We start from the raw sequence: 72,089 nt of genomic DNA, 5'->3' as shown, positions 1-72,089 counted from the left end.
AGTTATTACAAATCCCAGATCTATCCTCTATTACATGATAATAAGTAAGAATGTTACTTTCTACTCATGTACCCATCTAATAGTCTACAATTAATTATTTACATCAATTATTAGTGATTTAGACTATCTATAGTCAATAGTTCATCTTACTACCTGCTTCTATCCCGCATTGATTTTATATTATATTTTTTATATATATTTCTGCCCCAAGTTATAACATCTTTTATTTATTATTTTTACTAAGATAGGAATGGATATCACCTAAGTTTAGGATGTCGTATGATATTATCATTGAGATTTAGATAGAAATTAATATTGCAAGAAGTGATGTAATTCAAAATCTTTGTTTAAACCATTAGGTATAAAAGTATCCATAGTGTGTATCCATTTCATTTCTAAGCGTCCTAGTTGATTCTGTATGTCACCACCCCTCCAATCTTGTTCAATTTTTCTTATCCCTAGGAATTCTAAATCACTAACCTTCCTTCTGTGTACCCTATCAAAATGTGCTGACAGTGTGTGATTTTGGTAACCCTTCTCGATATTATAAATGTGTTAATTTAATCTTGTTTTTAAGAGCCTAGAGGTGCGACCTATATAGATTAAATTGCATGAGCAACGTAGTAGATAAACTACATTCTTGCTATTGCAAGTAATGAATTGATTTATCTCATAAACTTTTTTATTATCTGTTGAATAGAACTTATTGCATAACTTTGATGTTTTTTTCATTCTCTGACATACATTGCAAAATTGACATTTTCTAAACCCTACCTGTAGAGTGGGCAGCCAGTTCTTGGCAGATATTACACTCTGTTTATTCTTCTTGTTATTTCCATGTGATAACTGTAATTTTAAATTTGGTACCTTCTTAAACAGAATATTTGGGCCTTCCCCAAGGAATTCTGTTAATCCTTAATCTCTTGTAAGGATGCCCCAATGTCTATGAATAATATTTCTTAACTCATTACTTTTGTGTACTGTGCTGGAAAATTAATCTGTTAGCTATGTTAGTATTTTCTCTCTTGTTACCTTGTGTATTGTGGTTCTTATACTTTAATAATTCATATTCATATATTGCGCCCAGGGGGAATTGTAGATGTAATTATTTTCCCAGTTGGCCATATAAAGATTGGCATAACTGAGCGCAAATCTGGTGCCCATCGCCGTGCCACTGGTCTGCAAATAATATGTTTTATTAAAATAGAAATAGTTGGTTTCCAGTATGATCTTAATGCCTTCCAAAATGAATTCTAGTTGCTTGCTATTCAAGGTTTTATCCTTTTCCAGAATCATTTTAACTGATGTAATACCAAGATCCTTATTTATAATAGTGTACAGGGATGTGACGTCACTTGTGACTAGCCACCAATCTTTGTTCCACTTTATGCTCTCCAGATGATTCAATATGCTTATGGTGTCTTTTAAATAGGATTTGGTACTTTTCACATAGCTTTGTAAGTGTTGGTCTATATAGGCTGAAAGGTTACTGGTTAGGGAATTAACACCCAACACGATTGGTCTCCCTGGGGGATTACATAAATCCGTGTGGATCTTCGGGAGTACATAAAAAGTTGGTGTTTTCGGAAATGGATTGTATATATAAGAATATTCCTTTTTATTTAAGATATTTTCCCTAAGCCCATCATTTAGGTATTTCTCTAGTCTTCTTTTAAAAGCAAATATAGGACTAGAGCTTAGTTTTTTATAGGTGTTGATATCATTTAGTTGTCTAAGGCATTCTTCATCATACTTCACTTTGTACATTATGACTGTGCCTCCGCCCTTATCCGCGGGCTTAATTATGATTCTATCATCGTTTTTCAATTGATCTAATGCCATTTGTTCTACCCTAGTTAAGTTCGATTTGTAGTCCATTCTAAGATTTTTTATATCCCTATGGACCAACTCTAAAAAAGTCTCCATGGGGGCTGATTTATATTGGGTCGGATTAAATGTAGATTTTTTACTTATTTCTACATGTCTATATGTATTTGGTTCTAGGGAATTATTTCTTATAATCGGGCTATTTGCGAAATATTTTTTAATGCACAAGTTGCGTATGAATTTCTGTATTCCTATATATGTATCAAATTTATTAATTCTATAACTTGGGGCAAAATTTAGTCCCCTTCCTAAAACTGATGTTTGTGCTTCTGATAGTCTCACACTTGACAAATTGAAGATCCCTTTATGTGTGGTACTCGTGTTACCCTTTTCAATGATATCATTTTTCCTGATACTACATAGTTTTCTTTTTAATAGTCTACTCTGTCCATGTTCCTTCTTCTCTTGTTAAACAGGTCTGAGTCTGTGTGTGTGTATCTTCTCTTTCCGGTTTCTAAAAAAACCTCCTCATCACCTGAGTCACATCTATTCAGCCCCTCAAATCTATTATATGTGTTGGTTTCATTATGATATTGTGCTTTTTGTTTCCTAAATGGATTCTTTGTTGTTGCCAATCATAATCTTCGCTTCTTTGTTGCTCTGGTCTTTGATAGTTACCCCTATTATGTTGATATGTGTAATTTCTAGTGTCATGCTGAAAATCAGTATGTCTATATCCCACCTGTGAATTATCATCATTTCTATGTGTGTAATATTGCTCCCTCTCTCTATGTGCAAATGAGCTATTGCTGTTTTGGTGCATCCTATTGCCTTTGTCTAAATTCTGATGTGTATACCCATATTCTTTGTCCTTTTGTTTTTTAGTCATCTTATTATTGTTTTTGTTATTGCTTTTGTTATTGCTAGTATTATACATATTTGCCCTTATGTTTTTAACTTTATAATTCCTTTCCTTCCTTTCCTTATAATCCTCATAGTCTCTGATGTATTTCTTTCTCTTAGTATTTTTAATTTCTTTTTTCAAAGAATCAATATTCTCCATTATTGTATTGGAAAGGTTCTCATATTTGGTGTTATTCATATGTGGAATTACTTTCTGTTCTAGTACATTGATTTCCTCATGAACTTCCTCTAGGAGTTTCTTCCTTTCATTAATAATTAAACCCATTAACTTTTTTGTACAATCCTCTAAGATGTGATTCCATTTTGTCATAAACATCAAATTATCTTGGCCAAAAGTGGGATTTTTGAAAATTCTTAGTCCCCTTGGGGTAATCTGTTCTTTCAAATACTTTTCTAAGGTGACAATTTCCAAATTATATTTTGTTTCCTTAGTCATATATTTCTCAACTTCGCTTAATAAACCCTCAAGGGATTCATTTGTTGTATCATTATTATCAAAGAAATCGTCAGCGCACGATGTCATATTGCGTCTGCTATTAAATAGTGTCATTATGTACAAAAAAAGGTTTTTTTTTTTCCAAAATAGTCGATAATCTAAATACAACTATATTAAGCAATCAATTAAACAGAGTGGAGGCACTGTGTGGATATGTATATATCCTTAATTGCTAATAGTGGTGCTGTTTGAATCTCTTACGAAAAAATAAAATTAAATCTATGTGATAGTGAAACCGCGTATTGTCGGTTTTTACAAAATTGTGCAATAACAATTGAATGCCACTGAAATCATATGTGTATTTTATAACATTATATAACAAGATTCTTATTGCTTTATACTTAAGCAACTAAATGCAAAATATTATAAACTAGTGCAATAGTGAGACCGTAAGGAAACGGTATTAGAAATCTTACGTGCAGTAACAATTTGCTAAATAATCTGTGCTGTCATAAACCTATATACCCTTTATATCAATATATAGCGGTATTCTTATTACTTTAAAAATTGAGCACTTAAATACAAGGTATAATACAAAACAACAAGTGATAATAAAAATATACCAAACATCACAAACCAAAACAAAAGTGAAAATAAATGTGATGATTCAAAAGAGAATCAATAAGTAAAAGGTTCATATTAGGATATGTGTATTCTTGTTGAGACTTCTGTGACTCTTGTGACTCTTTGTATCCTTGGAGTTTCTCAAAGAAAAGGAGAAAGAAATAGCACCATAGTGTAATTCTGTGATGATTATCAGAAATGTGTCAAGCTTGTGGCCAAATGCCTACTCACATGTACTAGAGCGTACGACCAAGCTCAGGGAAATGCGCACACCCACTTTATACTGATGGGTAAACAGTACTCTCGCGGCAATGCAATATATAAAAGATTTATTTAAAATGCAGTAAAAAAGTGTCATAAATGCTATACAAAACACCTTACTCAGAGGTTAATAGAGCCATATATATGGATATTTGCTCATAAAAGTCAACTCCACTGCAGGATGTAAGTGGATTCAGGCAGCAGAAACTTAACCGCTGCACAGATCAACCTGACCCCAGATGGGAGTGGCTCCTCCTACCAGTGTATCAGCAAGTGTACAGACGCACAGGAGAGTAAAAGTTCTAAAAGTTCCGACGATCGTTTCGCTTAACAAGCTTTTTCAAGGAGATGAAGTGCGCATGTCCGTGTAGCCTTATATACCGGTCTTTGAATTTAGAACGGATATCCGGATTCTTCTATTGCCATTTTGGAAGAGGGCATAAATGTCCTCCAATCTGTTAGTCATCTTGTGTAGATTTGATATATACTTAGTCATTAAGGAAAATGCTACCACATTCACAAATACATACTAATATATTGCATTACATTGTGGAGAATATACCAATTATGATATAACTATATTGCGTCTTTACAGTCATACATAATTTCCCAATTTTGCTAAATAGTACCATCTATATCTGGCTATATTTGAAACATCTTTATCGTCTATTCCTTTAACCTTTCATGGAAATAGGCCTTTTTATTCTTATTTTAATGTATGTAAACTTGGTTTCACTAGCGCAGAATGCATATCCAAACAATATAATACAGTTATTACAAATCCCAGATCTATCCTCTATTACATGATAATAAGTAAGAATGTTACTTTCTACTCATGTACCCATCTAAAAGTTTACATACATTAAAATAAGAATAAAAAGGCCTATTTCCATGAAAGGTTAAAGGAATAGACGATAAAGATGTTTCAAATATAGCCAGATATAGATGGTACTATTTAGCAAAATTGGGAAATTATGTATGACTGTAAAGACGCAATATAGTTATATCATAATTGGTATATTCTCCACAATGTAATGCAATATATTAGTATGTATTTGTGAATGTGGTAGCATTTTCCTTAATGACTGTAAGTATATATCAAATCTACACAAGATGACTAACAGATTGGAGGACATTTATGCCCTCTTCCAAAATGGCAATAGAAGAATCCGGATATCCGTTCTAAATTCAAAGACCGGTATATAAGGCTACACGGACATGCGCACTTCATCTCCTTGAAAAAGCTTGTTAAGCGAAACGATCGTCGGAACTTTTAGAACTTTTACTCTCCTGTGCGTCTGTACACTTGCTGATACACTGGTAGGAGGAGCCACTCCCATCTGGGGTCAGGTTGATCTGTGCAGCGGTTAAGTTTCTGCTGCCTGAATCCACTTACATCCTGCAGTGGAGTTGACTTTTATGAGCAAATATCCATATATATGGCTCTATTAACCTCTGAGTAAGGTGTTTTGTATAGCATTTGTGACGCTTTTTTACTGCATTTTAAATAAATCTTTTATATATTGCATTGCCGTGAGAGTACTGTTTACCCATCAGTATAAAGTGGGTGTGCGCATTTCCCTGAGCTTGGTCGTAAGCTCTAGTACATGTGAGTAGGCATTTGGCCACAAGCTTGACACATTTCTGATCATCACAGAATTACACTATGTTGATATTTCTTTCTCCTTTTCTTTGAGAAACTCCAAGGATACAAAGAGTCACAAGAGTCACAGAAGTCTCAACAAGAATACACATATCCTTATATGAACTTTTTACTTATTGATTATCTTTTGAATCATCACATTAATACACATAGATCTAAAAGCAACAAATAAAGAAAAGAAAATTTGTAATTTTTTAGTGTATCACACAGAAATTGTAGTGGCTGTCGAATACTTATGTTTAAAATTCACATCACTATTCCTTCATAGCCTAAAAGAGTATAAGTAGAAACCCATGGGTACCCACTAGTTAATTGCCATGTGATGCTAAATCTTTATCAATACTTGCTGTAACTCTAAAATTTATAGTTGTCTTATGTCACAGTTTTAACCCCCTCCAAATTTTATTGTCTGTTTACTTAACTCATCTCACCCTGACCAGAATCTAACATTCCAATTGACCTTACCAACTGTCTTTGATTAGCAATCAACTAAATTTAGTGGACTCAGCTGACTGCCCTCCCTGCATATATTTCACACTAGTTTGGGGATTTGCTTTGCACAGGGGTGTGCATTGCCTACAGGGCAGTGTACTTTTTAACAATAGCATATGTTCACATTTTCAAAGTGAACATTTTATAAGTGAGGCACTAATTTTTAAGAATTATACAAGAATTGAACAAGGATTGGGCAAGGGGCAAGACACAAGGCAAGTACTCTTGTAATACTGTGTTTTATGTATCTCACTGTATCCTTTTGCAAGTGCTGCTGTAACACTGTGTCTTATGTGCTTACTTCGTTCCCACTTTCATAATAATGCTCAATATCTTCATCTTCCTTTTTGCTACCTCTTGTCTCTATAACAAACTACATTACTCAATTACTCCTTCTCCCTCTCCACCTGCACTGTTCATTAGCCCATCTCTCTTATACTCACCTTACTTTTGTACTCATGAACTTTACCTATTCCTAAACACTCTCTCTCCCCCCTGCACTTCAGCCAAAAAACAGTCTCATTACGGCAAATCTGCTTCTTATCTCATGTCACTCTCCCTCTTGCTCATACTAGCTGCTGGCAACATCTCCCCTAATCCTGGTCCCTCACAACCTCCTAACCTTTCAGATCCTTGTGTGCCTTTTAATAGACTTCATAAACTAAACTCTGGTAACCTTAATCACATTCCTCTTACATCTAAAACCACCTCCCCCTTCACTTGTGCACTCTGGAACTCTCGCTCTGTTTGCAACAAGCTCACATCTATCCATGATCTCTTTATCTCCCACTCTCTTAACCTTCTGGCTCTTACAGAAACCTGGCTCTTTGCTTCAGACACAGCATCCACTGCTGCACTGTCACATGGGGGTCTCCATTTCAGCCACACTCCTAGGTCTGGCAATAGACAAGGAGGTGGTGTTGGTATTTTACTTTCCTCTCGTCTTCCAACAAATACAGCCCTTCTCTTCACTCACATTTTCTTCATTTGAAGTACACATGATTCGGTTATTCTCTCCCCTCTCTATACGTGTTGCCGTCATATACTGCCTCCCTGGCTCCCCAACTCAATTTTTAGATCACTTTGCTGCCTGGCTTCCTTATTTCCTTTCCTCAGACACCCCTGCCCTCATTCTTGGAGACTTTAACATCCCTTTTGGCAATCCCACTGTCTCCTCTGCTAAACAACTTCTTCCACTGACTTCCTCTTTTGGCCTGTCACAATGGACTGACTCTCCCACTCACAAAGATGGTCATTCCCTTCATCTGACTTTCACCTATCGATGCACTCTTTCAAATTTAACAAACTCCCCTTTTCCTCTCTCTGACCATCATCTCCTAACTTGCAACATCACTTCCCTACCTACAACTCCCCCTCCCTCTACCCCTCACACCAAACTTCACAGAAGCACTAAGTCACTAGATCTGCATCAGCTCGCTAGCTCTCTCAAATATCTCCTCTCATCCATCACCTCCTTTTCCTGCCCTGACCAATCTATCAGCCAGTATAATTCCACCCTTACATCGGTCATTGACACTCTGGCCCCTCCAACCTTAGCTCAGAAACCACACTCTCATCCTCAGCCCTGGCATACTCCTCTGACACGATACCTACGCAGATGCTCCCGTACTGCTGAGCGACACTGGAGGAAATCTCGGAGTTCAGCTGACTTTCTTCTGTACAAGTTCATCCTGAACTCCTACTATTCTGCCCTTAATCTTTATAAGCAACAATATTTCTCTAATCTCATCTCTACTCTTCCCTCTAACCCTAAACGCCTGTTCTCCATGTTCAACACTCTTCTCCGCCCACCCCCACCTCCTAACACAACCTCTCTCTCAGCTCAAGATTTTGCTAGCCACTTCAACAACAAAATTGACTCCATCAGAAGTGAAATCAGATCTCAACATACTTCCAATCTCGCACCCCCTCAAAAGCTCACAATCACCCAAAACCCAAATATCTAAAAATGAAGCCCTTTTGCCCCTGTTAACGAGGATGGAGTTTCTGACCTTATACTGTCCTCCCACCTCACTACCTGTCCCCTTGACCCCATCCCCTAACAGCTACTCCCCTCCCTCTCTTCTACACTCACTCCCATACTCACACACATTTTCAACCTCTCCCTCAGCACTGGTATATTTCCCTCATCTCTAAAACATGCACTGGGCACACCTATACCCAAAAAACCTTCCCTCGATCCAACCTCCCCTTCCAACTACCGCCCTATTTCCCTACTCCCTCTTGCCTCAAAGCTCCTTGAAAATCTAGTTTACGCACGTCTATCCCACTTCCTTAAACTAAAATCTCTTCTTGAGCCACTGCAATCTGTATTTCGTTACCATCACTCTACAGAGACAGCAATTGCCAAGGTTACCAATGACCTACTTACAGCAAAATCCAAAGGCCACTTCTCTCTGCTTATCCTCCTTGACCTGTCTGCAGCCTTTGACACTGTTGACCACCCTCTTCTGCTCCAAACCCTCCAATCCTTCGGCATCTGTGACACAGCTCTCTTGTGGTTCTCTTCCTATCTGACTAAGCTTACATTTAGTGTAGCCTTCTACGGAGCATCCTCTGCCCCGTTACCACTTTCTGTTGGGGTACCTCAAGGCTCTGTCCTTGGTCCCCTTCTCTTTTCAATCTACAAGTCATCACTAGGTTCCTTAATAAAGTCCCATGGGTTTCAATACCATTTGTATGCCGATGACACCCAAATCTACCTCTCTGCACCAGACCTACCTCCTTCCTTACTAACCCGTGTCACTAACTGTCTTTCTCACATCTCATCTTGGATGTCCTCTCACTACCTTAAACTAAATCTCTCCTCCTTATTTTTCCCCCTTCTTTCAATGTCTCCACCCCCAAAATTTCTATAACTTTTGATAATTCCATCATTACCCCTACCCCGCATGCCCGATGTCTTGGGGTCACACTTGACTCAGATCTTTCCTTCACTCCTCACATTCAGTCCTTGGCTAAAGCCTGCCACTTCCACCTTAAAAACATTGCTAAAATTAGACATTTCCTTACACAAGATACAACTAAGATTTTAATCCACTCTCTCATCCTTTCCCGCCTCGACTACTGCAACTCCGTCTTCTCTGGTCTACCTAGCTGCCGCATAGCTCCTTTACAATCCATTATGAATGCCTCTGCCAGGCTCATCTTCCTTACTGGTCACTCGTCATCTGCTGCACCTCTCTGCCAATCCCTTCACTGGCTTCCTCTTGCCTCTAGAATTAAACATAAAATCCTCACTCTGACATATAAAGCTCTCAACTGCACTGCTCCCCCCTACATCTCAGAACTTGTCTCTAGATACTCTCCCTCCCATCCCCTTCGATCAGCTCAGGATCTCCTCCTCTCCTCCTCTCTTGTTACTTCCTCACATTCCTGTTTACAGGACTTCTCCATCACACTCCCATTTACAGGACTGGCCCCCATCTTGTGGAATTTCCTGCCTCGCTCCATAAGACTCTCCCCTAGTTTTAACTGCTTCAAGCACTCCCTAAAAACTCTACTATTCAGGGATGCATACAACTAACACTAACCTTTCCTTTTCCCCTTGTACCCCTTAGAATGTAAGCCTATGGGCCCAGCTGTTTACAGATCGCTTCATAAGAGCCGACTACAAGAGTGAACCTCTCGGCAGGGCCCTCTACTTACTTGATCCCTTCAAAATCTATCCTGTATACCGACTATGTTTACAGCGCTGCGGAATCTGTTGGCGCTCTACAAATACCTGATAATAATAATACCCACTAGAACTAACATTCATGTGGAACTTAACAGGTTGTTGCTTCTTTCTTTCTTATCCAAGCGTTGATCTTACCAACCCAGTGCTGTTTATTTAGTCTAAAATGGCCAAAAGTCCAGAAAGCTATTAAGTCCCCTCAGTACCAGTGTGCCCAACATGTGTATCAACTTGTTCTCTAATTGGAGTAGCCTTTTCGCCCTATTACCACTTCTAGCCAGTGCAAAGTGGTGTGCCACTTGGTGTTTCGAGTCGCCCTTATCTAAAGCCTCCCAGATGGCACACCAAGTATTTGCCATGCTGTCCCTGAAGGACGTGACCGTCTTCCCAATGTATACCAAAGAGCACGGCCAAATGAGCATATACACAACATGCGTACTTGTGCATGTCAGCCTGTGGCGAATTGTGTATTGCTTGTTGCTATGTGGGTGTTGGAACGATTGGCCCCTCAACATGCTGTTACACATTATGCAACTCCCACACGTGAAGCAACCCTTCTTGGAGGTCTTCAGCCAAGTGCCTTTTTGGTAGCACTGGATGGGGTCCGTCTTCACCACTAAATCCCTCAAATTTCCAGCTCTCTGGTACACCATTCTTGGTGGTCTCATCCATTGGAATGGAAAGATTGGGTCTGACTCCAATAGAGACCAGTTTTGCTGTACTGATTTGGTTAAAACACCAAGTATGGGGGCTTAGGTGGTTTTAAAATTCAACTGTTGAGTTTCCACACTGGGATTAGCTTTCTTCTTCAGCTCCCTTTCTATGGGGGTACTCAATAACCGTTCCTTAATGTTGTGAATCAACTCTCTCTCATAGCCTCCGGTCACCAATTTATCTACCATATCTGCAAGCTGTGCCATCATAGTGGGTACCTCACTGTTATTACAGATTAATATTGTTAGTTGCGAGTTGGTGATCCTCATTTTTTATGCCTGGGATGGAAGCTCATGACCTTCAATAAGGAGTTACGATCCATAGGTTTCGTATATAAAGATGTTCCAAAATGGCAACCATCACAGACATAAATTTTATAAACATTGAGGTCCAAAATATGTATCACAGAATCACTGTATTCTAACTTAAATCTTATGGGACAGTCCATGGCATTCAAACATGATACCCACTCAACCAGCTCATCAGCATTGCCACCCCACACCAGAAACACATCATCAATGTACCGTGTGTAGTACCTGATGTGGGGGTGCGTAAATGGCTGTGCGGCCTCTTGTTCATACCATGCCATGTAAAGATTTGCATAAGTGGGTGCCATATTAGAACCCATGGCTATCCCAGAGATCTGTAAATAAAATCTACCTCAAATTTGAAAAAGTTATTCTCCAAACAAATTGTTAACAACTTGCAGAGAAATTCAATAGGGGGTCCTGAGTACAATGGATTCCTGGTCACCATGGACCTGACAGCCCTGACACACCTCTCATGAGGGATGGAGGTCTATTGGCTGTCTACATCTAAGGTCACCAGGATATCACCAGTTTGCAATTTTTTTTAATTCTTCAATATACTGATTCAATTTGTTGAATACTGTAGGTATGCAGGTGTTCCCTTAGGCACTGGCTGTAGAAAGAAATTGATGTACATTGCTAGGCTGGAAAGTAAGGAGTCTCTGGCCGACTCAATTCGTCTACCAGGGGGATCAAAAAGGGGCTTATGTACCTTAGGCAATAAATATAGTACCAGTGTCTTAGAGTTATCTGTTTTTAAAAATGCTAACTCTTGTTCAGTTAATATACCTGATTCAAAACCCCTTTTAAGATATCCATCAATGCTCTTTTTTAAACCTGTTGGATTTCCTCTTAATATATACTGTGGTGTCAGCTAGTTGTCTTAAGGCCTCTTTCCTATAGTTGGAGTTATCTTGTATGACAATAGATCCCCCTTTGCTTGCTGGACGAATGATAATACTATTGTCTTCACTTAAACTCTTAATGGCCAATTGCTCATCCTTACTTAAGTTAGGGTAAGTTACATAGGGTTGAATATGCTTGATGTCATGACATAGCATTTGTGTGAAGCTTTTTATGGATGTATGTGTTTTCGTAGGTTCAAAAGCGCATGGTTTTTTGAATACAGAAACTGTCCTAGGTGTACTGTCCCTGAAATGTTCATTAAGCGTTATCTGCCTCTGCAGCTTATGTATATCGACAAGAGTGTTGAATGTGTCATTTCTAGGGGTAGGCACGAAGGACAGTCTACGGTTCAATACAGAGGTCTCCATGTCCCTAAGGGGCCTACTTCTTAAGTTAAATATGATGTTTACTTATTTTTCTGTTGCTTTTTGCGATTTGTATCCCCCTCACCTGGTATGCTGTCGTCTGACCCTTTTAAATTTACCGGGGCGAGCGGGAGTTTGGCCGATAACCCTGCAGCATTGGTGTCATGCTTAAGTGTGTTGGTCCCAGAGGAATCCCCCACTGCTGTCAACAATGCTCAGAGTTTTTCTCGTGCATGTATTTCTGTGCCTATTTCTGTTGGGTGTTCTCATCCTTACCGTACAACCACCTATATATACGTTTATTCCTATATTCACTCTCAACCGTCAGTTTTTTTAAATTTTTAAAGCAATTAAGTCAATCCTATATTTAGAAACCAGGATATCAAGTTTAGTTACCCACTCCTGGGTAACATGGTAACTCTGCATCTTAGTGGCCTCAATTTCAGATTTCATCTTCATCTCCAATCTATTTACATCCTCTATAACCAGTAAAATCAGGTCATATATATTTCACACTCTAAACCCCCTAGGTAGTGTAATGCACTAAAAAATGACAGATTTTCTTTTCTTTATTTCTTGTTTTTTTATCTATGTGTAGAACTAGTGTATAAACTGTATTTATTTGTACAGGTGGGCAGCCTCGCGACCTCAGCAGTGGTTGTGGTGTGTCATGGGGAGTCATTTAATGATGAGCTTTGTATAGGAGTCCCACATAATAACTCATGGATATCCCATATAACCATAATCACTTGTACTGGCCGGAACGTTAAACGTATTGGTCACATTAATCTTGTGAACTCCTGGCATGGGATGCCATTGTAGTCACTGAGGATTATGCGACACTGCCTTACCGCTTCATATTATACGATCGGGTCACTCACGGCACTTTGTTACCGTGATGACCCGATACACGCCCACCAGTTGTGACGCGTCACACCGGAGTTGGTGCGTGATGACGTCACTGGAGTGGGATGCTACAGTTCAGTTGATAGAGTATTTTAAGGTATATAAGGCGGGTAAAGGTGTTTGGGGTATATTGTTTTTATGTTCATATTGTTGAGCCGAATTTTGACATTTAAAAAAGGTGTTTGGAGCACACAGAAACGTTATATCCTTTTTACATTGATGCAATAAATGCTACGTTTTATGATATAAGACCAGTGAGTGCCTTTTCTTGGAATGGAATGTTTATCTTAATATGGAAGTGCACCCTGGTGGTTGAAACATTTGTAAGACTGTGCTTATTCTTCTCTGGAAGTTTTACAGTATATATACCATATATATATATATTGTACCAAAATACCATCAGATAGAAATATGAATTTATGAATAAATAGAAAATATTCTACTATGTGAAGAACATTGGAAAGTGAAATATTCATGTTTTTATATTGAGTTAACACAATTGAGAATATGTGATCGGGTTTGCACGAGAGTGGGGTGTTTTTTTGTTTTTTTTTTTCTGTTTTTTTTTCTCTATTGACTTCTATAGGGAAATAGGAAAATGCGCATGCAATATTCTAACTTCAGCTTTTTGCATTTGTTGGGTTAGCACAAGAGTGAAAATAGTTTACTTTCAACTCATAATGAGCACAACCTGATGAGTACAAAAAAACATAATTTATGAAAGAACTTACCTGATAAATTAATTTCTTTCATATTGGCAAGAGTCCATGAGCTAGTGACGTATGGGATATACAATCCTACCAGGAGGGGCAAAGTTTCCCAAACCTCAAAATGCCTATAAATACACCCCTCACCAAACCCACAATTCAGTTTAACGAATAGCCAAGAAGTGGGGTGATAAAGAAAGGAGTAATAAAGCATCAACAAAGGAATTTGGAAATAATTGTGCTTTATACAAAAAAATCATAACCACCATAAAAAAAGGGTAGGCCTCATAGACTCTTGCCAATATGAAAGAAATGAATTTATCAGGTAAGTTCTTATATAAATTATATTTCCTTTCATGTAATTGGCAAGAGTCCATGAGCTAGTGATGTATGGGATAGCAATACCCAAGATGTGGAACTCCACGCACTAGAGAGGGAGGGATAAAAATAAAAACAGCCATTTTCTGCAGAAAACAATAATCCACAACCCAAAATATAAGTTTATTCTCATAAATAAAAGGAAAAAACTTAAATCAAAAGCAGAAGAATCAAACTGAAACAGCTGCCTGAAGAACTTTTCTACCAAAAACTGCTTCCGAAGAAGCAAATACATCAAAACGGTAGAATTTAGTAAATGTATGCAAAGAAGACCAAGTAGCAGCTTTGCAAATCTGATCAACAGAAGCTTCATTCTTAAAAGCCCAGGAAGAGGAAACTGATCTAGTAGAATGAGCTGTAATTCTCTGAGGCGGGGCTTGACCCAACTCCAAATAGGCTTGATGAATCAAAAGTTTTAACCACGAAACCAAAGAAACGGCAGAAAACTTCTGACTTTTCCTAGAACCAGAAAAGATAACAAATAGACTAGAAGTCTTCCTGAAATCTTTAGTAGCTTCAACATAATATTTTAGAGCTCTCACCACATTCAAAGAATGTTTAGATCTCTCCAAAGAATTCTTAGGATTAGGACACAAGGAAGGAACAACAATGTGGCCCATTTATTAAGCTTCAGATGGAGCTTGAGGGCTCGTGTTTCTGGCGAGTCTTCAGACTTGCCAGAAACACAAGTTATGGAACAGCGTTCTAAAGACCGCTGCTCCATAACCCTGACTGCCTGCTCTGATGATGCAGAAAGGAATCACCACAATTCAACCCGATCAAGTACGATCGGGTTGATTGACACCTCCCTACTGGTGGCCAATTGGCCGCGAGTCTGCAGGGGGCGGCGTTGCACCAGCAGCTCTTGTGAGCTGCTGGTGCAATGCTGAATACGTAGAGCGTATTGCTCTCCGCATTCAGAGATGTCTGTTAGACCTGATCCCCACTGTCCGATCAGGCTTGACAGACATTTGATAAATAGGCCTCAGTTTCTCTATTAATGTTGTTCGATTTCAAAAGCTTAGGTAAAAATTTAAATGAAGTCTGCAAAACTGCCTTATCCTGATGAAAAATCAGAAAAGGAGAATCACAAGAGAGAGCGGATAATTCAGAAACTCTTCTAGCAGAAAAGATGGCCAAAAGAAACAAAACTTTCCAAGAAAGTAGTTTAATGTCCAAAGAATACATGGCTAGGAGGACCCTCATTTTTTTTTTCTTTCAAATGCTTTTTTGTTTCTTAATTTTTCAAAGTTTTGTAATAAATGTTAACTTTGTTCAATATGATTTGTCTTTGTGTCACATTATTTCAAAACCTTAAAAATATTTCAAGTCACAAAATACATACGGCTAGATTTAGAGTTTTGTCGGTAACGACCCGTGTATCTAACGCTGGCTTTTTTCTGGCCGCACCTTTAAAATAACTCTGGTATTGAGAGTCCACAGAATGGCTGCGTTAGGCTCCAAAAAAGGAGCGTATAGCATATTTAACGCAACTTCAACTCTCGATACCAGAGTTGCTTACGGACGCGGCCAGCCTCAAAAACGTGCTTGTGCACGATTCCCCCATAGGAAACAACACCTGCAAAAAAGCCGCGTTCAGCTCCTAACGCAGCCCCATTGTTTGCTATGGGGAAACACTTCCTACGTCTGCACCTAACACTCTAACATGTACCCCGAGTCTAAACACCCCTAACCTTACACTTATTAACCCCTATTCTGCCGCCCCCGCTATTGCTGACCCCTGTATATTATTTTTAACCCCTAATCTGCCGCTCCGTAAACCGCCGCTACTTACATTATCCCTATGTACCCCTAATCTGCTGCCCCTAACACCGCCGACCCCTATATTATATTTATTAACCCCTAATCTGCCCCCACAACGTCGCCTCCACCTGCCTACACTTATTAACCCCTAATCTGCCGAGCGGACCGCACCGCTATTATTATAAAGTTATTAACCCCTAATCCGCCTCACTAACCCTATAATAAATAGTATTAACCCCTAATCTGCCCTCCCTAACATCGCCGACACCTAACTTCAATTATTAACCCCTAATCTGCCGACTGGAGCTCACCGCTATTCTAATAAATGTATTAACCCCTAAAGCTAAGTCTAACCCTAACACTAACACCCCCCTAAGTTAAATATAATTTTAATCTAACAAAATAAATTAACTCTTATTAAATAAATTATTCCTATTTAAAGCTAAATACTTACCTGTAAAATAAATCCTAATATAGCTACAATATAAATTATAATGATATTATAGCTATTTTAGGATTAATATTTATTTTACAGGTAACTTTGTATTTATTTTAACCAGGTACAATAGCTATTAAATAGTTAAGAACTATTTAATAGCTAAAATAGTTAAAATAATTACAAATTTACCTGTAAAATAAATCCTAACCTAAGTTACAATTAAACCTAACACTACACTATCAATAAATAAATTAAATAAAATACCTATAATTATCTACAATTAAACCTAACACTACACTATCAATAAATAAATTAAATACAATATCTACAAATAAATACAATGAAATAAACTAACTAAAGTACAAAAAATAAAAAAGAACTAAGTTACAAAAAATAAAAAAAATATTTACAAACATTAGAAATATATTACAACAATTTTAAACTAATTACACCTACTCTAAGCCCCCTAATAAAATAACAAAGCCCCCCAAAATAAAAAAATGCCCTACCCTATTCTAAATTACTAAAGTTCAAAGCTCTTTTACCTTACCAGCCCTGAACAGGGCCCTTTGCGGGGCATGCCCCAAGAAGTTCAGCTCTTTTGCCTGTAAAAAAAAAACATACAATACCCCCCCCAACATTACAACCCACCACCCACATACCCCTAATCTAACCCAAACCCCCCTTAAATAAACCTAACACTAAGCCCCTGAAGATCTCCCTACCTTGAGTCGTCTTCACCCAGCCGAGACAAATTCTTCATCCAAGCGGAGCAAGAAGAGGTCCTCCATCCGGTAGAAGTCTTCATCCAAGCGGGGCAGAAGAGGTCTTCCATCCGATTGAAGTCTTCATCCAAGCGGCATCTTCTATCGTCATCCATCCGGAGCGGAGCGGCAGCATCCTGAAGACCTCTGACGCGGAACATCCATCCTGGCCGACGACTGAACGACGAATGACGGTTCCTTTAAATGACGTCATCCAAGATGGCGTCCCTCAAATTCCGATTGGCTGATAGGATTCTATCAGCCAATCGGAATTAAGGTAGGAAAATTCTGATTGGCTGATGGAGTCAGCCAATCAGAATCAAGTTCAATCCGATTGGCTGATCCAATCAGCCAATCAGATTGAGCTCGCATTCTATTGGCTGATTGGAACAGCCAATAGAATGCAAGCTCAATCTGATTGGCTGATTGGATCAGCCAATCGGATTGAACTTGATTCTGATTGGCTGATTCCATCAAAGGTGCCTGCTCTTGCATTATAGGTTCAGCAGGTGCAGGTTCAAAAGCTTCAATTATACCATCAAAAAGTGGTGCAGAATCTGTCACCATAGCTCGGAATAGACATCCAACATACTCTGAAAAAATAAAATATATATTGAAGATTAATATTTCATTTATATTTAAATATTTAAAGGTGTATATATAAGTGGATTCAAACAATATACCAGAGTTCTTCCAACCGCTGTGTCCGGTGTACTTCTCCTTACATCTGGAAGGGCATCAGCAGATGATAGGCTGTGGCTTGTATTTGTTGTGGAGCGTATATATTGTCCATGTTGTGGTTGTTGTCTAATATTCACATTTTCAATTTGATGTGTTGTCGATGGACGTGGTTCCTGTCCTATAGAGGTAAATGGGTTATTGACACATGCAGAATTCGATGATCGAACAGAACCACCTATGAAATAGCAAATAAAGATTTCAATTAACACATTACATAACATATTACATATCTGTCCAGTATGTATCTTTATTGAGGCATGTACATTATTGAGGCACATGAAAACCACCAATGGATGTGTAAGTATGCAGCAATATAACACCATAAGAATTTTAAAATTTAAAATAGATAAATAAATAAAACACAATTTGTGTAACTCATGATTGCTATCTCATATTAAAATTAATTCCATTATGGTTTTACATTGTATTATTGAATTTCAATAATTATCTTGGTATCATTGAAAAAATAAGCACCAAGTCCATAATGGATTAAAATGGAAATCATGGGTGAGCCAGTGACAATATAAATTGAAATGTATACACCAATCCACAGATAGAGCATATGTTCTATGTTCCTCATAAGCTTGCCTTGATAAACATTAAAGGGACACTGAACAACATTTTTTTCTTTTGTGATTCAGATAGAGCATGCAATGTTAAGCAACTTTCTAATTTACTCCTAATATCAAATTTTCTTCATTCTCTTGGTATGCTTATTTGAAATGCAAGAATGTAAGTTTTGATACCGGACCATTTTTGGTGAACACACTGTGTTGTTCTTGCTGATTGGTGGATAAATTCACCTACCAATAAACAAGTGCTTTCCATGGTTCAGAACCAAAAAAATAGCTTAGATGCCTTCTTTTTAAAATAAAGAAAGCAAGAGAACGAAGAAAAATTGATAATAGGAGTAAATTATAAAGTTGCTTAAATTTGCATTCTCTATCTGAATCATGAAAGAAAAAATTTGGGTTCAGTGTCCCTTTAAAGAAAAAGATAAACAGAGAAGTAATCAAATTACATAATCGAATTTAATGTTTTTATTTTTTATAATACTATTGCATATATGAATGAGGAAACCTACGGCTAGATTTAGAGTTCTGCGGCCAAAGGGGTGCATTAGCTCCGCGTGTATTTTTCCCCCCGCACCTTTTAAATACCGCTGGTATTTAGAGTTCACAGAAGGGCTGCGTTAGGCTCCAAAAAGGGAGCGTATAGCATAATTTACTGCCACTGCAACTCTCAATACCAGCGGTGCTTACGGACGCGGCCAGCTTCAAAAACGTGCTCGTGCACGATTCCCCCATAGGAAACAATGGGGCCGTTTGAGCTGAAAAAAAACCTAACACCTGCAAAAAAGCAGCGTTCAGCTCCTAACGCAGCCCCATTGTTTCCTATCGGGAAACACTTCCTATGTCTGCACTAACACCCTAACATGTTAATAACCCCTAATCTGCCGCCCCCGCTATCGCGGACCCCTGCATATTATTTTAACCCCTAATCTGCCGCTCCGTACACCGCCGCAACCTATGTTATCCCTATGAACCCCTAATCTGCTGCCCCTAACCCCCGCCGACCCCTATATTATATTTATTACCCCCTAATCTGCCCCCCCCCAACGTCGCCGCTACCTACCTACAATTATTAACCCCTAATCTGCCGACCGGACCTCACCGCTACTCTAATAAATTTATTAACCCCTAAAGCTAAGTTTAACCCTAACCCTAACACCCCCCTAAGTTAAATATAATTTTCATCTAACGAAATAAAATAAATCTTATTAACTAAATTATTCCTATTTAAAGCTAAATACTTACCTGTAAAATAAACCCTAATATAGCTACAATATAAATAATAATTATATTGTAGCTATTTTAGGATTAATATTTATTTTACAGGCAACTTTGTATTTATTTTAACCAGGTACAATAGCTATTAAATAGTTAATAACTATTTAATAGCTACCTAGTTAAAATAATTACCAAATTACCAGTAAAATAAATCCTAACCTAAGTTACAATTAAACCTAACACTACACTATCATTAAATAAATTAAACACAAATACCTACAAATAAATACACTAACTAAAGTACAAAAAATAAAAAAAGAACTAAGTTACAGAAAATAAAAAAATAATTTACAAACATTATAAAAATATTACAACAATTTTAAGCTAATTACACCTACTCTAAGCCCCCTAATAAAATAACAAAGACCCCCAAAATAAAAAAATGCCCTACCCTATTCTACAATAAAAATTGTAAAGCTCTTTTACCTTACCAGCCCTTAAAAGGGCCTTTTGTGGGGCATGCCCCAAAGAATTCTGCTCTTTTGCCTGTAAAAAAAAACATACAATACCCCCCCCAACATTACAACCCACCACCCACATACCCCTACTCTAACCCAAATCCCCCTTAAATAAACTTAACACTAACCCCCTGAAGATCTTCCTACCTTGAGTCGTCTTCACTCAGCCGAGCCGAATTCTTCATCCAATCCGGGCGATGTCTTCATCCAAGCGGGAGCTGAAGAGGTCCATCATCCGGCTGAAGTCTTCATCCAAGCAGGGGCTGAAGAGGTCCATCATCCGGCTGAAGTCTTCATCCAAGCGGGGGCTGAAGAGGTCCATCATCCGGCTGAAGTCTTCTATCATCTTCTTTCTTCCGGCTCCATCTTCATCCCGCCGACGCGGAACATCCTTCCTCCACGACGAACTCCCGACGAATGAAGGTTCCTTTAAGGGACGTCATCCAAGATGGCGTCCCTCGAATTCCGATTGGCTGATAGGATTCTATGGAAAAGTCGCGGCTGGAAAGTCAGCGTTAGACCCTTTCCTGACTGACTCTAAATACCAGCGGGCAGCCAAAACCAGCGTTAGGAGCCCCTAACGCTGGTTTGGACGGATAACGCAGAACTCTAAATCTAGGTGAAAAATTTTTGGGTTTCATATAGCTGTAACTCTAATTGAAATGAAAATTTATTTATCATTGGTGTGATTAAATGGACACTAATCACAATTTTTTTCTTTCATGATTCAGATATGGCATGCAATTTTAAGCAACTTTCTAATTTACTCGTATTATCTATTTTTATTCATTCTCTTGCTATGTTTCTTTAAAAAGCATAAATAGGATGCATAGGAGCATGCCCAATTTGTGTGGAGAACCTGGGTTATGATTGCTTATTGGTGGTTAAATGTCAACCTCCAATAAGCAACCGCTATCCATGGTGATGAACCTAAAATGTGCTGACTGCTAAGATTTTCATTCCGGCTTTTTAAATAAAGATAGAAAGAGAAGGAAGAAAAATGGATAATATGAGTAAATAGCACATTAAAAAATGGTTAATAATGTTTTTAAAAAACATTAACGTAAGAGACACATTTTTGGTGCAGACAATTAAACAATATAAATATTAATTTGGATATTAATTTATAAATACCTCGAATATTGCTATCACAGTCATCAGTTATGCCCTCAATGACCTCAGTGCCAAGCCTCTGTAGAACTTTTATTTCGAAGTCAGTCAAATCTGCGACATAAGGTTGTCCACCTCCAGTACCACGTGCATATTGCTTTTCTTTGGCAATTTTGGATTTAGTTTGACGCTTGATATCATTGAACCTTTTTTTGCAGGATTCAATATCTTTTTTCGTTGTCCCTTGAGCACTCACCGCATCACTATTTTTTTCCCAAATAATCTTCTTACGGGCACCGGGGGTTTGCTTGACTCGACTACCATAAATATTATCATAGTATTCGAGTACTAGATCAAGAAGTACAACATTCTGTTGATGCGAGAAGTTAGGGTTGTGAGTCTTCTTGGAAGTAGCTGAATCTCCGGAGCATGCCATCTTCTCAAAGTAAATACCGAAAAGTAAATAAACAATATTCTAAGATTTCTGGGAAATGCACATTCTTATACATGTCAGCAGCTTAACGTTGCCGCTTGTATGATGATTATGACACCTAGATAATCACGTGGGTTAAGAACTAAACCAATTAGACCGTAGACTGCTTAGTAACTTTGTTCTTTCATGCTGGGCGAAGCTTCAAAGTTATCAATAATCTGATTGTCTTCGAGACAGATTAGACGCAAAATTTTACGGCTTGGTTTTTAGTACATTCATGTAACGAAGTTCTATCTGTATGGTGCGAATGCCGGCGGGTTAATTCGATACGGTCTGTGCGAAAATTTTGACACCTTAGTACATGGCGCCCATAGGCTCAAATGGAGGAGCCTGTAAAGCCTTCAAAACCAAATTAAGACTCCAAGGAGGAGATATTGATTTAATGACAGGCTTGTTACGAACCAAAGCCTGCACAAAACAATGAATATCAGGAAGTTTTGCAATCTTTCTGTGAAATAAAACAGAAAGAGCAGAGATTTGTCCTTTCAAGAAACTTGCAGACAAACCTTTATCCAAACCATCCTGAAGAAACTGTAAAATTCTAGGAATTCTAAAAGAATGCCAAGAGAATTTATGAGAAGAACACCATGAAATGTAAGTCTTCCAAACTCAATAATAAATCTTTCTAGAAACAGATTTACGAGCCTGCAACATAGTATTAATCACGGAGTCAGAAAAACCTCTATGACTAAGCACTAAGCGTTCAATTTCCATACCTTTAAATTTAATGATTTGAGATCCTGATGGAAAAACGGACCTTGAGATAGAAAGTCTGGCCTTAATGGAAGTGGCCAAGGTTGGCAACTGGACAGCAGAACAAGATCCGCATACCAAAACCTGTGAGGCCATGCTCGAGCCAAAAGCAGCACAAATGATTGCTCCATGATGATTTTGGAGATCACTCTTGGAAGAAGAACTAGAGGTGGGAAAATATAAGCTTGTTGATAACACCAAGGAAGTGTCAACGCATCCATTGCTTCCGCCTGAGGATCCCTGAACCTGGACAGGTACCTGGGAAGTTTCTTGCTTAGATGAGATGCCATCAGATCTATTTCTGGAAGCCCCCACATCTGAACAACTTGAAAAAACACATCTGGGTGGAGAGGCCATTCTCCCGGATTTAAAGTCTGATGGCTGAGATAATCCGCTTCCCAATTGTCTACACCTGGGATATGAACTGCAGAAATTAGACAGGAGCTGGATTCCACCCAAACAAGTATCCAAGATATTTCTTTCATAGCTTTAGGACTGTGAGTCCCACCCTGATGATTGACATATGTCACAGTTGTGATATTGTCTGTCTGAAAACAAATGAACTGTTCTCTTTTCAACAGAGGCCAAAACTGAAGAGCCATGAGAATAGCACGGAGTTCCAAAATATTTATTGGTAATCTCGCCTCTTGAGATTTCCAAACCCCTTATGCTGTCAGAGATCCCCAAACAGCTCCCCAACCTGAAAGACTCGCATCTGTTGTGATCACAGTCCAGATTGGATGAAAGAAAGAGGCCCCTAGAATTATACGATGGTAATCTAACCACCAAGTCAGAGAAAGTCAAACATTGGGATTTAAGGATATTAATTGTGATATCCTTGTATAATCCCTGCACCATTGGTTCAGCATACAAAGCTGGAGAAGTCTCATATGAAAATGAGCAAAGGGGATCGCGTCCGATGCTGCAGTCATGAGACCTAAAACTTCCATGCACAAAGCTACTGAAGGGAATGACTGAGACTGAAGGTTTCGACAGGCTGCAACCAATTTCAAACGCCTCTTGTCTGTTAGAGAAAAAGGCCCATATTTATCAAGCTCTGTACAGAGCTTGAAGGGCTCGCCAGAAACACAAGTTATGAAGCAGCGGTAACAAAGACCGTTGCTCCATAACCTGTCCACCTGCTCTGAGCAGGCGGACAGACATCGCCGGAAATCAACCCGATCGAGTTCGATCGGGTTGATTGCACCCCCCTGCTGGCAGATTGGCCGCGAGTCTGCAGGGGGCGGCATTGCACCAGCAGCTCTTGTGAGCTGCTGGTGCAATGCTGAATACGGCGAGCATATTGCTCCTGTATTCAGCGAGGTCTGGCGGACCTGATCCGCAGTATCGGATCAGGTCTGCCAGACCTTGATAAATATGCCCCAAAGTCATGGACACTGAATCTAACTGGAAACCTAAAAAGGTTACCTTTGTCTGAGGAATTCTGCAAAACGTAAAGACAGAGCAAGTGCCAAGATATCGTCCAAATAAGGAAACACTGCAACACCCCGCTCTCTGATAACAGAGAGTAGGACACCGAGAACCTTTGAAAAGATTCTTAGAGATGTCGCTAGGCCAAAAAGGAAGAGCAACAAATTGGTAATGCTTGTCTAGAAAAAAGAATCTCAGGAACTGATAGCGAGCTGGATGAATCGGAATATGAAGATATGCATCCTGTAAGTCTATTGTGAGCATATAATGCCCTTGCTGAACAAAAGGCAGAATAGACCTTATAGTCACCATTTTGAAAGTTGGTACTCTTACATATCGATTCAAATATTTTAGATCCAAAACTGGTCTGAATTAATTTTCTTTCTTTGGGACAATGAATAGATTTAAATAAAACCCCAGACCCTGTTCCTGAAACAGAACTGGCATGATTACCCCAGATAACTCCAGGTCTGAAACAAACTTCAGGAAAGCCTGAGCCTTTACTGGGTTTGCTAGAATGTGTGAGAGAAAAAAATCTTCTCACAGGCGTTCTTACTCTGAATCCTATTCTGTACCCCTAAGAGACAATATTCTGAATCCAATGATTTTTGGACCGCATTGATCCAAACATCTTTGAAAAATCTTAATCTGCCCCCTACCAGCTGAGCTGGAATAAGGGCTGCACCTTCATGTGGACTTGGAGGCTGACTTTGATCTCTTAAATAGCTTGGATTTATTCCAATTTGAAGAAGGTTTCCAATTCGAAACAGATTCCTTGGGGGAAAAATTAGGTTTCTGTTCCTTATTTAAGCACAAAAACGGTTAGAAGCTTTAGATTTACCCTTAGATATTTATCCTGAGGCAAAAAACTCCCTTCCCCCCCAGTGACCATTGAAATTATTGAATCAAACTGTGAACCAAATAATTTATTACCTTGGAAAGAAAGAGATAGCAATCTGGACTTAGAAGTCATATCAGCATTCCAAGATTTAAGCCACAAAGCTCTTCTAGCTAAAATAGCTAAAGACAAAGATTTAACATCAATTTTGATGATTTCAAAAAATGGCATCACAAATGAAATTATTATCATGTTGAAACAAGTTAACAATGCTAGACAAATCATGATCCGATACTTGTTGTGCTAAAGTTTCCAACCAAAAAGTTGAAGCAGCTGCAACATCAGCCAAAGAAATTGCAGGCCTAAGAAGAAGACCTGAAAATAATTAAGCTTTCCTTAGATAAGATTCAAGTTTCCTATCTAAAGGATCTTTAAAAGAATTGCTATCTTCCGTAGGAATAGTAGTACGTTTAGCAAAAGTAGAGATAGCCCCATCAACTTTTGGGATCTTTTCCCAAAACTCCAATCTGACTGCTGGCAAAGGATTCAATTTTTTAAACCTTAAAGAATGAATAAAAGAAGTACCAGGCCTATTCCATTCCTTAGAAATCATATCAGAAATAACATCAGGAACTGTAAAAACCTCTGGAATAACCACAGGAGGTTTATAAACAGAATTTAAAAGTTTACTAGTTTAATATCAAGAGGACTAGTCTCCTCCATATCCAATATAATCAACAGTTCTTCAACAAAGAACGAATGTACTCCATTTAAATAAATAAGTAGATTTGTCAGTGTCAATATCTGAGGAAGTATCTTCTGAATCAGATAGATCCTCATCAGAGGAGGATAATTCAGTATGTTGTCTGTCATTTGAAATTTCATCAACTTTATGAGAAGTTTTAAAAGACCTTTACATTTATTAGAAGGCGGGATGGCAGACAAAGCCTTCTGAATAGAATCTGCAATAAATTCTTATAAAATCACAGGTGTATCTTGTACATTAGATGTTAAAAGAACAGCAACAGGCAATGTACTATTACTGATGGACACATTCTCTGCTTGTAAAAGTTTATCATGACAACGTATTACAAACCACAGCTGGAGATATAATCTCCACAAGATTACAACAAATGTACTTAGCTTTGGTAGAACTGATATCAGTCAGCAGGGTTCCAACAGTGATTTCTGAGACAGGATCAGATTGAGACATCTTGCAAATGTAAGAGAAAAAACAACATATAAAGCAAAATGATCAATTTCCTTATATGGCAGTTTCAGGAATGGGAAAAAAAATGCAAACATCATAGCCCTCTGATAGAGAAAAAAGGCAAGAGGCATATAGAAAATATTGAAAATATTTGGCGCCAAGTATGATGCACAAACAAACAGACATTTTTTTAGCGCTAACAACATCCGGAAATGACACACTCGTGTCAATGAAGACGCAACTTTGTGAAAGGACTCCGGAAATGATGAATTTGCATAATCGAACGTAACTTTGCACCAAAAAAATCTTGCGCCAAAAATAACGCAATATAGTTTGGCATTTTGCGCCCTCGCGAGCCTAATTCTGCCTGGGAATTTAAAATGACAGTCAATTGAAAAAAGACTAAACCCCAGGTAAGAAATATTTTTTTTCTTAAAAAATGCATTTCCCAGATATGAAACTGACAGTCTGCAAAAGGAAATATACTGAAACCTGAATCATGGCAAATATACGTAAGTACAATACATATATTTAGAACTTTATATAAATACATAAAGTGCCAAACCATAGCTGAAAGTTTCTTAAGTAATGAAAACATACTTACCGAAAGACACCAATCCACATATAGCAGATAACCAAACTAGTACTGAAATGGTTATCAGTAGAGGTAATGGAATATGAGAGTATATCGTCGATCTGAAAAGGGAGGTAGGAGATGAATCTCTACGACCGATAACAGAGAACCTATGAAATAGATCTCCCATGAGGAAAACCGTTCAAAAGGTGATACTCCCTTCACATCCCTCTGACATTCACTGTACTCTGAGAGGAATCGGGCTTCAAAATGCTGAGAAGCGCATATCAACGTAGAAATCTTAGCACAAACTTACTTCACCACCTCCATAGGAGGCAAAGTTTGTAAAACTGAATTGTGGATGTGGTGAGGGGTGTATTTATAGGCATTTTGAGGTTTGGAAACTTTGCCCCTCCTGGTAGGATTGTATATCCCATACGTTACTAGCTCATGGACTCTTGCCAATTACATGAAATAAATCTTACTACTAGCCCAATTATTGCTCAAGCATTCCACTCATAGGGGCCGAATTATCAAGATGTTAATGGAGCTTGATGCCCCTGTTTCCGCTGCTCCATAACTGGTCCGCCGCCTCTGAAGCTATTGTCTGCAATCCGCTCAATCCTATACGATCGGACTGATTGACACCCGCTATTAGCTGCCGATGCTGTCGACATTCAGCGATGTCTGTCGGACATGATACGCTACAGCATATCATGTCGGACAGACATTGATAAATTGGCCCCATAATCTGGCCCAATATAAGTAAATGGGAAAGTGTTCTATCTGAATCATCACAGAAAAAATGGAGTTTAATGTCCCTTTAAGCAACATAAACATAAGTCATGCATATATTTTACGTATAAGTATCAACAAATATATATAATTTTGTCATGCTTTACATAAACCCTTTTCGTTAGACAATTATGTTTGTTTGCCATGGACATTAACATATTAGCGGTGTTAACAGAAATAAATAACCTATTTATTAAACAAACATGTGATATGTATATTTTAAAAGTAAGATAAATTTAAATGTTACAAATTATAACCAGAAATATAACAAAAATACATTTGTGAACATAATGAAGATGTATGCATTAACCCCTTAACGACCAAGGATGTGTCAGGCACGTCCTACAAAATAATACAGTTAAGGACCAAGGACGTGCCTGACACGTCCTCTGGGGTTTCAAGCTCTGGAAGCGATGGTGATCGCTTCCAGATGCTTTCAGGGTATTGCAGTGATGCCTCGATATTGAGGCATCACTGCAATACCCTTCTTTACCCAGGAAGGAGGGAGAGAGAGGGGGGAATAAATGCTGGGCAAGGGATATGTGAGGGGGTAAGGTTTTCAGGGGGGCAGCTTACACTACAGAAAATATTATATAATATGTAAAAAAAACACAATTTTTTTTATTTATTTTTAATTTTATTTATAACCAACAAAGGGTACAAGCATACACAATATATAATCAACACACCTCGCAGGGTGATTTAGAGGCAGAAAGAAACAAGACAATAATAGAGGCAACATACATTAGCATGTATATGTGCAGATACAAAGCTCACTTGTATTAATGAGTATTCCAACAAATATACGCTTGCATCAAAACGTTGGAGTTTTTTTAAAAATTTTTTAAACTAAAAATCTTAATAACCTCAACTATAAAGTTATTTAACTTAATTTGAATAACCTCAACCTAAAATAAAAAAATAAAATAAAAATAAGCTAAGAATTCAAGCAATAACTGACTCTATGAGGGCATTGCCGCAAAGGAGTAGCTTTGATCAAATTTAGGTTCAACCCCTAGGGAAAGAAAGCTAAATTAAGGCATTAATGTTCGTCTGTATGTCAACCCAAGGATGTTCAACAAACTGAAAGCTTCAGTAATAAGGAGGGGGCATTGGCTAATATTGGGATGCTCACTACCAGGTCACCTCCAGATACAACTATTAGAGTAAGCCGGTATAACATCCCAGCGGAATATAATATAATAATGAGGAGTTATAACAAACAATATAAGACATTTTAGTTAATTTAAGTAAAATATCTGGCAGTGGCTTTTGTAAAGATTGCAATCCTATTCAGCTGCAGTGGGAAACTACCTCAGCGATGAGACCATTCAACACTATTACAGTATGATAAGGCACGTTGATCATGAGGGTCCCTCTATATAACAAAGTACCCTGATATATTTCCCACGCTATGTTAAAAAGAATAGATATACTTTCATACAGACAAACTATATATCGCTGTCCAAATAAATTATGTATGTAATCGTGTCGCTCACGACAATAGCTGTATACCTAGCAGCGAAATAGGAAAGGACTGTGGGTTTAAGCAATTTGCAATTTACATTCAGACCTCATCTTAGGGCTGTACTAAATGTGAAAAAGCTAAAAACAAAAATACTAAGTTGCAGCAAGTCAAATTCAATAACATATTATTATAATATTTAAAGTGCCCAGCTTTCCATAAAGAGCGTAAAGATTGAGAAAAGGTGTGTTTCTTGAAACAATTTGGGACTAAAAAATGTTCAAGGTCCAGATCTCACTTTGCAGTGCTATCTATGTGCCTATATAGGAAATGAAGGCATTACTTTTTCCTTCAAAACTGAATTCGGCATGACTATCACCTACTCAGCATGTCCAGGACATGATTAAACAATCTAAAAATGAATCAGCCAACATAAGCAACATACCAGGTCACATCCAAAGGGCACACAGTATTTGCATGTAAACTGTGCTGGAATTAACCAAAACTTAAGATAGTTCAGATACTAGTGCACTGAATGATAGGGGATATATCTGGATATATCAAGATATAGGTGACTCAAGTGAGATTTTAAGAAAATATAAACAGTGACCAAATTACAATTAAGCTGAGTCTGCAGCAAAATGCAAGGTCTATAATGAATATAACTATTTAAATTAAGCCAAATAGAGTAACACAACAATGCAGGGCTACTTATTCCTGATTTTATGACAGTCTGAGGTGAAGGCTTTGTGAGAGTTAATCAAGTTGTCACTTCTGTTAACTTTATTTGTGATATTTTATGCCACTCTTCTCCCATGCATTTGCACTGCATCTACAATCTGTAAGCTTGTGGGTTCCAGCCCTCAGAACCTAAAGGGTCAAATACCTAAGAGGTTTTTTACAAAGCTAGCAACCAGTAACACACAAGGGAGGCAAAACAAATAAACAGTTCATGCCAGAGAGCCATCAATCAGTCCGGTGCAGGTTTGGAAGCAATGAGGTTAAGTCAATACCTGACGTTACACACAAGCGTCACCCTTGACAGTTAAAAAAAAAAACAATAAGTAAGTATCCATGCACCAAAGGAGTCTTATACAAAAAGCCATTTTCTGTTTGCCTTCTTTACAAATAAAGTAAAAACCAGAAACAGTTAGCAATAACAGGAGCCCGCCCATATACTAGATTATCACTAGATTAAACACAAATAAATAAAAATTAAAATAAAAATGCAAACACAGCATAGGCGTTCATCTACTGCAAGGAAATGGGGTGAGAGTATGCCAGAATAAGAGTTCTCCTGAAGTGTCATGTATGCAGGATCATCCAAAATCACAACTTTGCTGCAACTATCAAAAACTATGAGCCATCTTTTTAGCGTCTTACTGCAGATTATCAGAGCGGTGACCCAGACTCATCCCACCCCTACTTGCTTACGTTGAGGCTGATAAGATGACTCTCTCAGGTATCCAGAGCTAAGTATGAGAATATTTTCCCAATGTGTTTCATATCCAGCGTTGGGAACCTGTGCCATCAAGTTTCTGAGTAGTGCCAAATCATGGCTATCTTGTAATTTCAAAGTATGGTGCCAAGTAGAATTTAATTCCGCAGAATCTCCTGCTTCCCACAGATGTGCTGTTTGGCTGTGTTGTTCATGAGCTAGACCGGGGATCTCCTTCAACGCCGAACCAAGTCTGCGGTAAGAGTTGTTTTCCAGCAGGATGGGCATACCGAAATTAAAAAGCCACTCTGTGTTATCCCCTAGGTAAGACTCCACGCTGTCCATCCATGCTGCGTCCCAGGAGAAGTGGCGCCAAAGTGGGTTTGGGGCTGGAGGATCTTCCTTAACCTGCACAGGGACGATAATCAATGGTAAATGCAGTCCCTGAAGGGTTTGAATCTCTTCATCAAGCGCCAGGCAGGATTTCATCAGTTTATCCAAGCGCGGTAAAAATGTAGCTTTTAGTTCCTTAATGAGAGAGTCCATCTTCAGTGATAGGAGACACCGTAACTGTGTCCCTTAATTATCTTTCAGAATGCTTTCCGAGGGAGAGAAGGTGTTTGTTCCTCTATCCACAAAGGTTCTCAGACACCAAACCCCACATTTTTTTATGGCAACATGGGTACTGGTAGACAGCTTCTAATTACCAAAAAGTAATGCCAAAGCCATATATGTCTGATAGTCTAAATGAAGGGGATCCCAGAGAAGCATTTGCAACCATTTGTACCATGATTGTACTAGCTGTTTGCAAATAATTTCAGTGAAAAACCTAAAATTGTGAAAAAGTTAATGATTCTTTTATTTGATCGCATTTGTAGATGAAATGGTGGCATGAAATATACCAAAATGGACCTAGATCAATAATTTGGGTTGTCTACTACACTACACTAAAGCTAAAATTAACCCTACAAGCTCCCTACAAGCTACCTAATAAACCTCTTAACTGCTGGGCATAATACAAGTGTGGTGCGCAGTGGCATTTAGCAGCATTCTAATTACCAAAAAGCAACGCCAAAGCCATATATGTCTGCTATTTCTGAACAAAGGGGATCCCAGAGAAGCATTTACAACCATTTGTGCCATAATTGCACAAGCTATTTGTAATTAATTGTAGTGAGAAACCTAAAGTTTGTGAAAAAGTTTGTGAAAAAGTGAATGATGTTTTTTATTTGATCGCATTTGGCGGTGAAATGGTGGCATGAAATATACCAAAATGGGCCTAGATCAATACTTTGGGTTGCATACTAAAAAAAAATATATATACATGTCAAGGGTTATTCAGGGATTCCTGACAGATATCAGTGTCCCAATGTAACTAGCGCTAATTTTGAAAAAAAAAAAGTGGTTTGGAAATAGCAAAGTGCTACTTGTACTTATTGCCCTATAACTTGCAAAAAAAAGCAAAGAACATGTAAACATTGGGCATTTCTAAACTCCGGACAAAATTTACAAACTATTTAGCATGGGTGTTTTTTGGTGGTTGTAGATGTGTAAGAGATTTTGGGGGTCAAAGTTAGAAAAAGTGTGTGTTTTTTTCAATTGTTTCTTCATATTTTATCATTTTTTTATAGTAAATTATAAGATATGATGAAAATAATGGTATCTTTAGAAAAACGGTATATGATATGTGTGGGTACAGTGATGAGTATATAAACGGTATATGATATGTGTGGTTATAGTAAATGAGTATATAAATGGTATATGATATGTGTGGGTACAGTAAATGAGTAAGAGGAAAATTACAGCTAAAGACAAACCCTGCAGAAATGTAAAAACAGCCCTGGTCCCAAACGGTCAGAAAATGAAAAAGTGCTGTGGTCACTAAGGGGTTAATATAAATGGTGATGTTAGAAATAATTTTTGTAAAATATAAAGAAAAACTTATTGATGTTGCATTAAAGTCAAAAGTAAACTTTCATGATTGAAATAGGGCATGCAAGTTTAAACAACTTTCCAATGTATTGTTATTATCAAATTTAATTTGTTCTCTTGTCATTCTTTGTTGAAAGCTAACACTTGGTAGGCTCATAAACTGATTTCTAAGCCATTGAGGTCGCCTCTTATCTCAGTGCAAACTAGGGAATGGGCAATAAAGGGGTTATATAACTTTTTAAACAATAACAAATTTCAAGTAGACTGTCCTTGTAAGGGTCAGATTGCAAGACGAGTGCAAAAATGCAAGTTGTATGAAGCAATAACATCAATGGAGAGCAATCCATACCTGCATGTTTGCTCTGGCACTACTGTCATATTCAGCTGGAATAGCTACTCATTTTACCCTACTAAGAGCTAGATTTCAAGTGGTGTGCTATCAGTATTTTACACTTGCACGGTAACTGTGCTCAAAGTAAAATTTTAACTTGGTTGGGACTTAGGATATTGCAACTGCATTAACTGCTCCCCATAGTTTCAAATTGAGCATGCTTTTAACTTAGACGAACTGCGTTAAACCTGGAGTTATTAATATTTCACATTCCAATATTATTCACATAGAAGAAAATGTTCTTTTAATTTTTAAATATATATATAATTGTTTTTGTAATATATATACAAATCCACAAAGTATGGTTTAGCAAACCTTACAAAAAGTTTATTTACATCTTTGGTAGTGCTGCCTATGAGACCAAATAGTTACACAAAACAGGGGGTATTGGCGCATATCAATTTGCAAATAAACAACACATTATTAAATGCTGCAAAAATAGAGGGACATTCTCAAAGTCTGCTATAATATCAATATAGAAGGGAAAACTGTCCCATTCAGTAGACAAATAAAGGAGAGACCTCCATATTTGTATTATTCTTATCACCATTAGGTTATCCCTCACATAGAAAGATATAGCCAAAATGATTGTATATATTTATCAAGCTAACATTATGTATAACATATTGCAGTTAAATACTGAGAAAAAGCTTATTTTGTCTGCTGAATTGAACAGTTTTCCCTTCTATAAAAAAACAGTGCAATGCTGAACTGCTAAAAAAGAGGTGCGCCAAAATAAAAACACAGTACAAAATACAATAAAGTGATAATTCAGATATTAGAAGTGACAATTAAAATATTATAAATAATGTATTGGGTTTGTGCAATAATAAAGAATAAAAAAATAAAAATATAAATACATAAATGATATAATGATATATGTATATATATCAATATAGGTAAAATGAAAAATAAAAAATAAAATAAAAATTCAGTGAATAAGAATGATTCGTGACTAAATATTATTTGTGATAATTCATATCCCAGTAAATAGTAAACATGTGCGTTTCATTTTGTTCAGAATTTAAATTCCGACAAATTTGTCAAATTTGGAAATTCGGATCGATTTGAATTTCCGAAATACTGTAGCACTGAATCTAACAAATAAATCCGAATTAGTTCGGATTTATTCATAACATTCGGATGGCCATGGACTAATCACAATTACACTAGCATTGTACTGTATATTAAGTTATTTCACTCTGCTATGGGTTACACCTAATATTACAGTTCATAATACTAGTCTAATACACAGCACATCCCACCTAACACATACCGAACTTCCGAATTTACGAATCGAATCCAAACCGAAAACATCAGAATTTATTCGAATACGAATTAATCCGGACAAATCCGAAACGAATGCAATTGAATGTATCTGAATTCGAATTGATCCGAAAACAAAATTTGAAAACATCCGAATCGATCTGAAACTAAACGAAACAAATGTTTTCGCCGTGCACAAGTCTAGTAAATAGTCAACAGGCTAAGACTGTCCAACCCAAAAAACAGGGAAGCAGCTCTTGCTGGTGTCTTGTAATGAACATAAATGTTCTAATAGGTGATCATAAACGTGCTTGTGGACAATAGAGACAGCTCTCTTGTAAAGGAGATGAGATGAAAACCAGATCCTAAAAATAGGAGGAAAATAGGTCCAATGGGACGCCGTATATCGGCGGGTGGGTCATCACCTGAATACAGATTGGTTTTTATTATTAAACCATACCTATCACTATGATTGTGGGTTCAGTTGCACATGGACACTTAATGGTAAACCAATAAAGTGTGACTGTTATTTTATACATTTACGATTGGTTAGATAGCTGTATAATTAGAACAAGATGTGATAGGAACACTATAGCCTGATAAAACAGCACTTACGCTGAGAAACGCTTTGCTGTGTTCCCTGTGTATTTTAATTGTTTTTAATAAAAGAAAACTATTTTTATCTACACGTTGCTCCTGTTAATTGGATTTTGGACACCCGGGGTTACTGAGTTTAGCACCAGTGGATGTTTGAACCGCACTTGGGTTCTTGTCATTGTTCTGCTAACTCCTTGGAGAACGTGATCCTATGCTTATGGATTAAGTCAGCTGAGCGGCTCTGAAGTCTCAGCCTGCCGATTATTGCACTAGATGTGCACCTTGGTTTGGAGTATATTTGATATATATACTTGCCTTTATCTTTATGGTCCTTACGGTATCACATTAGGCGCCTCTATTTTCCTCCTATTTTTAGGATCTGGTTTTCCATTCTATAATGATATTACAGCAGACTTTAAGGATGTCCCTCTATTTTTCCATAGATAACTCCTAGGGCGATATTAGCGCTCCACATTGTAATACCAGCACACGATAATGTGCGCTGTTATTACAAGTAAATCGATATGGGATCCTCGTTACTATGCCGTCAGAGACAACATCTGAATCTTGTGCAGCGAAGGTTGTAAGAAGTGCAATGATTGCAGCATGTTTTTAAATAAATATGTATATGAATATATACATATATATGTATGTGTTAATATGTGTGTATATATGTGTGTACAGGTATATATATATGTATGTGTTAATATGTGTGTATATATGTATGTGTTAATATGTGTGTGTACAGGTATATATATATATATATATATATACACACACACACACACACATATATACACACATATTAACACACACATATATACACACACATATATATTTAATGGGAACACACAGTTCCCATAGACCGCAATGTAAAGGCACTTTTCAGTGCCGTATTTTCCTTACACCACACTCCCACCAACTTTAAAGCCCGAAAACTGCCTAGTGCAATTTTTTTTATTAAATATTATTTGCATGCTAATTAGCATAGCCAGTATAAGTATGGGATGCTCTTATTTAGCCACACGCTTGAAAGAAGTCTTTGGTTAAATTTTTTTAACAATAACTTTTAGGGGTCAATTTATTAAACCCTGGGCGGACATGATTCGCTATAGCTCTGTCTTGGGCCCCTTGCTTTTCTATCTCTATACATCCTGCCTTGGAAAACTTATAGCCTACTTTGGATTCCAGTACCACTTGTATTCTGATGATACCCAAATCTATCTTTCCTCTCCCGATATATCTCCCTCTTTACTCAACCAGATTTCTGACTGCCTCTCTGCAAGTTCCTCTTGGATATCTTCACACTAACTCCAACTTAATCTGTCAAAAACTAAGCTGCTTCTTATTCCCCCTCTTCGAGACATCCAACACCTGACATTTCTTTGATGGTTGTAGACTCTATTCTCAACATCCTCACCCCAGGTCCGCTGTCTTGGGGTCACACGAGACTCAGAACTCACATTCAACCCACATATACAAGCAATTACCAAATCCTGCCGTTCACACCTATGCAACATTTCCAGAATTCATCCCTTCCTTACTCAAAAAACGACAAAAATACTTATTCATTGCTTCATTTTAACACGCATTGATTATTGCAATCTACTCCTAAATGGCCTTCCAAAACACCGCCTCTCCTCCCTCCAATCTATTATGAATGCTTATGCTAGACTCATCCACCTAAGTCGCTGATCTACATCAGCTGCTCCGCTCTGCCAGTCTCTACACTGGCTCCCCATACACTCCAGAATACAATTTAAAGTATTAACCCTAACTTACAAAGCACTCAACAGTCTAACTCCCAACTATATTTCCTCTCTCATCGTGAAATATTCCCCATCCCGTCCTCTTCGATCAACCTCTGACCTACGTCTCTACACTCCTGTTATCTCTACGTCCCACTCTAGCTTCCAAGACTTTGCATGTGCTGCTTCTGTCCTCTGGAACTCTCTACCCCGCTCCATAAGACTGTCTCCAACCTTGTATAGCTTCAGATGCTCCTTGAAAACTCACCTACTCAGAGAGGCTTACCATCTCTCCTCCATCCCTCATCAGAACCAAACGAATACATGAACTGCTTGACTCACTGTTGCAAATACAACCGATGTAACAAGCTACCCCATCCTTATGTCTCTGCACCCTTAACCTATAGACTGTGAGCTCTCCAGAGCAGGGCCCTCTTCCTCCTGTACTAGATTTGTTTAGTTTTGTTATGTTTTGTATTTTATCACAAATCTTTGTCATTGTATACCCCTATAATTTTACCCAGCGCTACGGAATTTGGCGGCGCTTTACAAATAAATGATAAAAATAATAATAATAGCAAATTATGTCCACCCGGCATCGCTAAATGCCAACAGCATAAGCCATCAGCATTTAATATTGCACAAACATTTCTTGTGAAATGCTTGTGCAATGCCGCACCCTGTACATTTGCGGTCAATTAGCCGCTAGTAGGGGGTGTCAATCATCCCGATCGTATCTTAAGGCCGTTGCTTCTTAACTTCAGTTTCTGATTTACCGGAAACTTCGGACGGATTAGGCAGCATCTGCTGCTTATTAAATCTGGCCCCATATGTCCAATTAAAGTACTGATCAGGCCCATAATATTTAACTACACAACCATTAAAGGGAATTAAAGACATCATGCTCCCTATGACACAAAAAAAAAACTAATAGCTGGTTTTTACAATTTGTAAAATGAAAACCTAGGTTACAGATTTAGCTTTTTTCCTCTCTGAGGGGCTTGGGAAAAAGCAAAATGTTTACAGAAAAGCACAAAGTAGAAAAAGTGATAAGAAACCCAAACATTTTCTTTTGTGATTCAGACAGAACAGACCATTTTATATCAGTTTGTAATTTACTTCTTTTAATCAAATGTGCTTTATTCCCTTGATATTCTGTGCTGAAGAGATACCTAGGTAGGAATCTGGAGCACTACATAGCAGGAAATAGTGCTGCCATATAGTGCTCTTACAAATGGATAAACTATTGCCACATAGTGCTCCAGAAATGGTCCGGATCCTAAGCATACGTCTCTGATTTTCAACTAAAGATAACAAGAGAATGGAAACAAATTGATAGAAGTAAATTAGAACATTTTTAGAATTGCAAGCACAACTGAATCATAAAAGAAGCATTTTGTGTTTCATACCCTTTAAATTAAAGGGACACTTAACCCAAATGTTTTCTTTCATGATTCAGATAGAGCATGCATTCTCTTGCTATCTTTATTTGAAAAAGAAGGCATCTAAGCTAAGGAGCCAGACAATTTGTATTTCAGGACACTGAACAGCACTTGTTTATTGGTGGGTGAATTTATCCACCAATCAGCAAGAACAACCCAGGTTGTTCACCAAAAACGGGCCGGCATCTAAACTTACATTCTTGCTTTTCACATAAAGACACCAAGAGAATGAAGAAAATGTGATAATAGGAGTAAATTAGAAAGTGGCTTAAAATTGCTGTTCTATCTGAATCATGAAAGAAAAAATTTGGGTTCAGTGTCCCTTTAACCAATTTAAAAAAAGGGATTAGAAATACAATTACAAATATTTAATCTAATAAAGCAACATTTATATAATAGATACTTTAGGAAGGATAACATGAAATTTCATCTACATTCAAATTGGTAAATATCTTGCTTATTCTAAAACCCAATAAAAGACCCTTTACGCCCAATCTCCTTGTTTTATTTAGATTGTAATATCCTAACAAATATATTAGCAAATAGGCTTAAAAAAGTTACGCCAGACTTGAGTCATAAATATCAAGTAGGTTTTATTACTGGAAGATATTCAGCAAAAATGTTAGAAATATTTTACATGTAACAAATATTGGAAAGATAAGGAAAGGATGGGAAACATCCTACCAAATGCCATTTTATTTTCACTTGATTCCGAAAGGTCATTTGACAGATAAAAATAATTAAAGGGATAGTAAACACCAAAAGGCTGATTTATTACGCAGCATATGTTGCTCATTCCACAAGAGCCTTTCGTCTCGACAGAATCAGGATTTAAGAAGCAGCAGTCGTAAGATGAGATTGCGGACTGCAATCATCCCGATGATTGTAATCCCCTGCTAGCAGCTGATTGGCCATGAATGTGCAGGGGGCGACATTGCACAAGCATTTAACCACAAATGCTTGTGCAATGCTAAATAGCTGTCTGTATTTATCGATGTCGGGCGAACATTTATTGCTACAGAGAATCATGTCTGTCGCCATTTGTGATTTCTACCCCTATAAATGTTATTGTTGAAAAAGATAAATTATTTATCATTCCCCAATTTTACATAAAAAACTTTTACCTAATTTCCTTGTATCTAAGCTTATCTCAGATCTTTTGACAGACTTGCATTTCAGGCAGTTAGTGCTGTCTCTTAAATAACTCCACGTGCATGAGCACAATGTTATTTACATGAAACATATAAACTAATGCCCTCTAGCTGTGAAAAACTGTCAAATGCATTGAGATAAGAGGCAGCCTTCAAGGGTTTACAAATTAGCATATGAGCCTACCTAGGTTTATCTTTCAACTAAGAATACCAAGAGAACAAAGCAAATTTGATGTTAAAAGTACATTAGAAAGTTGTTTAAAATTATATGCCCTATCTGAATCATGAAAGTTTAATTTGGACTTTACTATGCCTTTAGTAACTCATGTAATTTTATGAATATAATTAAAAAAAATATTCTCTGAATCCAAAGCCTGTTTACTAGCAAACAACTCTATATCACATTGTTTTCATCTTAAAAAGGGATCCCTTCAAGGATGCTCACTCTCTCCTTTGTTATTTAATTAAGTATTAGAAAAAATCGATCTTACATACTACAAATATGTATATGTAGTTCATAATACATACTACACACTGATAATGCATTTGTATAATTTAAAGGAGGATACAGTTAATTAGTTTTGAACAGGACTGGATTTACTCTAGGACTATAAAAGATGTGAACAAACTGAGCGACAAACCTTTTCTGAGGGAAAAGAATAAATCAAATGACTAAGTTATGGCGATTTAGTGGAGAGGTCAAGTTTCCAATTGACAATGATATGAATATCTTGTGAGACAGCAGGAGCTTTACAAAGAAAAGATTATGCAGACTTTTTGAGAAAATATGCATGCTGAGGCAATGGGGCCGATTTAACAATTGGCCGCTAGCAGGGGGTGTCAATCAACCCGATCGTATGCAATCGGGCAGATTGCTGTGCACCGGCTCAGAGAGGGTGGACAAGTTAAGGAGCAATGGTCTTAAGACTGCTGCTTCTTAACTCCTGATTCTGGCGAGCCTGAAGGCTTGCACGGAAACAGAAGCATTAGGCGGAATACGGGCCTTCATAAATCGGCCCCCTTGAGTTTAGGTTTCATATATCTCCTTGTGCATATTCAAGCCCAGCAGTGATGTATACCAGACTTCGCATTGGCGTCCATATGCTGCAGCATTTCAGGATAGCTTGTGCTTAAAAATGTGTTTTTGAAAAAATAATTTTAGATTTTTTTTTTATCTTTTCTTAGGAAGTGTTTTTTTGCAGAAATTAAGCACTAACCTTTTCTTAATAGAAAACTGGTTCAGTTGGTTTGTATTGGATTAGTGTATTTTTATTGGCACAAGGTAGGTATAAATGTAATGCTGGCTTACACCCAGTCACTGGCAGAGACAATGTGACTCATTTGTTTGGTTTTATGGAAATTTGTTTCCTTATGCAAGTTATAAAGTTAAGCAATAATTTAACAACGAAGCACTGCAAACTACAGAGAAGACACAGGAGGACACACGAGGAGCTGAGAAAACAGGGATGTAAATTATTAACAAGGCATATTCATGTTTATAAGGATTTCCACAACTGAAGATGATGTGTTGAGACTTTTTAACGCTAAATTAAAGGCTGAAAATCACACACTGCAGTTAAATTGATTGACAGGTAATATGGTTAATGGCATTTTATTTGCTGCAAACCTTCAGATACTAATTCAGAATGCTTCTGAATTCCTTAAAGGGATATTAAACACTATGGAATGTTTAATTACGTTCCCACCTTTCCAGTAATTTAATTTTATAAAGTAATAAGCCATGATATGTTGAAACCTAAGTTTTCTTTATCTAATCTATACTGCTGGGGAAATTACAGATTGATAAACTGTGCAATAAGACTGTGTTGGATATAACAATATTAAGGGACTTTAAACAGTGATAAATAAAAATACTTTAACATTGGTATATTCCAAACATATAACATTATTTTCACACTTCATATGTCACTAATTGTACTTAGCAGATGAAATAAGGGAAACTTAGGTTTCAACATGCAGGTGCCCATTATTTTATACTTTACACACAAAAGTTTGTGAAATAGTGAATTATTTTTTTTATTTGATCACATTTGGCGGTGAAATGGTGGCATGAAATATACCAAAATGGACCTAGATCAATACTTTGGGTTGTCTACTAAAAAAAAATATATACATGTCAAGGGTTATTCAGGGATTCCTGACAGATATCAGTGTCCCAATGTAACTAGCGCTAATTTTGAAAAAACATGGTTTGGCAATAGTAAAGTGCTACTTGTATTTATTGCCCTATAACTTGCAAAAAAGCAAAGAACATGTAAACATTGGGTATTTCTAAACTCAGGACAAAATTTACAAACTATTTAGCATGATTGTTTTTTGGTGGTCGTAGATGTGTAACAGATTTTGGGGGTCAAATTTAGAAAAAGTGTGTTTTTTTCAATTGTTTCATCATATTTTATAATTTTTTTATAGAAAATTATAAGATATGATGAAAATAATGGTATCTTTAGAAAAACGGTATATGATATGTGTGGGTACAGTGATGAATATATAAACAGTATATGATATGTGTGGGTACAGTGATGAGTATATAAACGGTATATGATATGTGTGGGTACAGTGATGAGTATATAAATGGTATATGATATGTGTGGGTACAGTAAATGAGTATATAAACGGTATATGATATGTGTGGGTACAGTAAATGAGTATATAAACTGTATATGATATGTGTGGGTACAGTAAATGAGTAAGAGGAAAATGACAGCTAAAGACAAACCCTGCAGAAATGTAAAAACAGCCCTGGTCCCAAACGGTCAGAAAATGAAAAAGTGCTGTGGTCACTAAGGGGTTAATATAAATGGTGATGTTAGCAATAATTTTTGTAAAATATTAAGAAAAACTTATTGATGTTGCATTAAAGTCAAAAGTTATTTGAACAGATTGCGAAAGTCAAGTCAAAAGTAAACTTTCATGATTGAAATAGGGCATGCAAGTTTAAACAACTTTCCAAAGTCATTGACGTCGCCTCTTATCTCAGTGCATTTTGACAGTTTTTCTGAGTTAAACATTGCTAGTTTATGTGTGCCATATAGATAATATTGTGCTCAATGGAGTTATTTATGAGTCAGCACTGATTGGCTAAAATGCAAGTTTCTCAAAAGAACTAAAATAAGGGGGCAGAGGTATAGATACAAGGTAATGACAGAGGTAAAACGTGTATTTATATAACATTGTTGGTTATACAAAACTGGGGAATGGGCAATAAAGGGGTTAAATAACTTTTTTAAACAATAACAAATTTCAAGTAGACTGTCCTTGTAAGGGTCAGATTGCAAGAAGAGTGCAAAAATGCAAGTTGTATGAAGCAATAACATCAATGGAGAGCAATCCATACCTGCATGTTTGCTCTGGCACTACTGTCATATTCAGCTGGAATAGCTACTCATTTTACCCTACTAAGAGCTAGATTTCAAGTGGTGTGCTATCAGTATTTTACACTTGCACGCTAACTGTGCTCAAAGTAAAATTTTAACGTGGTTGGGACTTAGGATATTGCAACTGCATTAACTGCTCCACATAGACTTAAATTGAGCATGCTTTTAACTCGACACAACGTTAGACGAACTGCGTTAAACATGGAGTTATTAATATTTCACATTCCAATATTATTCAAATCCACAAAGTATGGTTTAGCAAACCTTACAAAAAGTTTATTTACATCTTTGGTAGTGCTGCCTATGAGACCAAATAGTTACACAAAACAGGGGGTATTGGCGCATATCCATTTGCAAATAAACAACACATTATTAAATGCTGCAAAAATAGAGGGACATCCTCAAAGTCTGCTATAATATCAATATAGAAGGGAAAACTGTCCCATTCAGCAGACAAATAAAGGAGAGACCTCCATATTTGTATTATTCTTATCACCATTAGGTTATCCCTCACATAGAAAGATATAGACAAAATGATTGTATATATTTATCAAGCTAACATTATGTATAACATATTGCAGTTAAATACTGAGAAAAAGCTTATTTTGTCTGCTGAATTGAACAGTTTAAACTTCTACAAAAAAACAGTGCAATGCTGAACTGCTAAAAAAGAGGTGCGCCAAAATAAAAACACAGTACAAAATACAATAAAGTGATAATTCAGATATTAGAAGTGACAATTAAAATATTATAAATAATGTATTGGTTTTGTGCAATAATAAAGAATAAAAAATAAAAATATATATACATAAATGATATATGTATACATATCAATATAGGTAAAATTAAAAATAAAATATAAAATAAAAATTCAGTGAATAAGAATGATTTGTGACTCAATATTATTTGTGATAATTCATATCCCAGTAAATAGTAAACATGTGCATTTCATTTCGTTCCAAATTTAAATTCGGACGAATTTGTCAAATTCGGAGATTCGGATCAATTTGAATTTCCGAATTAATAGCACCGAATCTAACAAATAAATCTGAATTAGTTCTTATTTATTCGTAACATTCGGATGGCCATGGACTAATCACAATTACACTAGTATTGTACTGTATATTAGGTTATATCACTCTGTTATGGGTTACACCTAATATTACAGTTCATAATACTAGTCTAATACACAGCACATCCCACCTAACACATACCGAACTTCCGAATTTACGAATCGAATCCAAACCAAATACATCCAAATTTATTCAAATCCGAATGAAACCGGACGAATCCGAAATGAATGCATTCGAATGTATCCGAATTTGAATCAATCCAAAAACAAATTTAGAAAACATTTGAATCGATCCGAAACTAAACAAAACAATTATTTTCGCAGCGCACAAGTCTAATAGTCAACAAGCTAGGACAGTCCACCTCAAAAAACATGGAAACAGCTCTTGCTGGTGTCTTGTAATGAACATAAATTTTCTAATAGGTGATCATAAACGTGCTTGTGGACAATAGAGACAGCTCTCTTGTAAAGGTGATGAGATGAAAACCAGCTCCTAAAAATAGGAGGAAAATAGGTCCAATGGGACGCTGTATATCGGCGGGTGGGTCATCACCTGAATACAGATTGGTTTTTATTATTAAACCATACCTATCACTATGATTGTGGGTTCAGTTGCACATGGACACTGAATGGTAAACCAATAAAGTGTGACTGTTATTTTATACATTTACGATTGGTTAGATAGCTGTATAATTAGAACAAGTTGTGATAGGAACACTATAGCCTGATGAAACAGCACTTACGCTGAGAAACGCTTTGCTGTGTTCCCTGTGTATTTTAATTGTTTTTAATAAAAGGAAACTACTTTTATCTACACCTTGCTCCTGTTGATTGGATTTTGGACACCTGGGGTTACTGAGTTTAGCACCAATGGATGTTTGAACTGCACTTGGGTTCTTGTCATTGTTCTGCTAACTCCTTGGAGAACGTGATCCTATGCTTATAGATTGAGTCAGCTGAGCGGCTCTGAAGTCTCAGCCTGCCGATTATTGCACTAGATGTGCACCTTGGTTTGTGAATATATTTGATATATATACTTGCCTTTATCCTTATGGTCCTTACGGTATCACATTAGGCGCCTCTATTTTCCTCCTATTTTTAGGATCTGGTTTTCCATTCTATAATGATATTACAGCAGACTTTAAGGATGCCCATCTATTTTTCCATAGATAACTCCTAGGGCGATATTAGCGCTCCACATTGTAATACCAGCACATGATAAAGTGCGCTGTTATTACAAGTAAATCGATATGGGATCCTCGTTACTATGCCATCAGAGACAGCATCGGAATCTCGTGCAGCAAAGGTTGTAAGAAGTGCAATGATTGCAGCATGTTTTTAAATAAATATGTATATGAATATATACATATATATGTATGTGTTAATATGTGTGTATATATATATATATATATATATACTCTGAATATATATATTTTTATATTTTTATATATATATATATATATATATATATACAATACTTTAACAAGAGGTGTGTGAGAAGGTTATTCCCACACTAAAGATTCCCTATATCCAGCACCAGAATCTAGGAATAAAATCACCAGTAGGCTAGTCTTCCATATATAGGACAATGTCCCTCCACAAAGTTATATGCACAATTGCTAAAAAATATATACAGGGGGCGGAGCTAGCAACCACACGGAGCGGTTGCACACAACAGGAGCTCTCCATACAATACCTCCTTAATTCATCTTTCTTTCCCATCCCCACGGGAATTATTTACCCCAAATATTATCCCCTGTGCTCTTTATATCCCCATTTGAGTAATATTGAATGTGGGAGACTTTTACTGCCTTTTCTAGCATTTTATATAGTGACTCAGCAGCAGAGCCTCACTACGCAGCGGCATCCTGACTATGTCCTGGTTACCAACAAACGGGGAACTATTATAGTCTACAAGGCTAAAGTAAGAGTTTACTCGACATCACTCACAGACCTTCCGGAACAGCTGCTGAGTTAGTGGCCCATTGCGTGCAGCTCATATTAGTTTGCCTGACCCCGGGACATTAGACGACGCCTCACAGCCTGGACCGGCATCTACACGCCTACAGGACACCCCACTTGCCTCACCTCTCTCTGACCGGACACTCTGGGAGGAAGCAGCTGACACAAAAGATCTTGTCCGGTGAGTCCACGGCATCTCCTGGAGGCCCCCAGCCTTCTGGAAAGAGCAGAGTGCTTTTGGCGTGAATTGACGGCATCTTCCCAGCCACAACGCATCATCATCATACCCTGGGCTGAATACAACCTCCTTCACGGCAGAGAACAGGTGGATCTTTGATGATAGCAGGGTAAGCGATATTGCACCACATAGCAGCTGTGTAGCCCATAGGGCTTCAACATCCTTATTATACCCTGCAAAACAATTATTGAATGCACTAAAGGGAATCCTGTGAGTCAGAGTGTCATATTCAGACCATTGCCCTTCTTAGCCACAAACACAGTACTGCATAATTTATACTGATTGCCTTTTTACAATACCGGTGCTTGCTGGAGACACGCTGGTTGAGATTCACACTAATAGTTTCTGCAACAACAGGCTGAATATAGCAGAAAACTACTTGAGAGAGGCCTGGGAGAGGATTTCTCATGCTACCCTACCTACAGCATTGATATAGGTCTCAGAGCCTCACTTTGTGACTTACTCTCACAGGAGTATCTATTCTCATTACCTATCCCTCTAGAATCAGAAGTACCACCTTGGGGACAATAACTGCCTTGCAAAAAGAAGCCCACACGTGCAATACATCCTCATTTGGGGTATTGTACCCCATAATCACTACTCTTCACACAAGGGCCCCTCTCCTCCCTTTCCCGCAGACCCGGTGATCTGCGGGTCATACCCACCTCCCTTTTACCGAGCTCGCCCAGAGGTGGCATATCCCCTGGAGAGGTCCCACCTTTAAACTACTGGGTCAATAGAAAATACAAGTCCATATCCAGCTTCACCTAGTCCTACAACACCTCCTGAGATCTGAGGCTACTACTCCAGACACATAAATGTTTTAAGACCTTCTTCAACTGGCGCATTTCCTATGCATACTGCAGTATACAATGATGGGCTAAGTCTCTAACAGGAGAGGTGCCGGTTGAACCCCTCCAGCCTCCTGTATTAGCATAGAAATAACTCACGCTCCTGAATCCTTTAAGAGAGTGTACTACCGAACATGGCTCACTCTGGAAAGAGAAAGCAGAAGCATCAGGAGATCCCCAAGAGGACTCTCACAGACCACTTCAACAGTAAAAATACATCGGATCCAGACCTTTCAGATGAGGACACTAGAGGTTCTACAGCCTCTATACACAGAAACCTGAAAGGAGATAACTCTTGTAAAGGTAGAGCTGCTCTCTCGCAATCTACTTTCCTGGACACTATTAAAACTTTATCAGACAAAATGGACACTCACTATACTTCTTTACGGCAGGACCTGCGCCAGTCAGTCAGTGAACTTAAACGTGATATTTCCTCACTTGGTGAGCGAACTGAAACTTTGGAAAGAAAACATGAAGATCTGGCTGTGGACCACAGTAATTTACTCTCATATTCTCAGAGTCTGGCTGAACAAATTTCTGATCTAGAGACGAAACTAGCGGATCTAGAAGATAGATCCTGCCGAAACAATCTTCGGATTAGAGGCATCGCGGAAGAGATAACCTCAGCTGATCTTGCCAATTATTTGAATGGCCTCTTTAAAGACCTTCTGGGCACTACCACTGACTCAGATCTCCTAATTGATAGAGCTCATAGGGCTTTACGCCCGGGTAATTCACCATCTGATGCTCCAAGAGATGTCATTATTTGACTCCATTATTTCACAACAAAAGAGAAGATCCTCAAAGCATCTTTTAATAATAAACCTCTTAATAAACCTAACCATAACTTGCAAATCTTTCAAGATTTATCCCCGCACACCTTGGGAAGATCATTCCAACCGGTGACATATGCCCTAAGACGCCATGACATAAAATATCGATGGGGGTTCCCGGTGAAGATTTTTTTCAAGCATGAGGATCAATCATATTCTATCTCATCTCTGGAACAAGGCCTTAAATTGCTGCACAATCTGAAGCTGACGATCCCTACAGATCCTAATGCCAGACGCAAGAATAACTCCAAAGAACTTAACTCCACAGCACCAGAGTGGCATCCTCCAAATGATGAAATACTTCATCAGGAAGAAGATTGAACTAGATTCTAACCTTAATACCCAAAGGTACATTTTGCATTAAGATCCATGGCTTCTTTCCATCACACGTCCAAGCCTAGGATCTAGCGGAGCACACATACGGGTACTTATCTTACTCCTAATTTGCTCTGCCACCACAGAATTTGATGAGGAGGACCACTATATGAGAAGACCTGCAAACAGGTTTCTATGGCTCTTCGCGTTGGCAAGAATTGAAAGCTCATAGGCATATTTGAATGTTTGTATATCCTAGCCATTATTGGTCTCTATGCAACTTGTACCTTCACCGAGGGCATTTGTAAACCCTTAACATTACATATGCGCTGACTGCAGAGTAGGTTTACTCCCCTTATACTTCTTTTGAAGCTATTCTTGTTTGCATGGCCTCTAAAGAATGTCTGCAGGGAATACATTTAAAAGTATACATAAGAGTATTTTACCTTACTGAATTTCTAGACCCATATTATTTATCTATCACTACATCTATTATTGAGCAGCTCTAGATGTTTTAAAAGGTATATATGTTATTTCACACCGGCTTGTTCCGGTTACAGCACAGGATGATATTATGTAAACCACACTCTGATTTCATACTAGTTTATTGTCTACTGTTTAGGTTCTCTTAGTATTTACAAGAATTAGAAGCTTATAGGTATATTTGAATGTTTGTATATTTTAGCCACTACTGTTTCTTATGTAACTTGTACCTTCATTGAGGGGATTTGTCAACCCCTAACATTACATGTGTGCTGACCGCAGAATAGGTTTACTCTCCTTATGCTTCTTTAGAAGCTACTCCTGTTTACATGACCTCTAAAGAATATCTACAGGGGATATATTTAAAAAGTATACATAAGGGTACTCTTACCTTACTGACCCCCTAGACCCATATTATTTATCTATAGCTACTTCTATTATTGAGCAGCTCTAACTGTTTTAAAAGGTTTATATGTTATTTCACACTAGCTTGTTCTGGTTACAGTACAAGATGATATTATGTAAAGCACACTCTGACCTCCTACTGGTTTACTATTTACAAATTAGGTTTACCTACTGTTCATGAATCTGCTATATCTTTACCTCTCCATAATTCCCCCATACCCTGAGCTCTACAGCCATATTGCAGGATACCTAACAATATAAATGGGTATACTTTGCTATAAAGGGAGGTGTGGAGAGAATCCTAACAGCCATTTATTTGGGAAAACTGCACTATATACTGCACCTGCATTTAGCATTTAGCTATCCAAAGGAATATCTAAGGCATCGGATAATTATGATTTCCAACTAAACTAGTTCATTTTTGTGGCAGTGCATTATTATGACGAGGGTACATTAACAGAGTCATCAACTTACACCACCCCCTCTCCAGGTCCTAACTAGCGTGGATCTCTCTCACTCCCATTATACATATGATATTAGTTCTATACGCTATTACTATAAATATCTCATAGGCGCCTATACTTCTCGACTGATATGATATTATTCACACATTTGTCATCTATATTTAGAACTAATGTAAACTATTCTCAGCATGCTCTGTTATATTATTCCCTCATGATGACATTAGTACCTTATAGGGCGCCTATATCTTTAGCTATTAAATAATACATTATCATAAGGCCCAAGCATCGTACGTTTCATAAATATTAACCCTTCAGTTATTGTAATACTATAGTATTTGTTGGGGTATACTACATAGGCCAGTCAATATCATGTCATCTGAGGTCTAACAGAGACAGTCGGTCTTATAGTTTAATCGCTATGTTATCCCCATTTATAACTCCCATCTTCCATATACCAAAGTCACCTGTGAGGAATGCATTACAAGCCTTGCTATATTTATGTTATTAGACAAGTTTACTACCTAGGCTGAATTTGATGTTAGGACAAATCACCTGTCCTTGCTGGTTCCCTCTCCTCCCTTTCCCGTTGTTACTTGTTGCCTGCGCGTCATACCCCCATTCCTTTTACCCACAACGTCTAAAACTGGCATTTCCCCAGGAGAGGGACTCATCCTAAAGTCCTCTAATTATTTTTACCCTCTACGCACTAGAATAGTGAGGACCTTTTATTCCTTTATTTTCCCTTTACTATAACTTCTCAAGGGTTAAGTATAGTGCTGCTTAAAACATCCACCCTCCTCAATTGTTTCCCACCCTACAAATTTAACTAGCTCCGCCCCCCAGTTCACCCCTCCCTGTCTTATTCAAAGCGGCTCCTGCCTGCTGAAATTCCCCCCCCAAAAAACCAAACTCCGGTCCAAAAGTGACCATTTCCATCGTCAATTTCCTCTCTGTACCCATAAGCTAGGCTGGGTTCAAAAGTAGCCCTCCTTTTTGATAGAGGAACCCATTACAGGCAACAACATAAAATAGAGGTTCAAGATGACTACCTATACAGATTCAATGTAATACTTTTGCTTTACTCAATGTATATCTCTTTGTCATATAATTTGTCATTTATATTTCATGGTATTTCATTTATGTTGTATTATTCTCATAACCTCAATAAAAAAAAATATGGAGAAAAATATACACACACATAAATCGTTGAAAATAACGACATAAGAAAAAAATCACATTTGCAATATGTTTATATGCTGAAATAACTTAAAGAAAAGAAAAAAACGGCTTTAACCCCTTAATGACCACAGCACTTTTCCATTTTCTGTCCGTTTGGGACCAAGGCTATTTTTACATTTTTGCGGTGTTTGTGTTTAGCTGTAATTTTCCTCTTACTTGTTTACTGTACCCACACATATTATATATTGTTTTTCTCGCCATTAAATGGAATTTCTAAAGATACCATTATTTTCATCATATCTTATAATTTACTATAAATTTTTTTTATAAAATATGAGGAAAAAAAACACACTTTTTCTAAATTTGACCCCCAAAATCTGTTACACATCTACAACCACCAAAAAACACCCATGCTAAATAGTTTCTAAATTTTGTCCTGAGTTTAGAAATACCCAATGTTTATATGTTCTTTGCTTTTTTTGCAAGTTATAGGGCCATAAATACAAGTAGCACTTTGCTATTTCCAAACCACTTTTTTTTTTTCCAAATTAGCGCTAGTTACATTGGGACACTGATATCTGTCAGGAATCCCTGAATATCCCATGACATGTATATATATTTTTTTAGAAGACATCCCAAAGTATTAATCTAGGCCAATTTTGGTATATTTAATGCCACCATTTCACCGCCAAATGTGATCAAATAAAAAAAATTGTTCACTTTTTCACATTTTTTTTACAAACTTTAGGTTTCTCACTGAAATTATTTACAAACAGCTTGTGCAATTATGGCATAAATGGTTGTAAATTTTTCTCTGGGATCCCCTTTGTTCAGAAATAGCAGACATATATGGCTTTGGAGTTGCTTTTTAGTAATTAGAAGGCCGCTAAATGCAATTGCGCACCACACATGTATTATGCCCAGCAGTGAAGGGGTTAATTAGTGAGCATGTAGGGAGCCTTTTGGGGTAATTTTAGCTTTAGTGTAGTGTAGTAGACAACCCAAAGTATTGATCGAGGCCCATTTTGGTATATTTCATACCACCATTTCACCGCCAAATGCGATAAAATAAAATAAAAAAACGTTACATTTTTCCAAATTTTAGGTTTCTCACTGAAATCATTTACAAACGGCTTGTGTAATTATGGCACAAATGGTTGTAAATGCTTCTCTGGGATCCCCTTTGTTCAGAAATAGCAGACATATATGGCTTTGGCATTGCTTTTTGGTATTTAGAAGGCCGCTAAATGCTGCTGCGCATCACACATGTATTATGGCTAGCAGTGAAGGGGTTAATTAGGTAGCTTGTAGGGTTAATTTTAGCTTTAGTGTAGAGATCAGGCTCCCACCTGACACATCACCCCACCTGACACATCACCCCCCCTGATCCCTCCCAAACAGCTCTCTTACCTCCCCCACCCCACAATTGTCCCCGCCATCTTAAGTACTGGCAGAAATTCTGCCAGTACTAAAATAAAAGGCATCCTTTTTTCTTTCTTTTTTTTTCCTGTGCATATTTACATATGCTGCTGTGTAGGATTCCCCCCTTAACAGCTCTCTAACCTCCCCCTCTACCTTCTTGGCAGCCATCTTGGGTACTGGCAGCTGTCTGCCAGTACCCAGTTTACAATATTTTTTCTGTTTTTTATTTTATTTTTTATGTTTTTCTGTAGTGTAGCTTCCCCACGACGAACCCCCACCCCCACCCCCTCCCAGATCCCTTAGATTACTTTTTTGGGGCATTTATTCCCCTTCTTCCTCCCACTTATACAGGATCATTTCTGTAGTGTAAGCGGTTCCCACCCGCTCCCTCCCCATGCACGCGCCCGCCCCCCGTGCACGCGCACGTGTCTGTGCGCGCCCCTGACTGTCCCGCCCCCGATCCTGCCCCCCTCTGTGTCTCAGAAACCATCGATGGCCGCCCACCCACCTCCCACTGCAGCTCCCACCCACCAACGATTGCGGCCATCGATGTCCGGTGTAGAGAGGGCCACAGAAAGGCTCTCTCTGCACCAGAGGGGTACAAATTATTATTGCAGGATGCCTCGATATTGAGGCATCCTGCAATAACCGGAAAGCAGCTGGAAGCGATGAGGATCGCTTCCAGCTGCTTTCCAAACCGAGGACGTACGCCATACGTCCTCAGGCGTTAACTGTATTTTTTCTGAGGACGTATGGCGTACGTCCTCGGTCATTAAGGGGTTAAATATATTATAAAACATGAGCGTGGGCCCATTTGTTAACTTAATATTGGCCAATATTATATGCTATAGGTATGTCCTTATAGAGATAATGTGTCTCCAGTTTACTTTCTTCAAACGTTACACATTTTATATATCAACTTTAGTAAAGTTGCAGTATTTGTAGCCATTGAAAAGGCTTGTACTCAGCTTGTGCTAGTGTAGTATGCGGATGAGAAGGCTATTTAACACTCTAGGAGTTGGATAAGGCTTTATCATATCAAATCAACAACTGCAAAATCCTCTAGAGATGGTATGTATTGTTCGGTTGCAAATTATAACATTACGACACCTCAAGAATTATGGCTTGTAAAGCTTTGCTTCCGCTCACCTTGTTAGGCTGTCTCTGGCAACTTAAATAACAAAACAGTTTTTACCTTGATTGCAGTATGTCCCAATTTCCTGTGTGTGAAGTTACTCACTTGTCTTCAATTGTCATGCTTATCCAGCCCTCAGCGAGTGTACCTTACTCAAAACCGCTTGACTTTATCCCGGTCTTTACTTTCCGTTATTCCGGCGTTTCATGAGGGCTCAGCTGCAGCCCTCAGTTTGAATGTCTCACAGCTACGCGCGTTTCACCCTTACTGGATACTGATTTAGGGCTTCATCCGGCTTCATTCTCACTGGTCCTAATGCCAACCTTTTATTAGATTCAGAATTGTGCCGCCCTTAAGTTGAAATAGTTCATATTCATATTGCATTATTTTCCATTAATTTTGTGCATAATTTCCTGGAGTAGAGTTCATTGCCAGGGATATGTTACAAAAACTTGTTTTTCTAACAAACATTATTAGATATATTGAATTTTGTATGTTTGGCATAATTTATCCATTTGACATTTTATCCTCATAATAAAGAGAGAAAATAATTGTTTTGCAACTTTTAACAGTATATATACAAATACAAGTTTTTGCTGATTATCAATACCATCTTGTGATACTAATTTCCAGTACAATATATATAACATTCATATTTTACAATTGATGAATGAATAATTCACTTTACATATTATACAGTTTAAATTGGGTAAAGGTGGAATTCTTATTTGTTTTTACTTATCATCATCACATTTATTTATTTTTCTAGCATTGAAGGAAGCTTCAGAATACTAATGTTATTTATAAGAAAATTCTTTCTATGTTAGGGGGTTTGCTTTTTCACAATATTTTATATATGGCCCTAATTTTTTATTTTTTTTTAAAAGGAAAGGAGCATAATTTATCTTTTCATTTAATCCATAAGGTTTTAAAGCTTTGAGGTCATATATCCATTTTCACTCTTTTTGGAGGAATATATTATCCAAGTTGTCACCCCTTATTGATATATAAACTTTTTCTAATCCCAGAAATTTTAATATTTCCTCATCACTATTATGGAATAACTTAAAATGTCTGGCTACACTACTGGTTTTTACCTTATTGGATATATCTCTTTTGTGTTCCTTAATCCTTTCTTTCAGTAGTACATGGGGCAGCAACAGAACACCAGATACACAATACCCTCACTTTTACAGTTAGTTTTTCCTTTTATTTTATAACTTTGGCCATATTTGTCTACAAAGCATTTGCCTTGTTGCATGTTACTGCATAATGAACTCTTATTGCATCTAAAGTTTCCTTCCTTTGCTTGATATTTTTGCAACCAATTGCTTTTGGATGTATCTGTATAATGGCTTTGAACCAATCTATCCTTAAGGTTTGGAGCTCTTCTAGCTGACATGAGAGGTCTATCACCAACAAATTTGACTATATCTCTCTCTAAAGTTAGGATAGGCCAGTGTTTGTTTAGTATGGCTCTGATGTCCTGCCATTTATTGTTAAAAGTAGAGATGAATCAGATCTTATTATCTTGAACTACTTCTTTGGTTTTGTACAATATTTCTTCTCTTTTTCTTTTTATAGCTGATACATATGCTTTTTTAAGTACATTGTTCGAATATCCTCTAATTATAAATCTCTCTCTTAAGGAACCAGCTTCTTCTTTAAATTTATTCAAATCTGAAAAATTTCTACGATGTCTTAGGTATTGCCCCTTTGGGATATTTTTGATCAAGGAGGGGGGATGATGGCTGCCAGCCATTAATAGATTGTTTCCTGCAGTCTTTTTTCTATAATTACTGGTTAATATTTTGTTGTTCTGTACAGTAATCCTCAAATCCAAAAAAGTTACGGCTAGATTTAGAGTTGGGCGTTAGCCGTCAAAACCAGCGTTAGAGGCTCCTAACGCTGGTTTTTACCACCCTCTGGTATTTGGAGTCAGTCAGGAAAGGGTCTAACGCTCACTTTGCAGCCGCGACTTTTCCATACCGCAGATCCCCCTACGCCATTTGCGTATCCTATCTTTTCAATGGGATCTTTCTAACGCTGGTATTTAGAGTCTTGGCTGAAGTGAGCGTTAGAAATCTAACGACAAAACTCCAGCCGCAGAAAAAAGTCAGTAGTTAAGAGCTTTTTGGGCTAACGCCGGTTTATAAAGCTCTTAACTACTGTGCTCTAAAGTACACTAACACCCATAAACTACCTATGTATCCCTAAACCGAGGTCCCCCCAAATCGCTGCCACTCTAATTACATTTTTTAACCCCTAATCTGTCGTCCGCACGCCGCCGCAAGCTACGTTATACTTATGTACACCTAGTCTGCTGCCCCTAACACCGCCGACCCCTATATTATATTTATTAACTCCTAATCTGCCCCCCTCAATGTTGCCTCCACCTGCCTACACTTATTAACCCCTAATCTGCCGACCGGACCGTGCCGCTATTATAATAAAGTTATTAATCCCTAATCTGCCTCACTCCCGCCTCAATAACCCATAATAAATAGTATTAACCCCTAATCTGCCCTCCCTAACATCGCCGACACCTAACTTCAAGCATTAACCCCTAATCTGCCGACCGGAGCTCACCGCTACTATAATAAATTTTTTAACCCCTAAAGCTAAGTCTAACCCTAACAGTAACACCCCCCTAAATTAAATATAATTTAAATCTAACAAAATAAATTAACTCTTATTAAATAAATTATTCCTATTTAAAGCTAAATACTTACCTGTAATATAAACCCTAATATAGCTACAATATAAATTATAATTATATTGTAGCTATTTTAGGATTAATATTTATTTTACAGGCAACTTTGTAATTATTTTAACCAGGTACAATAGCTATTAAATAGTTCATAACTATTTAATAGTTACCTAGTTAAAATAATTACAAAATTGCCTGTAAAATAAATCCTAACCTAAGTTACAATTAAACCTAACACTACACTAGCAATAAATAAATTAAATAAAATACCTACAATTATCTACAATTAAACCTAACACTACACTATCAATAAATTAATTAAATAAAATACCTACAATTATCTACAATTAAACCTAACACTACACTATCAATAAATTAATTAAATACAATACCTACAAATAAATACAATTAAATAAACTAACTAAAGTACAAAAAATAAAAAAGAACTAAGTTACAAAAAATAAAAAAATATTTACAAACATTAGAAAAATATTACAACAATTTTAAACTAATTACACCTACTCTAAGCCCCCTAATAAAATAACAAAGCCCCCCAAAATAAAAAAAAATGCCCTACCCTATTCTAAATTAAAAAAGTTCAAAGCTCTTTTACCTTACCAGCCCTGAAAAGGGCCCTTTGCGGGGCATGCCCCAAAGATTTCAGCTCTTTTGCCTGTAAAAAAAAAAACATACAATACCCTCCCCCCCAACATTACAACCCACCACCCACATACCCCTAATCTAACCCAAACCCCCCTTAAATAAACCTAACACTAAGCCCCTGAAGATCTCCCTACCTTGTCTTCACCTCACCGGGTTCAGTGATCGGTCCAGAAGAGGGTCCGAAGTCTTGATCCAAGCGGCGGCTGAAGAACTCCATCATCGGGCTGAAGTCGGAAGTCCATCATCTGGATGAAGTCTTTAATCAAGCCGCATCTTCAATCTTCTTTCTTCCGGAGCGGAGCCATCTTCTTCCCAGCCGACGCGGATCCAACCTCTTCAAGCGACGCCTACTCGCCGAATGACAGTTCCTTTAAATGACGTCATCCAAGATGGCGTCCCTCGAATTCCGATTGGCTGATAGGATTCTATCAGCCAATCGGAATTAAGGTAGGAATATTCTGATTGGCTGATGGAATCAGCCAATCAGATTCAAGTTCAATCTGATTGGCTGATTGGATCAGCCAATCGGATTGAACTTGAATCTGATTGGCTGATTCCATCAGCCAATCAGAATATTCCTACCTTAATTCCGATTGGCTGATAGAATCCTATCAGCCAATCGGAATTCGAGGGACGCCATCTTGGATGACGTCATTTAAAGGAACCGTCATTCGGCGAGTAGGCTTCGCTTGAAGAGGTTGGATCCGCGTCGGCTGGTAAGAAGATGGCTCCGCTCCGGAAGAAAGAAGATTAAAGATGCGGCTTAATAGAAGACTTCATCCCGATGATGGAGTTCTTCAGCCGCCGCTTGGATCAAGACTTCGGACTCTCTTCTGGACCAATCGCTGAACCCGGTGAGGTGAAGACAAGGTAGGGAGATCTTCAAGGGCTTAGTGTTAGGTTTATTTAAGGGGGGTTTGGGTTAGATTAGGGGTATGTGGGTGGTGGGTTGTAATGTTGGGGGGGGTATTGTATGTTTTTTTTACAGGCAAAAGAGCTGAATTATTTGGGGCATGCCCCGTAAAGGGCCCTTTTCAGGGTTGGTAAGGTAAAAGAGCTTTGAACTTTTTTAATTTAGAATAGGGTAGGGCATTTTTTTATTTTGGGGGTCTTTGTTATTTTATTAGGGGGCTTAGAGTAGGTGTAATTAGTTTAAAATTGTTGTAATATTTTTCTAATGTTTGTAAATATTTTTTTATTTTTTGTAACTTAGTTCTTTTTTATTTTTTGTACTTTAGTTAGTTTATTTCATTGTAGTTATTTGTAGGTATTTTACTTAATTAATTTATTGATAGTGTAGTGTTAGGTTTAATTGTAGGTAATTGTAGGTAGTTTATTTAATTAATTTATTGATAGTGTAGTGTTAGGTTTAATTGTAACTTAGGTTAGGATTTATTTTACAGGCAATTTTGTAATTATTTTAACTATTTTAGCTATTAAATAGTTATTAACTATTTAATAGCTATTGTAGCTGTTTAAAATAATTACAAAGTTGCCTGTAAAATAAATATTAATCCTAAAATAGCTACAATATAATTATAATTTATATTGTAGCTATATAAGGGTTTATTTTACAGGTAAGTATGTATCTTTAAATAGGAATAATTTATATAATAAGAGTTAATTTATTTAGTTAGATTTAAATTATATTTAACTTAGGGGGGTGTTAGTGTTAGGGTTAGACTTAGCTTTAGGGGTTAATCCATTTATTAGACTAGCGACGAGATCCAATCAGCAGATTAGGGGTTAATTATTGTAGGTAGCTGGTGGTGACGTTGTGGGGGGCAGATTGGGGGTTAATAAATATAATATAGGGGTCTGGGGTGTTAGGGGCAGCAGATTAGGGGTACATAGGTAGGTTGCGGCGGTATATGGAGCGGCAGATTAGGGGTTAAAAAAAATATGCAGGTGTCAGTGATAGCGGGGTGGCAGATTAGGGGTTAATAAGTGTAAGGTTAGGGGTGTTTAGACTCGGGGTACATATTAGGGTGTTAGGTGCAGACTTAGGAAGTGTTTCCCCATAGTAAACAATGGGACTGCGTTAGGAGCTGAACGCTGCTTTTTTGCAGGTGTTAGGTTTTTTTTCAGCTCAAACTGCCCCATTGTTTTCTATGGGGGAATCGTGCACGAGCACGTTTTTGAAGCTGGCCGCGTCCGTAAGCAACGCTGGTATTTAGAGTTGCAGTGGCGGTAAATATGCTCTATGCTCCCTTTTTTGGAGCCTAACGCAGCCATTCTGTGAACTCTAAATACCAGCGGTATTTAAACGGTGCGGGGGAAAAAAAGCATGCGTAGCTAACGCACCCATTTGGCCACAGAACTCTAAATCTAGCTGTAATTTCTGATTTATTAAATTCATATGTATTTCTAAGATTATAATTATTGATGTTAATTTCTTTCATAAAGTTTTTTAACATCAATTCTGTTCCTGACCAGAATACTAGGATGTCATCTATGAAGTGAAGCCAGAGCTTTATATTGCCTCCCTGGCTTCCCCCATAGATGACATCCTTCTCCCACTTGCCTAAATACAAACAGGCATAGGTGGGGGCACAGCAAGTACCCACTGCTGTGCCCCTCATGGTTGGTAAAATCTACATCCAAATGTAAAGAAATTGCGTTCCAATACAAAGCTCAAAAGTTTATTAACATATTTTGTGTGTTTTGAAAATAGATGGCCCCATTGTTCTAAAAAATATTCACAGGCTGAAATTCCATCTTTGTGTGGTATTGAAGAGTAAAGTGACTCAACGTCTATTGCCACTAGTGTCCAATCATCTTCAAAACACATACCTTCAATGATTTTCAATACATCCTGAGTATCCTTTACATAAGAAGGCAGATTTAGGAGACTAGGTCTCAATATATAATCAATGTACTGTGATACTTTTTCTGTCAAGGAACCTTGCCCAGAAATGATCGGTCTTCCTGGCGGTGGAGTTACATCTTTATGGATTTTCGGCATTGTGTAAAAAGTTGACAATTTAGGGAATTTTACTCTTAAAAAAATTGCTTCCATTTTGTTTAATAAACCATCCTCTATTCCCTCCTTGATCAATTGTTCTAGTTCATTTTTATATAATTCTGTTGGATTAGTTTTGAGAATTATGTATTGTTTTTTATCCAATAGTTGTTTAGAACATTCTTTTACATAATCTGTAGTTTTTAATATTACTACGTTACCACCCTTATCGGCTGGCTTTATAGTAATTGTTTTGTCATATGTAAGGGATTTAAGTGCTTTTCTTTGTTCCTGTGTTAGATTATCATTGAATGCTGTTGCAAAGTTTAATTCATTAATATCTGCCTCAACAAGTTTCACAAAGTTGTTCACACAGGCCACCTGAGATAAGGCTGGCATGTGTGAAGAGCTATTTCTAAGAGTAGTATGTCCAATTCTCTGTTGGTCAGGGGAAGTTTCCTCTGCAAGTTCCTCTAGTTGTACTAGAGTTGCCCTATCATGAATGTCTAAAGTGTCAGTAGCATTCAGATTCCTAGTACTGAAAACCTTTTTTAGGACTATTTTTCTGGCAAACATATGGACATCCTTTACAGTTTCAAATGTATTGCATTTGTTAGTTGGTACAAAGTTTAACCCTTTTTCTAACACTTTAATTTCATTTTCTGTTAGATTTCTATTGGATAGATTTATTATATCTCTATTTATTTTTGTGCTTGCTGGTTCCTCAGAGGATATCTCTGTTGTTTTTCTATAGAATCCTCTCTTATGTTTTTTCCCCCCTCTTCTTGTCTTGTTCTTCTTCTCCTGAATAAAAAACCTCTTCTATTTAGATTCCCTCTTCTTCTTGAATTGCTTGCTACTGTGCCTGAGACATCTGACTCTGAGCTACTTGACTGTAAATTAGTGTACTCATATACTTTTCCTTCCTTATAGTCCCCCCAGTCTCTTTGGAATTTTCTTTTTTCCTATATTTAATTTATTCATGGATCTTTCTAACTTCCATTTTCACCAGATCTAATTGCCTGCGATATTCATCCAAACTTTCCCATTTCTTTCAATTTAATTCTAATTCTTTCATTTCCAGTTCTATTTTTTGTTTTTTAAGTTCATTTTCACCTAACATTAATTTCATCCAATTGAGTGAGCATTCATTTGCATATTCTTCCCACTTCTGTTTGAAATTCTCTGTTAAAGGATCATTTAAATTTGTCCCTGGTCTTTTTCGAATCCTGAGACCTCTAGGTATCATTTTCGCCTCTGTATATTTTATTAAGCTGGAAATTTCCCATCTTAGTTTCTGCTCTTTAAGTAATTTCTGTTTATAATCTTTAAATAATTTATATATATATATTGTCAGTTGCATTAGTATCCTTATTCTCAGTGGATATGTCTGATGTAGAAAATGTTTCTGCCATGTCAAATTCCCATTCTTGTTCATTAAAGAATGCCATCTTTAAATGTGTACTCCCGTATAATATGGATAAGCTAAATTTTGGAAGTATGCAAATCCAAATGAGAAAGATCCCTTAAGGGGTCATAGAAAAATGATTATGTAGATTTTGGTTCGCACCACTTTTAGGCTAGTCTTCCATATATAGGACAATGTCCCTCCACAAAGTTATATGCAAAATTGCTAAAAAATATATACACACTTCACATAAATCGTTGAAAATAACGACATAAGAGAAAATCACATTTGCAATATGTTTATATGCTGAAATAACTTCAAGAAAAGAAAAAAACGGCTTTAAATATATTATAAAACACGAGCGTGGGCCCATTTGTTAACTTAATATTGGCCAATATTATATGCTATAGTATGTCCTTATAGAGATAATGCGTCTCCAGTTTACTTTCTTCAAACGTTACACATTTTATATATCAACTTTAGTAAGGTTGCAGTATTTGTAGCCATTGAAAGGGCTTGTACTCAGCTTGTGCTAGTGTAGTATGCGGATGAGAAGGCTATTTAACACTCTAGGAGATGGATAAGGCTTTATCATATCAAATCAACAACTGCAAAATCATCTAGAGATGGTATGTATTGTTCAGTTGCAAATTATGACATTACGACGCCTCAAGGAATTATGGCTTGTAAAGCTTTGCTTCCGCTCACCTCGTTAGGCTGTCTCTAGAGGATTTTGCAGATTTTGCAGTTGTTGATTTGATATGATAAAGCCTTATCCAACTCCTAGAGTGTTAAATAGCCTTCTCATGTAATACCGCATACTACACTAACACAAGCTGAGTACAAGCCCTTTCAATGGCTACAAATACTGCAACCTTACTAAAGTTGATATATAAAATGTGTAACGTTTGAAGAAAGTAAACTGGAGACGCATTATCTCTATAAGGACATACCTATAGCATATAATATTGGCCAATATTAAGTTAACAAGTGGGCCCACGCTCGTGTTTTATAATATATTTAAAGCTGTTTTTTTCTTTTCTTGAAGTTATTTCAGCATATAAACATATTGCAAATGTGATTTTTTTTTCTTATGTCGTTATTTTCAACGATTTATGTAAAGTGTGTATATATTTTTTAGCAATTGTGCATATAACTTTGTGGAGGGACATTGTCCTATATATGGAAGACGAGCCTACTGGTGATTTTATTCCTAGATTCTGGTGCTGGATATAGGGAATCTTTAGTGTGGGAATAACCTTCTCACACACCTCATGTTAAAGTATTGTATTTAATATCCCCTTTCCCTCCATGCACAGGGTGGTTCTGATATTAACTTAAGAGTCAGACCACTCAAATGATTCAGTGTTAAAATTAGATGAAGTGGTGCGAACCAAAATCTACATAATCATTTTTCTATGACCCCTTAAGGGATCTTTCTCATTTGGATTTGCACACTTCCAAAATTTAGTTTATCCATATTATAAGGGAGTACACATTTAAAGATGGCATTCTTTAATGAACAAGAATGGGAAATTGACATGGCAGAAACATTTTCTACATCAGACATATCCACTGAGAATAAGGATACAAATGAAACTGACAATATATATAAATCATTTAAAGATTATAAACAGAAATTACTTAAAGAGCAGAAACTAAGATGGGAAATTTCCAGCTTAATAAAATATACAGAGGCGTAAATGAAACCTAGAGGTCTCAGGATTCGAAATAGACCAGGGACAAATTTAAATGATCCTTTAACAGAGAATTTCAAACAGAAGTGGGAAGAATATGCAAATGAATGCTCACTCAATTGGATTAAATTAATGTTAGGTGAAAATGAACTTAAAAACAAAAAATAGAACAGGAAATAAAAGAATTAGAATTAAACTTAAAGAAATGGGAAAGTTTAGATGAATATCGCAGGCAATTAGATCTGGTAAAAATGGAAGTTAGAAAGATCCATGAATAAATTAAATATAGGAGGGGGGGCGGAGCCAGCTGCCGATGCAACAAGACATGCATTTCATGAGCTCCTACTAACCAAACTGATTTGAGAGATAATTTTATAGATCTTAATCATATCTATGGACTATATCTAAATTCCTACAAAGAAGCCTGACTCTATGAGAAAATTTATTAAGAAAAACATCCTAAACTAGGCGCAAACCAACTTAAAGGCAACAGTGAACGCTTCTACAGACGCCATTTTAGCAGAGGATCTCCTACGCAGTACAGACCCACTGGAAATATGGAGGCGCTACTTAGATGGGAAGATACTATGCAACAGCTAATAAGCCTCCACTTTAATGAGCTCGAGATCATAATAACCTCAGCAGTCTCTGCTATACATTATAGTGAACCTCATCATGCCTCCCAACAATATCTGCAGCAGCATAGCTCTCTACAGGACCTCTTCTGTGAAACACAGTGTGCTGACAACAGGAAGATAGATCCAACGGACGGATCTGAATACCCTTTGCAAGGAGAGCTATTGACCTTAGAGGAGGTGGCAGACAAGTGTGTTGTTGGTGGATCCAAGGGGTCAGAGACGGATGAGAGAGCGCAAGTCGGGAGTTTAATCCCACTCTACCAGATATCTGCTTTCTCATGCTCCTTCAGCGGAAACGATTCTGGGGCTGGAGCTCCGGTAGTGAGATGCCGCGGGTGGCTATTGAGCGAGCCAGCTACTGTGCCTAAGGAGCAGCTATTCTTTTCTGCGGACCTTTGCTCCAGATTTCCCTTACGAGCTATTTCTCTGCAGATGGTCACAGGAGGAGATTTGAAAATGGGGAGATACACTCTGACTGGAAAGCTAAGTAGATCGCACAAGTTTATTACTTCTCTCCTCCAAGCTTTGTGGATTCTCATCATACTCCCAACCATAGTGAAACAAGGAGTGGGATGAGGCAGATCATGTTCTCCCCCTCTCCTCCAGAACTTATTTTCTGAGTTTGGGACAATTAGTCACTTGTACATACCGCATTCACATTACTTGGAACCGTGTTATATACTTCACTTTATTCATCTCAGGGAAAGCCTGAAGTTTTTGTTTGTGTTTATCTACTGTATTAATATCTTACAATTGCAGATGGAGCTGGCCTCACTAATATAAATAGCAAAAACATAAGTGACTCTCAGATATCCTTTCTACTGTATCTTCATCTGGAGCCTATGCCATGCATATACACAGTTATTATGTCAAATAAATTATTGTCACTTGTCTTACCATGAAGTGGGCTGAGCTGCCCGCAGATGCTGCCCCAGGAGATAATAGACAGTGTTCTTGATATAGTCTGCTCTCTTATCTCTATATTGCATAGTATGGTCACTGTTTGTGTTATGCCTGTTTATTACAGTTTTGTGTTAGAGGGTACCTAGTAGGGATTTTTTTTTATTTTTTTTTATTAGATATAAGCTAACTGGATGTTACACAATTCCATATGTTTGCAACCACTCATTTTCCATTTTTCTCCCTTTAGACATATGATCCCCTGGTGCTCATTTATTAATCTGGATCTAATTTTGACCCCCAATGTAGTTGTTTAAGTGAACATTTTTATATCCTGCTTCATAAGGTAATTGACATATGTAGTTACTTCTTGACTTCACACAGAGCCTAATTTCTATAACTGTTAGTTTTCAGGGCATGTACTCTGAGATCATTTCTACAATACACTGTTAGTTTTCTTACATAGCCCTAATGGTTGAATTGTGGTGTGAGGAAGTCCCTACTTTACAATTTTAGACATGCCAGACAGGGTGTCAAATTCTAGCATTAAATTTAAGCTATAGCATAACATAGGCTGTTATAATTCCCTTTCCCTAGGTGTTAATCATATAAAACCTTCTAATCCTGGATGGTGGGCCCACATCCGGGAGTTGGGGTATTTAAGTTCTCAGGGAAGAGTTAATCAATGGTTTATATTGCTTTTATACTCACCTATTTCTCTTTTGTTCTAAACTTATATGGCCTGTTCAATGCCTTACCCCTTAACACCAAATAGTCATTAACTATATTGGGTACTGCTATCGGTATTTTACTCACCTTACTTGCCTACTGGAGGAGCACTATGGTTATTATATATCCAGGTTTAGCAAATAGAGCACTATACTATCAGCATCCTACTTTTAAAAGTGAGAATTTGTATAGTTGGATGACTAGCATGTCTCACCTAATTTAATTCACTTTGTAAAATGAACACAGATTGGCATGTTGGACAGCTATAGGAGAATTCTGATGCTATAAAAGTTATCTCAACTGCACTTCCCTACAGGTACAGTTATTCGGCACAATCGGAAGACAATCAGAAGCTTTATCTATTTGCCATAAGCAAATTACCACCTCCTACCCCCCCACCCCACATAATAATCCTTCCTTAGCAGAAGGCTTAAATACGCGGTTTTTCTTGCATGTACCGCACCTAATTTACCTTTTTCTCTAGCAAAATCTTGCAGTATAACAATATTTTTAGTTTCATCTCTCCTATTAGTTCTGCAAGGTGGTCTAATATATAGTTATATTCATACAATCTTATACTGTTAATTCTATTCTTTCCATTTTTGTACATATAACAAGTGTTCACTCCCTGTTTACCATATCTTTTTTATAATTAACAGTTGCAGTATATTGAAAATGTAAAATTCGAGGGAAATGTAACGAGAGCTGTAAGTGGGCTCTCCTACTCTAAATAGCCTTCTGTCAATGTTATTTTCTCTTTTATGTACCGAGGCCCAAGAGTGGCCTCTTATCTTGGTAGAGAAGGCTTAGGCTATCATGGGCATCTATAAATTATATATTCACGTTGCACAATTGATATAACCAACCTTAGATTCTGTAGCTCATTATGGACTCTGTATAACATATCTTGTTATTGCTACTCTTTGAATGAAATTGTGTAAGACTTTAATGGTTTATCTGTATGCCGAAACTTTTCCTCAATAAAAAATATTTAAAAAAAAAAAAAAAAAAAAAAAATTAAATATAGGAAAAAAAGAAAATTCCAAAGAGACTGGGGGGACTATCAGGAAGGAAAAGTATATGAGTACACTAATTTACAGTCAAGTAGCTCAGAGTCAGATGTCTCAGGCACAGTAGCAAGCAATTCAAGAAGAAGAGGGAATCTAAATAGAAGAGATTTTTTATACAGGAGAAGAAGAACAAGACAAGAAGAGGGGGGAAAAAACATAAGAGAGGATTCTATAGAAAAACAACAGAGATATCCTCTGAGGAACCAGCAAGCACAAAAATAAATAGAGCTATAATAAATCTATCCAATAGAAATCTAACAGAAAATGAAATTAAAGTGTTAGAAAAAGGGTTAAACTTTGTACCAACTAACAAATGCAATAAATTTGAAACTGTAAAGGATGTCCTTATGTTTGCCAGAAAAATAGTCCTAAAAAAGGTTTTCAGTACTAGGAATCTGAATGCTACTGACACTTTAGACATTCATGATAGGGCAACTCTAGTACAACTAGAGGAACTTGCAGAGGAAACTTCCCCTGACCAACAGAGAATTGGACATACTACTCTTAGAAATAGCTCTTCACACATGCCAGCCTTATCTCAGGTGGCCTGTGTGAACAACTTTGTGAAACTTGTTGAGGCAGATATTAATGAATTAAACTTTGCAACAGCATTCAATGATAATCTAACACAGGAACAAAGAAAAGCACTTAAATCCCTTACAAATGACAAAACAATTACTATAAAGCCAGCCGATAAGGGTGGTAACGTAGTAATATTAAAAACTACAGATTATGTAAAAGAATGTTCTAAACAACTATTGGATAAAAAACAATACATAATTCTCAAAACTAATCCAACAGAATTATATAAAGACGAACTAGAACAATTGATCAAGGATGGAATAGAGGATGGTTTATTAAACAAGATGGAAGCTTATTTTATAAGAGTAAAATTCCCTAAGTTGTCAACCTTTTACACAATACCGAAAATCCATAAAGTTGTAACTCCACCGCCAGGAAGACCGATCATTTCTGGGCAAGGTTCCTTGACAGAAAAAGTATCACAGTACATTGATTATATATTGAGACCTAGTCTCCTAAATCTGCCTTCTTATGTAAAGGATACTCAGGATGTATTGAAAATCATTGAAGGTATGTGTTTTGAAGATGATTGGACACTAGTGGCAATAGACGTTGAGTCACTTTACTCTTCAATACTACACAAAGATGGCATTGCAGCCTGTGAATATTTTTTAGAACAAAGGGGCCATCTATTTTCAAAACACACAAAATATGTTAATAAACTTTTGAGCTTTGTATTGGAACGCAATTTCTTTACATTTGGAGGTAGATTTTACCAACAGGTGATGGGCACAGCAATGTGTACTTGCTGTGCCCCCACCTATGCCTGTTTGTATTTAGGCAAGTGGGAGAAGGATGTCATCTATGGGGAAACCAGGGAGGCAATATAAAGCTCTGGCTTCGCTTCATAGATGACATCCTAGTATTCTGGTCAGGAACAGAAGTGATGTTAAAAAACTTTATGAAAGAAATTAACATCAATAATTATAATCTTAGATTTACATATGAATTTAATAAAGCAGAAATTACTTTTTTGGATTTGAGGATTACTGTACAGAACAACAAAATATTAACCAGTACTTATAGAAAAAAGACTGCAGGGAACAATCTATTAATGGCTGGCAGCCATCATCCTCCCTCCTTGATCAAAAATATCCCAAAAAGGCAATACCTAAGACATCGTAGAAATTGTTCAGATTTGAATACATTTAAAGAAGAAGCTGGTTCCTTAAGAGAGAGATTTATAAATAGAGGATATTCGAACAATGTACTTAAAAAAGCATATGTATGAGCTATCAAAAGAAAAAGAGAAGAAATATTGTACAAAACCAAAGAAGTAGGTCAAGATAATAAGATCAGATTCATCTCTACTTTTAACAATAAATGGCAGGACATCAGAGCCATACTAAACAAACACTGGCCTATCCTAACTTTAGAGAGAGATATAGTCAAATTTGTAGGTGATAGACCTCTCATTTCAGCTAGAAGAGCTCCAAACCTTAAGGATAGATTGGTTCAAAGCCATTATACAGATACATCCAAAAGCAATTGGTTGCAAAAATATCAAGCAAAGGAAGGAAACTTTAGATGCAATAAGTGTTCATTATGCAGTAACATGCAACAAGGCAAATGCTTTGTAGACAAATATGGCCAAAGTTATAAAATAAAAGGAAAAATTAACTGTAAAAGTGAGGGTATTGTGTATTTGGTCTTCTGTTGCTGCCCCATGTACTACGTGGGCAAAACCTATTGTGAACTAAAAGAAAGAATTAAGGAACACAAAAGAGATATATCCAATAAGGTAAAAACCAGTAGTGTAGCCAGACATTTTAAGTCATTCCATAATAGTGAAAAGGAAATATTAAAATTTCTGGGATTAGAAAAAGTTGATATATCAATAAGGGGTGGCAACTTGGATAATATATTGCTCCAAAAAGAGTGTAAATGGATATATGACCTCAAAGCTTTAAAACCTTATGGATTAAATGAAGAGATAAATTATGCTCCTTTCCTTTTAAAAAATTAGGGCCATATATAAAATATTGTGAAAAAGCAAACCCCCTAACATATAAAGAATTTTCTTATAAATAACATTAGTATTCTGAAGCTTCCTTCAATGCTAGAAAAATAAATAAATGTGATGATGATAAGTAAAAACAAATAAGAATTCCACCTTTACCCAATTTAAACTGTATAATATGTAAAGTGAATTATTCATTCATCAATTGTAAAATATGCATTTTATATATATTGTACTGGAAATTAGTATCACAAGATGGTATTAATAATCAGCAAAAACTTTTATTTGTATATATACTTTTAAAAGTTGCAAAACATTTATTTTCTCTCTTTATTATGAGAATAAAATGGCAAATGGATAAATTATGCCAAACATACAAAATTCAACATATCAAATAATGTTTGTTAGGAAAACAAGTTTTTGTAATAGATCGCTGGCAATGAACTCTACTCCAGGAAATTATGCACAAAATTAAACGAAAGTAATGCAATATGAATATGAACTATTTCACCTTAAGGGCGGCACAATTCTGAATCTAATAAAAGGTTGGCATTAGGACCAGTGAGAATGAAGCCGGATGAAGCCCTAAATCAGTATCCAGTAAGGGTGAAACGCGCGTAGCTGTGAGACATTCAAACTGAGGGCTGCAGCTGAGCCCTCATGAAACGCCGGAATAACGGAAAGTAAAGACCGGGATAAAGTCAAGCGGTTTTGAGTAAGGTACACTCACAGAGGGCTGGATAAGCATGACAATTGAAGACAAGTGAGTAACTTCACACACAGGAAATTGGGACATACTGCAATCAAGGTAAAAACTGTTTTGTTATTAAAGTTGCCAGAGACAGCCTAACAAGGTGAGCGGAAGCAAAGCTTTATAAGCCATAATTCTTGAGGTGTCGTAATGTCATAATTTGCAACCGAACAATACATACCCGGCTAGAATTGGAGTTGTCGGTAACGACCCGAAAAACTAACGCCGGCTTTTTTCTGGCCGCACCATAAAAATAACTCTGGTATTGAGAGTCCACATAAAGGCTGCGTTAGGCTCCAAAAAAGGAGAGTAGAGCATTTTTAACGCAGCTTCAACTCTCAATACCAGAGTTGCTTACGGACGCGGCCAGCCTCAAAAACGTGCTCGTGCACGATTCCCCCATAGGAAACTGGGGCTGTTTGAGCTGAAAAAAAACCTAACACCTGCAAAAAAGCCGTGTTCAGCTCTTAACGCAGCCCCATTGTTTGCTATGGGGAAACACTTCCTACGTCTGCACCTAACACCCTAACATGTACCCCGAGTCTAAACACCCCTAACCTTACACTTAACCTCTAATCTGCCACTCCCGCTATCGCTGACACCTGCATTTTATTTTTAACCCCTAATCTGCCGCTCCTTAAACCGCCGCTACTTACATTATCCCTATGTACCCCTAATCTGCTGCCCCTAACACCGCCGACCCCTATATTATATTTATTAACCCCTAATCTGCCCCCCTCAACGTCGCCTCCACCTGCCTACACTTATTAACCCCTAATCTGCCGAGCGGACCGCACTGCTATTATAATAAAGTTATTAACCCCTAATCCGCCTCACTAACCCTATAATAAATAGTATTAACCCCTAATCTGCCCTCCCTAACATTGCCGACACCTAACTTCAATTATTAACCCCTAATCTGCCGACCGGAGCTCACCGCTATTCTAATAAATGTATTAACCCCTAAAGCTAAGTCTAACCCTAACACTAACACCCCCCTAAGTTAAATATAATTTTAATCTAACGAAATTAATTAACTCTTATTAAATAAATTATTCCTATTTAAAGATAAATACTTACCTGTAAAATAAATCCTTATATAGCTACAATATAAATTATAATTATATTATAGCTATTTTAGGATTAATATTTATTTTACAGGTAACTTTGTATTTATTTTAACCAGGTACAATAGCTATTAAATAGTTAAGAATTATTTAATAGCTAAAATAGTTAAAATAATTACAAAATTACCTGTAAAATAAATACTAACCTAAGGTACAATTAAACCTAACACTACACTATCAATAAATTAATTAAATAAACTACCTACAATTACCTACAATTAACCTAACACTACACTATCAATACATTAATTAAATACAATTCCTACAAAGAAATACAATTAAATAAACTAGCTAACTAAAGTACAAAAAATAAAAAAGAACTAAGTTACAAAAAATAAAAAAATATTTACAAACATAAGAAAAATATTACAACAATTTTAAACTAATTACACCTACTCTAAGCCCCCTAATAAAACAACAAAGCCCCCCAAAATAAAAAATACCCTACCCTATTCTAAATAACTAAAGTTAAAAGCTCTTTTACCTTACCAGCCCTGAACAGGGCCCTTTGCGGGGCATGCCCCAAGAAGTTCAGCTCTTTTGCCTGTAAAAAAAAACATACAATACCCCCCCCAACATTACAACCCACATACCCCTAATCTAACCCAAACCCCCCTTAAATAAACCTAATACTAAGCCCCTGAAGATCATCCTACCTTGTCTTCACCTCACCAGGTATCACCGATCCGTCCTGGCTCCAAAATCTTCATCCAACCCAAGCGGGGGTTGGCGATCCATCATCCGGTGGCTGAAGAGGTCCAGAAGAGGCTCCAAAGTCTTCATCCTATCCGGGAAGAAGAGGCGATCCGGACCGGCAACCATCTTGATCCAAGCGGCATCTTCTATCTTCATCCGATGACGACCGGCTCCATCCTGAAGACCTCCACCGCGGACCCATCTTCTTCTGGCGACGTCCAACTGAAGAATGATGGTTCCTTTAAGGGACGTCATCCAAGATGGCGTCCCTCGAATTCCGATTGGCTGATAGGATTCTATCAGCCAATCGGAATTAAGGTAGGAATATTCTGATTATGTGGTGATAGAATATCAAAAAAGCGCCTAACTAGAGGCTATGAGAAGTGGGTTAGATATTAAGAGTGTTATCTCCTATCAAGTGTATGTGTAAACCAATATTATTTAAAGTATGGGTAATCTAACAATTTGAGTTAACAATTTTGACAAGTTTAATATCTACATATAATTGATTTTACATACAATTAAAAACATGGATCCATGTACATATTACAAATATTGTACAAAATAAAACAATGAATGACAGTAAGTAACAATTGTTTGATGGTGAAAATTGATTAAAAATATGGTAACAATGAATAGCATATATTTGATATTAAAACAATGGTTGTTTAAAATAACTATATAATAATCTTTGAATAATATGTTGATGATTAGAAGGTGTTCATTTTCTTAAAAAATCCTTAAAACATGGTGCAGGTGTATGGTACTAGTTAGATAATCGATTGATTTATCTTTTATCCTTTAAATAATATGTCCTCCTTTGATAAGAAAAAAGTTTTAAATGATATGTCCTCCTCAGTGAAAAGATTTTTGTGGATAGATTACGTGAAAAAATACGTGAAATAAAAATATGTGGATCGAAAATAAAAAATAAAAAATAAAAATTCAAAATTCAAAATTAAAATGTTTTGTAATCCAAAGTTAGTGATAGTGAAAAATCAATTAAGAGAAAGTGTGTAAGGTTCAAATCCTTTATCCAATAGTTATTTAGTGTTTCAAGTGTGGATGTGGTGTTGCTGGTGATGGTTTCAAATCCTCCTTTCCTTTCTGACAAATACTTTTGTAGTGTTATTTGTAGTAAGAGACTTTATCTTCATAAAACCTAAAAACAATAAAACAACATAGTGCAATATTGCTATATAAATGAAATAAACAATGAAATACTGCTCACCAAATACTGTCAACGCATTTCGGCCTCTCAATTAGGCCTTTTTCAAGACTATCAATCGATTATCTAACTAGTACCATACACCTGCACCATGTTTTAAGGATTTTTTTAAGAAAATGAACATCTTCTAATCATCAACATATTATTCAAAGATTATTATATAGTTATTTTAAACAACCATTGTTTTAATATCAAATATATGCTATTCATTGTTACCATATTTTTAATCAATTGTCAACATCAAACAATTGTTACTTACTGTCATTCATTGTTTTATTTTGTACAATATTTGTAATATGTACATGGATCCATGTTTTTAATTGTATGTAAAATCAATTATATGTAGATATTAA

The sequence above is a fragment of the Bombina bombina genome, chromosome 8 (assembly GCF_027579735.1).
Source record: "Bombina bombina isolate aBomBom1 chromosome 8, aBomBom1.pri, whole genome shotgun sequence".
Taxonomy (NCBI): domain Eukaryota; kingdom Metazoa; phylum Chordata; class Amphibia; order Anura; family Bombinatoridae; genus Bombina; species Bombina bombina.
This window is presented reverse-complemented; position numbering follows the sequence as displayed.